The sequence below is a fragment of the Coregonus clupeaformis genome, chromosome 28 (genome assembly GCF_020615455.1).
Source record: "Coregonus clupeaformis isolate EN_2021a chromosome 28, ASM2061545v1, whole genome shotgun sequence".
In the NCBI taxonomy this organism is placed as follows: domain Eukaryota; kingdom Metazoa; phylum Chordata; class Actinopteri; order Salmoniformes; family Salmonidae; genus Coregonus; species Coregonus clupeaformis.
In genome coordinates, this window is record NC_059219.1 from 12,279,462 (window position 1) to 12,351,550 (window position 72,089).

The window sequence follows — 72,089 nt, forward strand, 5'->3', positions numbered from 1 at the left end:
AGGATATAGTAAACGAAGCAGAGGGTAATGTGAAGCGGATGTCTCAATAGTTTGTTTATACAACAGTGAGTTATGCAGACAGTTTTACTATTAGGCTGATGGCGTAGTAAATGTTTTTCGTAGGTTCTGGATTTATTAAACAATAGGTTTATATTTTAATAAATTAATGCAACAGGTTTAAATCAGTAGATTACCGGAAGATGGTTATGGGCTTGTTATTTATAGGTTTAGTGAATTTAATGAAACATGGAGTTATCCGATGTGTTCCAAGGGGGGATTTTTTTTGTATTATTTTTTTTTCAGGATTGAGGGAAATCCCCTACAATATATGTTAAGGGACAGTAGGAGACAACATATCAAACATTTTTTTAAATAGATGCCTGGAATAAAATATCACTGCTTACTTATACGAAGTAAGGGATTATATTGGCAAATGTGACATTAAGAAGGGTGACAGGAACAATATATGGGGAAACAGATATTTCCTATGTTCTTGATTACATTTTGCATTTTGGCCATTTGGCAGACGCTCTTATCCGGAGCGACTTACAGTTGGTGAGTGCATACATTTTCATACTGTAAAGAAAGGGGTAATCCTACGAGATAATGTCTGGCATAAGGATAAATTATAAAATGTATTAAAGTCACTGTTTTGATATGCGGAAATATTGACACATGGGTAAAGCAATGTGTCAATAGGGGGGATGGTAGAGCAGGTTAGGAAACACTTTGTGGCCTATGATATAACGAATTACTAAAAAAATGTGTCATCTGTGCACAGAATAATCACCAAGATAGACAGAGAGCACCCCAGGGGGAATATCCCCCTTGCAAAATATCCAGTCCAGCAATTGGAAATGGATTTTATAGAGTTATCACGGAGTGAAAGGAAGAAATTGGGTACAATGTCTGCCAATCGTACTAATGACTATCCGAATAACGCCAGATAAGAACGGATTGTCCCCCTTTGACAAAGTGTTTGGAAGACCTTACAGAATGCCACAGTTGGCAGGACCAGAACAGGCAGACATAGAACTAGAGAATACACTAGCAGAACACATGAGAATATTGTTCGTTAACCATACCCGTATGTCTAAGAATTTGTGTCCCACGGGAGAATTGTAGGAGAAGGTGACTCATAGTATACAACCTGGAGACTGGGTGTGGATCCAATCGTTGAGGAAAAAGGATTGAAAGCAGTCACGCTGGGAGGGACCATACCAAGTCCTATTGAGGGCTGGTGAGCAAGGCGTTGGAGAAAGCAGTGACCTATGGGCCCATTCCCTACTCAGACCGATGGAACGACGACCTATATCCTCCCGCTCTAGTGGACGATGCAGAAGATTTTAACCCTGATGAACCTAAATTGGATGAGACCATTTTTGATGTTTAGTATACTATCTTTTGAATGAAAGTTATAGTGAAACTCCTAACAAAGAGAGTGAGTTATGGTTGGAAGTAAAATTTGGTAGCAATGCAAGACAAATTGTATTTTTATAGTGTGTTTTGTACTAGTGACTCATTTAATATGCAAAACAAGTTGTATGCCTTGTTGTGTGTTTCATTTTTATAAGAATGTATTTTAAATGTGTGTGTGAAATGTAGTCAAAGGGTGGATTGATAAAGAAATGTGTGAGTAAGATATGACTAAAATGTCACACCCTCAGTTAAACTAATAATGTATGACTAATTAGTAGACTAGAGCTTAGAGAGTTAATCAAATATGTTTATATCCCAGCAACAGAGTATTTGTGTCTTGTAATTAGGCAAGCAGAAGTGCAAAACGATTGAAACCAATAACAGGAGACTGGTTCCCAAAACACACAGGGAAAGGGGAGTGAAAAAAGGATTGCAGGATATTGTGAGGACGTGATAACTGAAGAATGCAGCCTGCCCGAGCAAGGAGTAGACTATGATAAGAACATGTGTGTGTGTGTGTGTGTGTGTGTGTGTGTGTGTGTGTGTGTGTGTATGTGTGTGTGTGTGTGTGTGTGTGTGACCTGATGGTCAGGAGAGCAGAGGAAAATCACATGAGCTAAACCCAGGTGTGAGCTTACAAGATGCGTACAGTGGAAAAATACAGCCCACCTACAGCGGGGTGGGATTTTTCCTCTGAGGTGTGCGTATAAAAAGATTGTACGACCATTTTGTTGCAGAGCGCTCTCAATGAATAAAGGCTGACCATTGCAGAATTGAGTCTTTGTTTAATTTATTCAAACTAAGAGATTTACAACCTTTTGGGAATTATTAAAAGATTTAAGAAGTGTTTGACTTCAACCATTGAGATAACAAAATTCTCGTGACAGCAATATACACCCACTTCCCAAGAGTCTGCAAGATGGAAAGGCAGATAGACAGAATAACTGGGCTAGCTGACACAAACAACCATGTCTCCCAAACCATGGGTGGACAGACCGACAGACAGACGGACGGACGGACGGACAAGGGGACGGACAGACGGAGAAGCGGACGGACAGACGGGCAGGCGAACAGACTGATAGCTCTGCTGTTTGCTCTCCTCATGACACAACAGGTCAGGTTCCAGGAACATTTGCTGTTTGCACCGTCTGGGTTTCCAGTTCTACAACTGTTGCTAAATCTAAACAAGGCAAAGTCCCATTCCTAATCTCTTGTGGACAGACTACATTACATAAATCGAGTATCTGACGCAATTATGCAAGATTTTTGTTCTGGATTTCCGAGATGAACCCGTTCCTAAACAGTAAACACAGAGTGCTGTTGTTTCCAGCAGGTGGCAGTAAAACTTTATTAAACTTTTACAGAACTTCATTGTATTGACAAAACTGTATTACATTGAATGAAAAGGGCTTTTCAGATATCCCATAGCGCCTTTATGGAAGTCTTATGTCTTGTATGTGACTGTCTTGATCTGGTGCAGCACTTGTAATCTAACATCCCAGTATTCTAAAGTCTAACATCCCAGCATTCTAAAGTCTAACATCCCAGCATTCTAAAGTCTAACATCCCAGCATTCTAAAGTCTAACATCTCAGTATTCTAAAGTCTAACATCCCAGCATTCTAAAGTCTAACATCCCAGCATTCTAAAGTCTAACATCCCAGAATTCTAAAGTCTAATATCCCAGCATTCTAAAGTCTAACATCCTAGCATTCTAAAGTCTAATATCCCAGCATTCTAAAGTCTAACATCCCAGCATTCTAAAGTCTAACATCCCAGCATTCTAAAGTCTAACATCCCAGAATTCTAAAGTCTAATATCCCAGCATTCTAAAGTCTAACATCCTAGCATTCTAAAGTCTAATATCCCAGCATTCTAAAGTCTAACATCCCAGTATTCTAAAGTCTAACATCCCAGTATTCTAAAGTCTAACATCCCAGCATTCTAAAGTCTAATATCCCAGCATTCTAAAGTCTAACATCCTAGCATTCTAAAGTCTAACATCCTAGCATTCTAAAGTCTAACATCCCAGCATTCTAAAGTTTAATATCCCAGTATTCTAAAGTCTAACATCCTAGCATTCTAAAGTCTAATATCCCAGCATTCTAAAGTCTAATATCCCAGCATTCTAAAGTCTAACATCCTAGCATTCTAAAGTCTAACATATCAGCATTCTAAAGTCTAATATCCCAGCATTCTAAAGTCTAACATCCCAGCATTCTAAAGTCTAACATCCCAGCATTCTAAAGTCTAACATCCCAGCATTCTAAAGTCTAACATCCCAGCATTCTAAAGTCTAACATCCCAGTATTCTATACCATGCTGTTTACCACTCTAATAAGATGATCAATTGTTGTCTTCTCAGCCGGGGTGGATTCAGGTGCTGTCTAGCAGGCTCTAGAGCCCCTGTAATGAACATGCTCTCCCTGGCAGTGACAGAGGAGGCCTTTCTTCCAGCATTTCATCAACACTCCGGTTCCCTACTGATGGGGCCAACAGTGGCTTTATATACTGTACAAACAGCAGCTAGACTCATTCTTCTTTGTGTGAGAACGTAGCCCCTCCCCTCCCCACTGTTGGCCCCATAATTACAGGGGCTCTACAGATATGGCAGGTCTGTGTCAACCAATGTTTACCTTCTCAACACACAATGTGATCTAAATATATTTGTCCAGGAAAAGCCCCTTGTCTAAACAGATAACTCTGAGAACAACAAATGTTTTTATAAATGGGAACGTTGGGATTGATTTGAGTTCATATGAAAGCAAGACTGCAGTGTGATTTCACCACAACTATTTATACTATTTTATAGGAAGAGCCATGGCGCCCATATCTGGGCATTGAGTGCAGCAATTGTGGAATATACACATGGGCTTGGTCAACATTGGAGCTGAAATGGCAGGCGACTGTCTGATCTACTAATCACCTTGCATCCTAAATACCTACTAATTATTGTTTGACGATCACAGTCAGTCACAAGTTACCCTAAATGCATCATGTCAGCTGTAAAGTCGAACAAGCCCACTTTCTCTCACAGGCATGGAGAATGTCCTTGAGATGTTGTTGCCAGCTCTGAGCTCCAGCAGGGGGCACGTGTTAAGGTCTGTGCTCCTCAGTCTCAGCCATCTGTTGTCAGGCTCACACGGCCCTGGGACCTGCTCTCTCCTCTCAGCCTCCACGGACGGCTGCTGCATGAAGGGGGACGAGAGGCTCAAGGCTCTGTGTGTGTGTGTTTGTGTGTGTGTGTGTGTGTGTGTGTGTGTGTGTGTGTGTGTGTGTGTGTGTGTGTGTGTGTGTGTGTGCATGTGTGTGTATACGTAGGGAGGAGGCTTACTTGTGTGATGGGAGCCTTTTCATGCTTCCTGCTTTGATCTTCTCTCTCAACTCCTCATCCCACTCTCTCTCTCTGTGCCTCAGGCCCCCAGTCTGCATGGCACAGCGATGGAGGGGAGGGGGAGGGGCGTCCGCTGCTCCTCTCACTGAGCCGCTGCTTGTTCTGTGTCCATAACGCTGGGAGAGCTGCTGGGAGCTGCTGCTGGCTGCACATGGGACACTATAATCGCAGGCTGCATCCCAAATGGCACCCTACAGAGTGCACTACCATGGGCCCTGGTAAAAAAAATAAAAAATAGTGCACTATATAGGGAATATAGGGTGCCATTTGGGATGCACAGGCTCCAAGAGCAGAGCAGGGCCCCAGTCAGTGGGCGGAGGAGAGGGTTTGCCCGTAAACTAAAGCGGTGTGTACTTCCCTTTTAATGCTCCACTCAGATCTGCAACAGTAGGCCGAGATTATTGTGTGAAAAACAACTGCAACAGTACTTAGAGAGTTGACCCCTGACCCTGAAAACATGGGAAAGTTGCCCCCTTCCCCCCCAGCTGCTAGTTATTTTATATAACTAGGCTCACACTGACTGGCTTTGCTCTTGCCCAAATCATGAGAATCACTGATAAATCACTGGGCTTGAGGCCTCCCCCTGTCCCTCTGTCCACCTGTCCTCCTGTCCCCCTGTCCCCCTGTCCCCCTGTCCCCCTGTCCCCCTGTCCCCCCTGTCCCTCTGTCCCCCTGTCCCTCTGTCCCCCTGTCCCTCTGTCCCCTGTCCCTCTGTCCCTCTGTCCCCCTGTCCCTCTGTCCCTCTGTCCACCTGTCTCTCTGTCCCCCTGTCCCCCTGTCCCTCTGTCCCCCTGTCCCTCTGTCCCCCTGTCCCTCTGTCCCCCTGTCCCTCTGTCCCCCTGTCCCTCTGTCCCTCTGTCCCCCTGTCCACCTGTCTCTCTGTCCCCCTGTCCCCCTGTTCCTCTGTCCCTCTGTCCCCCTGTCCCCCTGTCCATCTGTCCCTCTGTCCGTCTGTCCCTCTGTCCCCCTGTCCCTCTGTCCCCCTGTTCCCCCTGTCCCTCTGTCCTCCTGTCCAGCTGTCACTGTACGTCTCACATGGTAAAGACAGGGGCTCTTATTATAGAGGTCAACACTTTATCTTATACTTAGGATGTGGTCAATGTTTGTCTGTTTTGCAGCTTAATATCTTATACAGTATATCTTATTGTCACGAACAGAAGAGGACCCAAGAGCGCAAGTTCAAATTCAGAGTTCTTTATTCAAGGTTACAGGCGGGAAAAGGAGTCCCAGGGGTGTCAGGGGTCTTTCAGGGTCCTCCTGTGGGTACCTGTGCTCCGGGGGTCACCAAATGTCCGGGGGTGTCCAGTCCAAGTGCTTAGTGTGTGTGTTCCCCAGTGATGGAGCGGCGTATCGGGCTGAGGGTGGTGAAACGTCTGGGCACGCTCATCTGGTGGTCGGAGACCTGGGGGAACACACACACACAACAGCAATATGAATGGCAGGCAGAAGTACAGATCAGGGCTGGGCAAATATCGTGGTGAGAGACAGAAGGCAGAAACGAGTTACCGGAGGGGGCTGAAGATCGGAGAGTAGTCGAGGTCCAGAAGGCAGGTTGGGATAGACGGGGCAGTAGAACAAGGAGGCAGTCAAGAAAGGATCGGTATCACGAACAGGAGTCAGAGCGCAGACAGGCAGGTTACTGGTCCGGGTTTGAAGACGATCTGACAGGGCTTGGCTGAAAAACAGGGCTTGATATACTGGGAGAGGTAGTGGGGAAATGCAGTTCAGCTGGCAGAGTAATTAGAACAGAGTGAGGCAAGGTGAGGATGGTGAGTGGGAAATGCAGTGCAGCTGGCCAGGTAACAAGAGCAGAGCAGGGCAGGTGGAGCTAGTTAGGCTGAGTAGAGAGAGGGAGGTGAGCAGAGTGGAAGATAATTGAATGCAATTAATGTTGCTACCAGGGAGAGAGAGTGCTCATGACAGGACCCCCCCTCCAAGGGACGGCCCCAGAAGTCCCAAGAACAACATCATGCCGGGAGGGTGGAGGGGAGCAGGCGGCGGGTCAGAACTCCTCCGAGCGGTCCGAGTGAATCTCCTCATCCTCAGAAGGAGCTGGAGGGTCACGGTCGGGAGACAGGACAGGCACTGAGACAGGAGCAGGGGCGGGCCGGACGGCTAGGAACCCCTCTTGGACGGCCCCTACGGATTGCAGGCTGATCAGGATGTAGTCGGTGGAAGTCAGTGATAAGGGTCCGGTCCACTATCCTCCTGGCCGGGATCCAGGTCCTCTCCTCTGGACCATATCCCTCCCAATCAACGAGGTACTGGAGACCCCTACCCCTTCGCCTAGAGCGGAGCAGCCGCCGGACGGTGAAGACAGGACCGCCATCTATGAGGCGCGGAGGAGGTGGCGCCGGGAGCTGCAGGGACCAGGGGACTTTCATGGACCGGCTTGACCTTGGAGACGTGGAAGGTGGGGTGGACCCGCATGGAAGCGGGCAACTGAAGTCGGACCGCCGTTGGACTGATGACTTTCTGCACAGGAAAAGGACCAATGAAGCGAGGGGGCCAGCTTTCGTGATACAACCCGCAGCGGCAGATCCCGGGCAGACAGCCAGACCTTCTGACCAACCCGGTAAGTAGGTGCTGGGGTCCTCCGTCGGGTTGGCACCGACGGCGTAGCTGGTTCCAGACTTCAGGAGCACAGTGCGAGCCTGGGCCCAGAGTGCGGCGGCAGCGCGGGCATACGCAAGAGCAGACGGACAGGTAGCATCCGCCTCCTGGCTGGCAAACAGTGGAGGTTGATACCCGTAGACACACTGAAAGGGGGAGAGCCCGGTGGAGGAACTGGTGAGTGAATTATGGGCATATTCCACCCAGAGCAGGTGTTGAGCCCAGGCCCGGGGATTTTGGGAAGCCACACACCTCAGTGCCTTCTCCAGCTCCTGGTTCATGCGTTCAGTCTGGCCGTTTGACTGCGGGTGGAATCCAGACGATAGGCTGGCGGTGGCCCCAAGGAGATGACAGAACTCCTTCCAAAAGGTTGCTGAGAATTGCGGGCCCCGGGTCTGACACTATATCCTGGGGTAGGCCATGGATACGAAACACATGTTCCAGGACCACCTGGGAGGTCTCTTTAGCAGAGGGTAGTTTGGGAAGGGGCACGAAGTGGGTCATCTTACTAAAGCGGTCAACAATGGTAAGGATGACTGTGTGTCCGTCAGAGGGCGGAAGGCCCGTAACAAAGTCCAGTGAAACGTGGGACCAGGGCCTCTTGGGTATGAGTAGGGGGTTGCAGCAACCCAGCAGGAGGCTGGTTGGGAGTCTTGTTTCGGTTACAAGTGGGACAAGCTCGGATGAATTCTCGGACCTCCCGTCTCATCCCCCGCCACCAGAACCGCTGGCGGACCAGATGAAGGGTGCGAGTGATGCCGGGATGACAGGCCAGACGGGATTCGTGCCCCCACTGAATCACAGGTGACCTGAGATTTGCTGGAACAAACAGACGGTTGGGGGCGCTGGTGCTTGGACCTGGCTGGTCCCGAAGAGCCTCCATGACCTGCTTCTCGATCTCCCAGGTGAGGGCCGCTACGACCAAGTGGCTGGGAAGAATGGGAGCTGTCATGGCGGTGGTCTCGTCCTTCTGAAACATCCGGGGAAAGAGCATCAGGTTTGATGTTGCGAGATCCCGGGCGGTAGGAGAGCGTGAAATTGAAGCGCGTAAAGAACAGAGACCACCGCTGTTGACGGGAGTTCAGCCTCCTGGCTGTTTGGATATACTCCAGGTTCTTGTGGTCTGTCCACACTACGAATGGTTCCTTTGACCCCTCTAACCAGTGCCGCCATTCTTCAAGGGGCGAGCTTGACAGCCAACAGCTCGCGGTTCCCAATGTCGTAGTTGCATTCGGCAGGGGTTAGCCGACGGGAGTAGAAGGCACAGGGGTGCATCTTGCCATCCTCAGCTGCTCTTTGAGAAAGCACTGCACCCACTCCCACGTCCGAAGCATCTACCTCCACCACAAACTGCCTTGCTGCATCTGGCATCTGGAGGATGGGAGCAGAAGTGAAACATGTCTTGAGGATATTGAAGGCCTTATCAGCAGCTGATGTCCATTGGTACGGTTGTTTAGTGCTGGTTAGCGCCGTGAGGGGTGCAGCCACTGTGCTATAGTTTCTGATGAATCTCCTATAAAAGTTGGCAAAGCCCAGGAACTGTTGCAACTTCTTCCGAGACTCAGGAACTGGCCAGGAAGTGACAGCCGACACCTTCGTGAGATCCATCTGAATGCTGCCCTCGGTCACCACATACCCCAGGAATGAAACGGTCTTGGCATGGAACTCGCACTTCTCTGCCTTCACGAAAAGAGAGTTCTCCAGCAGGCGGCGCAGGACCAACCGGACGTGGTGCGTGTGTTCTGACAGAGTCTTTGAGAATATTAAAATATCGTCCAAGGTACACAAATACGAACGTATTTAGCATGTCCCTGAGGATATCATTCACTAGGGCTTGAAAAACTGCTGGGGCATTGGTGAGGCCGAAGGGCATGACGAGATATTCATAGTGGCCGGTTGGTGTGTTGAACGCTGTCTTCCATTCGTCTCCCTCCCTCATCCGCACCAGATGGTAGGCATTGCGAAGGTCCAGCTTAGTGAATACAGTGGCTCCCTGCAGCAGTTCGAAGGCAGACGAAAGTAAGGGCAGTGGGTAGCGATTCTTAACCGTGATGTCGTTCAGACCCCGGTAATCTATGCATGGACGAAGAGAACCGTCCTTCTTGCCGACAAAGAAGAATCCCGGCTCCTGCGGGGAAGACGACGGTCTAATTATCCCCGGAGGCAAGAGAGTCATTAATGTAGTCCTCCATGGCCTTTCTTTCCGGGGCTGACAGTGAATACAGACGACCCTTGGGAGGTGCTGTGCCAGGCAGGAGATCAATCGCGCAGTCATAGGGTCTGTGGGGGGGTAGAGATGTCGCCTTGGATTTGTTGAACACCTCTTTCAGGCTGTGGTAACAGGCCGGAACATTGGATATGTCGGAGGTAGCGCTAGATCCTTCCCGGTGAACGGGCAGGGTGGCCCCCCTTAAACAGGTCTGGTGACAACTCCTTCCCCACTCACGGACTGTTCCTGTCTCCCAGTCGATGTGGGGGGTTGTGCTGACGGAGCCACGGGTATCCAAGAATGAGTGGTTGGCCAGGTGAGTGTAGGAGGTGAAACTGGATGGACTCCTGGTGGTTTCCTGACAGCAGGATTGTCACAGGGGCGGAGATATGAGTGACAGTGCCAAGATGATGCCCATCCAGGGCTCGTGCAGGAATGGGTTGTGTCAGTTGATGATGGTTCACGCCCAGTTGCTGTGCAAGCTCAGGGTCCATGATGTTTGCTTCGGCTCCGGAATCCACAAGGGCGGCCAATGTATGAGTCTTGTCAGAAAGCTGAAGGCGGAGATGAAGCAGGGTCTTTCGGATGGAGGGAGACTGAAGGCTTGTTGAGCTCACCCGGATCTCCCCTACACCTGGTGAGCTGCGGCTTTTGCCGGACAAGTAGCGACACGGTGATTCTCGCCACCACAGTAGAGGCAAAGGTTGGAGCTTAGACGGCGCCGACGCTCCTCGGGAGTCAGAGAGGCACGGCCAATCTCCATGGGCTCAGGCTGATTGAGTTGGCTATGGGACTTGACAGGCAGGGGCTGGACAGAAGCGGTATCGACCCGAGTACGGATGGCAGGTTGACTGAGACGGCCCTTCTCCCTCCTCCGGGTCTGTATACGGCGGTCAATGCGAACGGCAAGGTCAATGGCGGCATCAAGCGTTGAGGGCGGGTCATGGGAAACAAGCTCGTCCTTGATATAGTCCGCCAGGCTATGGAGGAAGGCTTGCACCAGTGCCTCTGGGTTAAACGAGCTTTGACTGGCCAGGGTACGAAAGTCAATGGAGAAGTCTGCCACTGTCCGATTGCCCTGACGGATGGTGAGCAGAGCTTGTGACGCTTCGGCTGTGGGCGAGCCTAGGTCAAAGACCTTTAACATCTCCTCCTCAAAGGCACTGAAGGAGGCACAGGCTGGGGTTTGCCGGTCGAATTCCGCCGTTCCCCACAACCGAGCTCGACCGGTGAGATGTGTGATGACATACCCCACCTTGGCTCCCTCTGTAGAGAAAGTCCTGGGCTGTAGTGCAAACTGGATTCGGCAGCTGCTCAAGAATGGTCTTACTTGCTTCTGGTTGCCATCAAAACGTTCGGGTTCCCAATCCTTGGTTCAGGAGCGTGGGGATCTGGTGGCAGCACTGCCGGGCCTGCAGCATTGGGACCTCCAGCGGAGGGATGAAGGAGTATCGGTGGTACAGGAACAAAAGGACCAGGGGGGTGCAGGTGGAGTAGCCGGGCTTGAGAGTAGTTGCAGGGCTTGGGCTAGCTGTTGTTGCTGCAGTTGGAACTGTTGTTGCTGCTGGTTGAATAGCTGGAGAAGGGAAGCGATGTCGCCAGCCATCCGATTTATGTCTCCCTCAGAGCGTTCCAGTCGCTGTAGGGCAGTCCTCTCTGGCTCTTCCTCCATCGTGGTCAGGGAGTGCGCTGGGTCCATGATGGTCAGATCGTTCTGTCACGAACAGAAGAGGACCCAAGAGCGCAAGTTCAAATTCAGAGTTCTTTATTCAAGGTTACAGGCGGGAAAAGGAGTCCCAGGGGTGTCAGGGGTCTTTCAGGGTCCTCCTGTGGGTACCTGTGCTCGGGGGTCACCAAATGTCCGGGGGTGTCCAGTCCAAGTGCTTAGTGTGTGTGTTCCCCAGTGATGGAGCGGCGTATCGGGCTGAGGGTGGTGAAACGTCTGGGCACGCTCATCTGGTGGTCGGAGACCTGGGGGAACACACACACAACAGCAATATGAATGGCAGGCAGAAGTACAGATCAGGGCTGGGCAAATATCGTGGTGAGAGACAGAAGGCAGAAACGAGTTACCGGAGGGGCTGAAGATCGGAGAGTAGTCGAGGTCCAGAAGGCAGGTTGGGATAGGCGGGGCAGTAGAACAAGGAGGCAGTCAAGAAAGGATCGGTATCACGAACAGGAGTCAGAGCGCAGACAGGCAGGTTACTGGTCCGGGTTTGAAGACGATCTGACAGGGCTTGGCTGAAAAACAGGGCTTGATATACTGGGAGAGGTAGTGGGGAAATGCAGTTCAGCTGGCAGAGTAATTAGAACAGAGTGAGGCAAGGTGAGGATGGTGAGTGGGAAATGCAGTGCAGCTGGCCAGGTAACAAGAGCAGAGCAGGGCAGGTGGAGCTAGTTAGGCTGAGTAGAGAGAGGGAGGTGAGCAGAGTGGAAGATAATTGAATGCAATTAATGTTGCTACCAGGGAGAGAGAGTGCTCATGACACTTATATCTATTCCATAAACAAGGCATTCACTTTTCTATGTCATTATTCTGATCCTATAACCCATTACACACAAAAAAAGGTGCAAAACCCCTCCCAAAAATATTAATTTGTTCTAGAAATCAGGATATTGCAACACAAGACATAATGTGAGCCCCCCCCCCCCTCCCCCAATCACCCTTATCCTCCCCTTTCACCCCCTGCTGGGTAGTCAGCAGTCAGCCATGGGCTGAGTGAGGAGCACAGATGCGAAGGCACAGAGTGGTGACCCTAATTGTAGACTAATTGGATGGGTTGAGCACCTTTCTTTAGACATGTGGCTAGTGTTAGACCCTGACAACCAACCACCGACCAACCCCACCATCTCAACAGATGACTGCACTTAATATTGCATGACTAACACATTTGAGAGAGAGAGAGAGAGAGAGAGAGAGAGAGAGAGAGAGAGAGAGAGAAGAGGGCTGTACTAACACTAACAGGCTTTCTGCAGGCCCCTGAAAGTTTGACTGCAGTAGAGAGTAATGGGGCTGGCAGGGCGGAATCAATTATTAGCCACAACAGATTTTCCCACAGGTCAGAGGCTGACAGCTGGCACTGTGCTGCCACTGGGAAAGCAGGACTTTACTGCAGCAAAGACAGCTGGCACTGGGCTTCCACTGGAAAAGCAGGACTTTACTGCAGCATAGACATTGGCACTGTGCTTCCACTGGGAAGGCAGGACTTTACTGCAGCAAAGACAGCTGGCACTGGGCTTCCACTGGAAAAGGAGGACTGTACTACAGCAAAGACAGCTGACACGGTGCTTCCATTGGGAAAGCAGGAAGCCACTCCTCAGTAAAAGGCACATGACAGCCCGCTTGGAGTTTGCCAAAAGGCACCTAAAGGACTCTCAGACCATGAGAAACCAAGACTCTTTGGCCTGAATGCAAAGTGTCACGTCTGGAGGAAACTAGGCACCGCTCATCATCTGGCCAATACCATCCCTACGGTGAAGCATGGTGGTGGAAGCATCATGTTGTGGGAATGTTTTTCAGCAGCAAGGACTAGGAGACTATTCAGAATCGAGGGAAAGATGAACAGAGCAAAGTACAGAGAGACCGTTGATGAAAACGGCTCCAGAGCGCTCAGGACCTCAGACTGGGGTGAAGGTTCACCTTCCAACAGGACAACAACCCTAAGCACACTGCCAAGACAACGCAGGAGTGGCTTAGGGACAAGTCTCTGAATGTCCTTGAGTGGCCCAGCCAGAGCCCGGACTTGAACAACTCTGAAGAGACCTGAAAATAGCTGTGCAGCGACGCTCCCCATTCAACCTGACAGAGTTTGAGAGGATCTACAGAGAAGAATGGGAGAAACTCCCCAAATACAGGTGTGCCAAGCTTGTAGCGTCATACCCAAGAAGAATCGCGGCTGTAATCGCTGCCAAAGGTGCTTCAACAAAGCACTGAGTAAAGGATCTGAACACTTATGTAAATGTGATATTTCCGTTTTTTATTCATAATAAAATTGCAAACATTTGTAAAAATCTGTTTTTGCATTGTCATTATGGGGTATAGTGTGTAGATTGATGAGAGAAAAAATCAATTGAATCAATTTTAGAATAAGGCTGTAACGTAACAAAATGTGGAAAAGTCAATGGGTCTGAATAATTTCCGAATGCACTGTATATATAGCAGCAGGTCCAGCCTCTTACTTAGCGATCTTAGCCAGCCAGAGTTACGTTTCACTCCAGTTTTTGTTTTCGCCACTTTCCCATTGATATGCAAACATTGTTTTTCCGGAATGTAGGTCGGAGCACAATGTGTGGCCTCAAAAGCTGTTTGCTCTTTGGTCCTCACTTCCCTGTTGTGCTGGTTTAGGAACCAGTCTTTAGGGCTGCCTCGCCTGACTTCCACCCATTGTGTCATTGCTTAAGGCTGGATGCTGGTAGTAGTTGTGACGGACTACTGTGTGCCTGCTTAGCAGGATAGCTTATGGTGTGATCTGAACTCTGTCACATACTGTAGGGAAGATATGGGAGTAGGTTTGGGAGAATGCACCAAGTCTACCAAACATACATATTGTGATGGAGATTGGAGTGTGTGCCAAAACTTAGTGTTTGGGTTAATAGTTTGAATAGTTTATGAAAGCTTTCTTGGAAGATTCAAGAATTCAAGAGAAGGTTCATGTTTAATTAATGACACCCTATTCTCTGCATGCCCTATGAACCCTGGTCAAAAGTAGTGCACTATATATAGGGTTTAGGGAATAGGATCCCATTTAGGACACATCTATGTGATGTCAGTGGTGTTTGACCTGAGGAGCTGTCTTCAAATCAAAACAAACCTTCGACTTCACAGAGAAACACGGAAGTGAACACATCCTCCTTTACAAGGCATTACCTGTCCAGATACCACCACAGACTAACATGAATGGATGACTTTACAAGGCCTTACCTGTCAAAATACAACCACAGACTAAAATGAATGGATGCCTTTACAAAGCTTTATCTGTCTAAATACCACCACAGACTAACATGAATGGATGCCTTTACAAGGCATTACCTGTCTAAATACCACCGCAGACTAAAATGAATGGATACCTTTACAAGGCATTACCGGTCTAAATACCACCACAGACTAAAATGAATGGATGACTTTAAAAGGCATTACCTGTCTTAATACCACCACAGACTAACATGAATGGATGACTTTACAAGGCATTACCTGTCTAAATACCACCACAGACTAACATGAATGGATGACTTTACAAGGCATTACCTGTCTAAATACCACCACAGACTAACATTAATGGATGACTTTACAAGGCCTTACCTGTCAAAATACAACCACAGACTAAAATGAATGGATGCCTTTACAAAGCTTTATCTGTCTAAATACCACCACAGACTAACATGAATGGATGCCTTTACAAGGCATTACCTGTCTAAATACCACCGCAGACTAAAATGAATGGATACCTTTACAAGGCATTACCTGTCTAAATACCACCACAGACTAAAATGAATGGATGACTTTAAAAGGCATTACCTGTCTTAATACCACCACAGACTAACATGAATGGATGACTTTACAAGGCATTACCTGTCTAAATACCACCACAGACTAACATGAATGGATGACTTTACAAGGCATTACCTGTCTAAATACCACCACAGACTAACATTAATGGATGACTTTACAAGGCATTACCTGTCTAAATACCACCACAGACTAAAATGAATGGATTACTTTACAAGGCATTACCTGTCTAAATACCACCGCAGACTAACATGAATGGATGACTTTACAAAGCCTTACCTGTCCAGATACCACCACAGACTAACATGAATGGATGACTTGACAAGGCCTTACCTGTCCAGATACCACCACAGACTAACATGAATGGATGATTTTACAAGGCCTTACCTGTCTAAATACCACCGCAGACTAAAATGAATGGATGACTTTAAAAGGTAATCCCTTTCTTAATACCACCACAGACTAACATGAATGGATACCTTTACAAGGCATTACTGGTCTAAATACCACCACAGACTAACATGAATGGATTACTTTACAAGGCATTACCTGTCTAAATACCACCGCAGACTAAAATGAATGGATTACTTTACAAGGCATTACCTGTCTAAATACGACCGCAGACTAACATGAATGGATGACTTTACAAGGCCTTACCTGTCCAGATACCACCACAGACTAACATGAATGGATGACTTGACAAGGCCTTACCTGTCCAGATACCACCACAGACTAACATGAATGGATGATTTTACAAGGCCTTACCTGTCCAGATACCACCACAGACTAACATGAATGGATGAATTTACAAGGCATTACCTGTCTAAATACCACCGCAGACTAAAATGAATGGATGAATTTACAAGGCCTTACCTGTCCAGATACCACCACAGACTAACATGAATGGATGACTTTACAAGGCCTTACCTGTCAAAATACAACCACAGACTAAAATGAATGGATGCCTTTACAAAGCTTTATCTGTCTAAATACCACCACAGACCAAATATGAATGGATGCCTTTACAAGGCATTACCTGTCTAAATACCACCGCAGACTAAAATGAATGGATGACTTTAGAAGGTAATCCCTTTCTTAATACCACCACAGACTAACATGAATGGATACCTTTACAAGGCATTACCGGTCTAAATACCACCACAGACTAACATGAATGGATTACTTTACAAGGCATTACCTGTCTAAATACCACCGCAGACTAAAATGAATGGATTACTTTACAAGGCATTACCTGTCTAAATACCACCGCAGACTAACATGAATGGATGACTTTACAAGGCCTTACCTGTCCAGATACCACCACAGACTAACATGAATGGATGACTTGACAAGGCCTTACCTGTCCAGATACCACCACAGACTAACATGAATGGATGATTTTACAAGGCCTTACCTGTCCAGATACCACCACAGACTAACATGAATGGATGAATTAACAAGGCATTACCTGTCTAAATACCACCGCAGACTAAAATGAATGGATGCATTTACAAGGCATTACCTGTCTAAATACCACCGCAGACTAAAATGAATTGATTACTTTACAAGGCATTACCTGTCTAAATACCACCGCAGACTAACATGAATGGATGACTTTACAAGGCATTACCTGTCTAAATACCACCGCAGACTAAAATGAATGGATGACTTTACAAGGCATTATCTGTCTAAATACTACCACAGACTAACATGAATGGATGACTTTACAAGGCATTACCGGTCTTAATACCACCACAAACTAAAATGAATGGATACCTTTACAAGGCATTACCGGTCTAAATACCACCACAGACTAACATGAATGGATGACTTTACAAGGCATTACCTGTCTAAATACCACCGCAGACTTAAATTAATGGATTACTTTACAAGGCATTATCTGTCTAAATACCACCACAGACTAACATGAATGGATGACTTGACAAGGCCTTACCTGTCCAGATACCACCACAGACTAACATGAATGGATGATTTTACAAGTCCTTACCTGTCCAGATACCACCACAGACTAACATGAATGGATGAATTTACAAGGCATTACCTGTCTAAATACCACCACAGACTAAAATGAATGGATGAATTTACAAGGCATTACCTGTCTAAATACTACCGCAGACTAAAATGAATGGATTACTTTACAAGGCATTACCTGTCTAAATACCACCGCAGACTAACATGAATGGATGACTTTACAAGGCATTACCTGTCTAAATACCACCGCAGACTAAAATGAATGGATTACTTTACAAGGCATTACCTGTCTAAATACCACCACAGACTAACATGAATGGATGACTTTACAAGGCATTACCTGTCTTAATACCACCACAAACTAAAATGAATGGATACCTTTACAAGGCATTACCGGTCTAAATACCACCACAGACTAACATGAATGGATGACTTTACAAGGCATTACCTGTCTAAATACCACCGCAGACTAAAATGAATGGATTACTTTACAAGGCATTATTTGTCTAAACACCACCACAGACTAACATGAATGGATGACTTGACAAGGCCTTACCTGTCCAGATATCACCACAGACTAAAATGAATGGATTACATTACAAGGCGTTACCTGTCAAAATACAACCACAGACTAAAATGAATGGATTACTTCACACGGCTTTATCTGTCTAAATACCACCACAGACTAAAATGAATGGATGCCAACAAAGGCAGGAAGATGAGCAGCGAGAAGGAAGGTGTATTGTGGTCCGATGGCTGGTGGGAATGGGTCTGGTCTGGTTCCTGTATAGCAACTGACTGACCGGCCAACCTGCCGCTGACCGACCGACCGACACACCCGTTATATTATAGACCCCTGGCGGATCAGGGTACCTGCCTGACTGACTGCCTGACTGACTGGGTGCAGACTGACTGACTGGGTGCAGACTGACTGACTGGGTGCAGACTAACTGACTGACTGACTGCCTTCCTGACTGGGTGCAGACTGGAACCAGTGGGAGGGAGACAGGAAGTTGTGGCCCACAGGATAACATTGTTGTACGGAGGGTATCTGGGGGGCACAGGCAGGTTAGGAGCACCATGGGTAGCGCTGAGGTGCATGTCTAAAGTTACGTCCCAAATAGTGGTCCTCTGTAGCTCAGCTGGTAGAGCACGGCGCTTGTAACGCCAAGGTAGTGGGTTCGATTCCCGGGACCACCCATACACAAAAATTTATGCACGCATGACTGTAAGTCGCTTTGGATAAAAGCGTCTGCTAAATGGCATATTATTATTATTATAAATAGCACCCTATTCCCTATAGAGTGCACTACTTTTGACCAGGGCCCAGATCAACATTTTTGCACTATATAGGGAATAGGGTACCATTTGGGGCGCACTCTAAGTCTCTGGAGTCAATATGTGGTGTATTGTTTGGCGTTTATTAACTCTCTCTTTTTAAATGTATTTGTCTATTTAGGATTCAAATTATTACATTAAATTAGAACTTTGGGAATTATTGATTTACTATTGTGTTCTCTTACAGTAGTAAGTTAAGAAATAAATCATTACCATACAGTCAGTCAACACTCACTCACACTCACACAAACCCTCCCTCCTTCTCTTGCAGTTGTTGAATGACAGATATAAGATGTCTGGAGGGTGTGCACACAGGATGCAGGAGGCCTGTGAGCGCCGTTGCTGCCGACAGGCCCCTCAGTCGACACAGTAAATCAACCCTGGGGAGGTTCCTGTGAGACTGGTCTGCTGTGTGTGTGTGTGTGTGTGTGTGTGTGTGTGTGTGTGTGTGTGTGTGTGTGTGTGTGTGTGTGTGTGTGTGTGTGTGTGTGTGTGTGTGTGTGTGTGTGTGTGTCTGTGTGTTTCAGACACACTCAGCCAGCCAGAGAGGGCCTGTTGACGGGTGGGATAACGCTTGCCGGGACCCGCTCACACGGAGATTGAGTTACCACAGAATTAGCTCAGGGCTGTGGTAAACAGCACCTCCTAAACACTCACTGAGACACACACATAAACACACACACACACACACACACACACAAATAAACACATGCAGACACACAAACACACACACACAGTCACTAAGGGAAACCTAAGGGAAGATTGAAGAAGGCAGCTGGGCACACGCCAGTTTCTAACAAATGCTTACTGACAGCTCTTAGCTTGCTGACACTGCCTTGAGAACCAGTACGAGGCTCATGGTCAACGGGATTCTTGGATTAGTTCACTATAATAGTTCTGGTACCATATTTCATTCATTTCTTTACAGTAAGGTCATAATATTCCAATCATATAAAATAAAGATGAAGCAAGCAAATTAAGGGCAAATGATTGCAAATCGGAAGACATAATTGTTCCAATGCCATCAGGGCAAACGTCCAACATGTGACCCGGGAAGAGATATTACATTTACATTTTACATTTTAGTCATTTAGCAGACGCTCTTATCCAGAGCGACTTACAGTTAGTGAATACATATTTTTTTTTTTATATTTATTTTTTATACTGGCCCCCCGTGGGAATTGAACCCTCAACCCTGGCGTTGCAAACGCCATGCTCTATCAACTGAGCTACATCCCTGCCGGCCATTCCCTCCCCTACCCTGGACGACGCTGGGCCAATTGTGCGCCGCCCATGAGTCTCCTGGTCGCGGCCGGCGGCGACAGAGCCTGGATTCGAACCAGGATCTCTAGTGGCACAGTTAGCACTGCGATGCAGTGCCTTAGACCACTGCGCCACTCAGGAGTTATGAGGGTCGAAATAGGTTTGCTGGGGAAAGTAACATTGTAGGTTTGCTAGGGAAAGTAACATAATTGGTTTGCTGGGGAAAGTAACATAATTGTGTCTAATGAACTCAAAGAATTCAGTACCAATACAGAAGACCTTGACAGTAGTCGGTGTGAGGAGAACGGTTTGTGTCTGTGTAATGGAAACCATCTGACCACCAGTATCGGCTAGAGTACCGTCCCAAATGGCACCCTATTCCCTACAGTGTATAAAGTGCACTACTTTTGACCAGTAGTGCACTAAATATGGAATAGGGTGCCATTTGTCATGCATACCAAGTGTAGATGCAGCAGCACCACTGTAGAGCCTGATCAGAGCTAACAGCTCCATAAACAGAGTTGGAGCGACGCCTCCAAACCGTGCTCAGGGAAATGTCACAGAGGGGCCATGTATGGCTTCTGTCTGGGGTAAAGGCAAAGCAAGCGGTTGTCATTGATCTGGCAGAGTTGTTAATTCTGTGGACTGTCCTGCCAAACGCCTGTAGGAACTCCCTAAGCATTCTGGCATACAGAGAGAATAACACAGGAAGACTGTCCAGGGGAGGCTGTCCAGGAAGTCTGTCCAGGGGAAGCTATACAGGGAGGCTGTCCAGGGAGGCTTTCCAGGGGAGGCGCTCCAGGGAGACTGTCCAGGGAGGCTGTCCAGGGAGGCTTTCCAGGGAGACTGTCCAGGGAGACTGTCCAGGGAGACTGTCCAGGGAGGCTGTCCAGGGAGGCTGTCCAGGGAGCCTTTCCAGGGAGACTGTCCAGGGAGACTGTCCAGGGAGACTGTCCAGGGAGGCTGTCCAGGGGAGGCGCTCCAGGGAGACTGTCCAGGGAGACTGTCCAGGGAGGCTGTCCAGCAGGGAGACTGTACAGGGGAGCAGGAAGGGATATTTTACATTTAAGTCATTTAGCAGACGTTCTTATCCAGAGCTCTATAAATTGGCCAGTGTGGAAATATAAGTATTTGGTGCAGTGTGTGTGTGTGTGTGTGTGTGTGTGTGTGTGTGTGTGTGTGTGTGTGTGTGTGTGTGGATAGTAAAATAAGGAAAATTCATTTAGCTGGTCCCCCCAAGGAAAAAGGCTATTTTAGGCACAGGTTTAGGGTTAGGATTACTATTAGGGTTAGGATTAGAATTAGGGTTAGAGGTTAAGGGTTAGGTTTTGGGATTAGGATAGTGCGTATGTGTGTATGTGTGTGTGTGTGTGTGTGTGTGTGTGTGTGTGTGTGTGTGTGTGTGTGTGTGTGTGTGTGTGTGTGTGTGTGTGTGTGTGTGTGTGTGTGTGTTGGCCTGCAGTTGCTCCTTGGAATCAAGCGCCAAGAGCCAACAAGTTAACAACTGAGTTGATGGACAGGCCAGGGAAACAGCTGCTCTGCTCCAAGGTGCTGCTGGGAACAGAACAGACATACAGGGAAGAGACATGCTCCAAGGTGCTGCTGGGAACAGAACAGACAGACAGGGAAGAGACATGCTCCAAGGTGCTGGGGGGAACAGAACAGACAGACAGGGAAGAGACATGCTCCAAGGTGCTGCTGGGAACAGAACAGACAGACAGGGAAGAGACATGCTCCAAGGTGCTGGGGGGAACAGAACAGACAGACAGGGAAGAGACATGCTCCAAGGTGCTGCTGGGAACAGAACAGACAGACAGGGAAGAGACATGCTCCAAGGTGCTGCTGGGAACATAACAGACAGACAGGGAAGAGACATGCTCCAAGGTGCTGGGGGGAACAGAACAGACATACAGGGAAGAGACATGCTCCAAGGTGCTGCTGGGAACAGAACAGACAGACAGGGAAGAGACATGCTCCAAGGTGCTGGGGGGAACAGAACAGACAGACAGGGAAGAGACATGCTCCAAGGTGCTGCTGGGAACATAACAGACAGACAGGGAAGAGACATGCTCCAAGGTGCTGGGGGGAACAGAACAGACATACAGGGAAGAGACATGCTCCAAGGTGCTGCTGGGAACAGAACAGACAGACAGGGGAGAGACATGCTCCAAGGTGCTGGGGGGAACAGAACAGACAGACAGGGAAGAGACATGCTCCAAGGTGCTGGGGGGAACAGAACAGACAGACAGGGGAGAGACATTATTTTACTTACAACACTATTAAATAGTTCACATATTTCTATTCACAAAGTTATCACAGGAAGTAACCCAGACTGAAGTATTTTGTCCATGCCTGTTATCTCCAGCAGAATAAAGGCAATGTGAAACTATTGATGTACGCACATGGTAATAGATATACACATCATGTCCACACAATAGAAGCAGTGAGGACTTCAGTCAGCAGTACCACCCAGAATGTAGTGATTATACAGTTAGAACACAAACACCGAAGGTCCCCATCTTTGATATAACCTGACCCTTGACCCCTCCTTGTACAGTAATTAGAGTCAAAAAGATCACACCTCGTGTGGAGAACCCCCGTGACACGTACACCCACACACACACACACACACACACACACACACACACACACACACACACACCCCTCCACTCATCTTTCACAATCAATGGCTAATGGTTCCTGTGTCCCCTGACTGGGAGCTCAGCAGGGGGGCTGACGACCGACCAACCGACAGGCTGGCTGTATGTATACCGTTGAAGTCGGAAGTGGCTCAAATAGCCAAATCAACTAATTTGATGAGGTGTCCACATACTTTTGTATATACAGTTGAAGGCCTCCAATTTTTTTAATGGACTGGATCTTTATATTTCCCACTTGTATCCTGTTTTAGTAATAATGAAATCAGACCTTCTTCTTGAGTGTCTGATAATCTACTATTTACATAGGAGTGGTAAACATGCTAATAACGGTCCTCTTAGTATATCAAAAAAGGTTTGGTATACCTCCACTGGTATGCCATCCAACCGTGGAGTTTTCCCGGACTTAAAGTCTTTAATTGCATCCAGAAGTTCCTCCTCTGTAATTTCACCTTCACATGAGTCTTTCTGTATGGCTGTTAATTTTACATTATCAATAGAAAAAAATCCCAACAATTGGCTTCAGTTAGAGGAGATGGAGGCGACTGAAACGAAAACATATGCTTAAAGTACTTTGCTTCCTCCTTCAAAATATAATTTGGTGAATCATGGGTGACTCCGTCATTTGTAACCAGTTTCAGTAAATTATTTTTGGTAGCATTTCTATATTGAAGATTTAAAAATAATTTGGTGCATTTTTCCCCATATTCCATCCAGTTTGCTTTATTTTTTATAATATATTACACTTGATCTTTCTTGAATAAGTTTCTCCATTTCTTTTTGTTTTTCCTCTAATTTATTCTGAGCCTCTATGTTACAGTTTTTATTGCCATCTATCTGTTCTGTTAGACCTTCTATTTCCTTTGTTAGTATGGACTCTTTTAACCTAAATTGCTTTTGTTTTCGAGATGAGTACTGAATTGCATGGCCTCTAAAGGCAAATTTAAAAGTGTCCCATACAATAAGGGGATTTGCTGTACCTATGTTACATCGGAAAAATTCAGTTATAAATTCCTCTGTCCTAGTTAAAAACAAGTTATCATCCAATAGGCTTTGATTACATTTCCAATATCCTCGCCCACGTGGAAATTCAGTAAGAGTAATGTATATGCCAATGATATGATGTTCCGACCACATTCTGTCCCCTATCAACACTTTTTAAACTTTTGGTGCTAACGAGAATGACATAAGAAAGAAGTCAAGATGACTAGCTTGATTGAGTCTCCGCCATGTATATCTCACTAGGTCAGGATATTTAAGCCTCCATATATCCACTACTTCTAATGTATTCATGGAATTTCATGATTTCCTTAAGAGCATGAGGGTGATAGTTTGTAGTGTGATTTCCTTTACAGTCCACTGAACTATTTAAAGCAGTATTATAATCTCCCACCATAATAATAGAGTATTGTATTGCTTGCAGGGTTGATAATTTATTATATATATTGTCAAAGAAGCATGGATTATCATTATTTGGTCCGTAAAGGTTAATGAGCCATAACTGTTTATGGTCCAATAACATATTTAGAATCATCCATCTACCTTGCGGATCTGTTTGGACAATTTGCACATTACTGTTAATTAATATCATCACCCCTTTTGAGTTTCTTTGCCCATGGGAGAAGTATATTTCGCCCCCCTCCCCAGTCCTTTTTCCACACAACTTCATCTAGAATTGTTGAATGAGTTTCCTGTAAACAATAGATATTATATTCCTTCTCTTTGAGCCATGTACATATTGTTATTCTTTTGTTATTATCTGCTAAGCCATTACAATTATAACTGGCTATACTTATTTCACCACTTACCATAATGAGATACAAGTTTCAAATCTATTTATCATAATATATGTTTGTAAATTGACCAATAAAAAGTACCATAGTGATTGAGTGTCCATATAACTTTACCATGATATTTGCATTGCTACTAAGTAACCCTCCAATTGTTCTCCACTATTCCCCCCGTTAAAGCCCCTCCCCATCCCAAGTTGGGTTGTCATCCCAGTGATCGGCATACCACCCCCATCCAACCGGATCCCTAGCCCCCCGAGAGGCCAGGACCCATCCTTCGAAAAACAGCACACAGTGCCACCCACAAAACAGAAGAAGGTCAACCGCAAAAAGCATTTCCAATGCTCTCACCTCAATTTGCTTTATACACTGCTCAAAAAAATAAAGGGAACACTTAAACAACACAATGTAACTCCAAGTCAATCACACTTCTGTGAAATAAAACTGTCCACTTAGGAAGCAACACTGATTGACAATACATTTCACATGCTGTTGTGCAAATGGAATAGACAACAGGTGGAAATTATAGGCAATTAGCAAGACACCCCCAATAAAGGACTGGTTTTGCAGGTGGTGACCACAGACCACTTCTCAGTTCCTATGCTTCCTGGCTGATGTTTTGGTCACTTTTGAATGCTGGCGGTGCTTTCACTCTAGTGGTAGCATGAGACAGAGTCTACAACCCACACAAGTGGCTCAGGTAGTGCAGCTCATCCAGGATGGCACATCAATGCGAGCTGTGGCAAGAAGGTTTGCTGTGTCTGTCAGCGTAGTGTCCAGAGCATGGAGGCGCTACCAGGAGACAGGCCAGTACATCAGGAGACGTGGAGGAGGCCGTAGGAGGGCAACAACCCAGCAGCAGGACTGCTACCTCTGCCTTTGTGCAAGGAGGAGCAGGAGGAGAACTGCCAGAGCCCTGCAAAATGACCTCCAGCAGGCCACAAATGTGCATGTGTCTGCTCAAACGGTCAGAAACAGAATCCATGAGGGTGGTATGAGGGCCCGACGTCCACAGGTGGGGGTTGTGCTTACAGCCCAACACCGTGCAGGACGTTTGGCATTTGCCAGAGAACACCAAGATTGGCAAATTCGCCACTGGCGCCCTGTGCTCTTCACAGATGAAAGCAGGTTCACACTGAGCACATGTGACAGACGTGACAGAGTCTGGAGACGCCGTGGAGAACGTTCTGCTGCCTGCAACATCCTCCAGCATGACCGGTTTGGCGGTGGGTCAGTCATGGTGTGGGGTGGCATTTCTTTGGGGGGCCGCACAGCCCTCCATGTGCTCGCCAGAGGTAACCTGACTGCCATTAGGTACCGAGATGAGATCCTCAGACTCCTTGTGAAACCATATGCTGGTGCGGTTGGCCCTGGGTTCCTCCTAATGCAAGACAATGCTAGACCTCATGTGGCTGGAGTGTGTCAGCAGTTCCTGCAAGAGGAAGGCATTGATGCTATGGACTGGCCCGCCCGTTCCCCAGACCTGAATCCAATTGAGCACATCTGGGACATCATGTCTCGCTCCATCCACCAACGCCACGTTGAACCACAGGCTGTCCAGGAGTTGGCGGATGCTTTAGTCCAGGTCTGGGAGGAGATCCCTCAGGAAACCATCCGCCACCTCATCAGGAGCATGCCCAGGCATTGTAGGGAGGTCATACCGGCACGTGGAAGCCACACACACTACTGAGCCTCATTTTGACTTGTTTTAAGGACATTACATCAAAGTTGGATCAGCCTGTAGTGTGGTTTTCCACTTACAGACCTCCATGGGTTGATACATTTGATTTCCATTGATAATTTTTGTGTGATTTTGTTGTCAGCACATTCAACTATGTAAAGAAAAAAGTATTTAATAAGATTATTTCATTCATTTTAGTCCTTCACGGCGTAGTGTGTTACCAATTGTTTTCTTGGTGACTATGATCCCAGCTGCCTTGAGATCATTGACAAGATCCTCCCGTGTAGTTCTGGGCTGATTCCTCACCGTTCTCATGATCATTGCAACTCCACGAGGTGAGATCTTGCATGGAGCCCCAGGCCGAGGGAGATTGACAGTTCTTTTGTGTTTCTTCCATTTGCGAATAATCGCACCAACTGTTGTCACCTTCTCACCAAGCTGCTTGGCGATGGTCTTGTAGCCTATTCCAGCCTTGTGTAGGTCTACAATCTTGTCCCTGACTGTCACACCCTGGCTCTGGGACTCATTATGTTGAGCCAGGGTGTGTTCATTCTATGTGTGTATTTCTATGTTGGTAATTCTGTTGTGTTTAATTCTATGTTTGCCTGAGTGACTCCCAATCAGAGGCAACGAGTGTCAGCTGTTGGCTGGTTGTCTCTGATTGGGAGCCATATTTAAACTGTCTGTTTTCCCTTTGTGTTTGTGGGTTTTTGTTCCGTGTTCGGTCATTGATACCGTTGGACGTCACGAGTCGTTTCTTGTTTTGTATTGTGTTTAAACTTTAACTAATTAAAGTATGTTTGTTCATCACGCTGCGCCTTGGTCTGTTCCATATGACGATCGTGACAGAAAAACCCACCATGCAACGACCAAGCAGCGTGTCCAGGGGCAGCTCTTGGGCTGGACATGGGAGGAAGCGCCGGGAGAAGAGACGGTGGAGGCGCGCCATAGAGAGGAGCAACGGCGTGATCAGGGTCGTCGTCGGGCGGTCGAGAGGCAACCCCAGAAAATTTTTAGGGGGGGGCACACGGCATGGACGACGGGGCTGACGGAGGCAAAAAAGGGGCGGATTCTGGAGGCCACCAGGTTACGGATACACCGCCCTGTACGTCCTGTGCGGATGCCTCACACAGAGTGTGTGAGGGTAGGCATTCAGCCAGGACGGGTTGTGGCCGCCCTTCACTCCAGGGCTCCTATCCGTCTCCACAGCCCGGTTCGGCCTGTCCCTCCTCCACGCACCAAGCCTACAGTGTGCGTCGCCAGCCCATTCCGGCCAGTCCCTGCTCCACGCACCAAGCCTACGGTGTGCGTCGCCAGCCCGGTCCGGCCTGTCCCTGCTCCACGCACCAAGCCTACGGTGTGCGTTGCCAGCCCAGTCCGGCCAGTCCCTGCTCCACGCACCAAGCCTACGGTGTGCGTCGACAGCCCAGCCCGGCCTGTCCCTGCTCCACGCACCAAGTATACGGTGCGCGTCGCCAGCCCGGCCCGGCCTGTTCCTGCCACTCGCACCAAGTATATGGTGCGCGTCGCCAGCCTGGCCCGGCCTGTTCCTATCACTCGCACCAAGTATACGGTGCGCGTCGCCAGCCCGGCCCGGCCTGTTCCTGCCACTCGCACCAAGTATACGGTGCGCGTCGCCAGCCCGGCCCGGCCTGTTCCTGCCACTCGCACCAAGTCTACGGTGCGCGTCGCCAGCCCGGCCCGGCCTGTTCCTGCCACTCGCACCAAGCCAGGGGTGCGAGTCGTCAGCCCAGCACAACCCGTGCCTGGGTCACCGGTGCCTGGTAAGGTACCGGTCAACTGCTCCACGATGGAGCTGAAGCTAGCCGCTCCTGCTAAGTCCAGTTCGGCTCCGGCTTGCGGGGCCAGACTGGACCAGGGGCTCTATGGGGGGTGTATTGGAGGGTGGTGGTCAAGGCCGGAGCCAGAACCGCCGCCGAGGAGGTATGCCCGCCCAGCCCTCCCCTGTTTTGTTTAGTTGAGGCGCGGTCGCAGTCCGCGCCTTTAGGGGGGGGTACTGTCACACCCTGGCTCTGGGACTCATTATGTTGAGCCAGGGTGTGTTCATTCTATGTGTGTATTTCTATGTTGGTAATTCTGTTGTGTTTAATTCTATGTTTGCCTGAGTGACTCCCAATCAGAGGCAACGAGTGTCAGCTGTTGAATGGTTGTCTCTGATTGGGAGCCATATTTAAACTGTCTGTTTTCCGTTTGTGGGTTTTTGTTCCGTGTTCGGTCATTGATACCGTTGGACGTCACGAGTCGTTTCTTGTTTTTGTATTGTGTTTAAACTTTAACTAATTAAAGTATGTTTGTTCATCACGCTGCGCCTTGGTCTGTTCCATATGACGATCGTGACACTGACATCCTTGGAGAGCTCTTTGGTCTTGGCCATGGTGGAGAGTTTGGAATCTGATTGATTGATTGCTTCTGTGGACAGGTGTCTTTTATACAGGTAACAAACTGAGATTAGGAGCACTCCCTTTAAGAGTGTGCTCCTAATCTCAGCTCCTTACCTGTATAAAAGACACCTGGGAGCCAGAAATCGTTCTGATTGACAGGGGGTCAAATACTTATTTCCCTCATTAAAATGCAAATCAATTTATAACATTTTTGAAATGCGTTTTTCTGGATTTCTTTGTTGTTATTCTGTCTCTCACTGTTCAAATAAACCTACCATTAAAATTATAGACTGATCATTTCTTTGTCAGTGGGCAAACGTACAAAATCAGCAGGGGATCAAATACTTTTTCCTTCACTGTATAGTTATTAAAAATATATATCTATTCAAATATCTTGCATATCTTAATTTCCATCATTATCAATTCATATGCGTAATAATGTTGGCAGTTCATGCAAAGGATTGTTACTTACCATGCCTTGCAAAAGTATTCATCCCCCTTGGCATTTTTCCTATTTTGTTGCATTACAACCTGTAATTTAAATTGATTTTTATTTAGATTTCATGTAATGGACACACACAAAATTGTCCAAATTGGTGAAGTGAAATGAAAAAAAATCGAAAAAATTAATAACGGAAATGTGGTGCGTGCATATGTATTCACCCCCTTTGCTATGAAGCCCCTAAATAAGATCTGGTGCAACCAATTACCTTCATAAGTCACATAATTAGTTAAATAAAGTCCACCTGTGTGCAATCTAAGTGTCACATGATCTCAGTATATATACACCTGTTCTGAAAGGCCCCAGAGTCTGCAACACCACTAAGCAAGGGGCACCACCAAGCAAGCGGCACCATGAAGACCAAGGAGCTCTCCAAACAGGTCAGGGACAACGTTGTGGAGAAGTACAGATCAGGGTTGGGTTATAAAAACATATCAGAAACTTTGAACATCCCACAGAGCACCATTAAATCCATTATTAAAAAATGGAAAGAATATGGCACCACAACAAACCTGCCAAGAGAGGGCCGTCCACCAAAACTCACGGACCAGGCAAGGAGGGCATTAATCAGAGAGGCAACAAAGACACCAAAGATAACCCTGAAGGAGCTGCAAAGCTCCACAGCAGAGATTGGAGTATCTGTCCATAGGACCACTTTAAGCCGTACTTTCCACAGAGCTGGGCTTTAAGGAAGAGTGGCCAGAAAAAAGCCATTGCTTAAAGAAAAAAATAAGCAAACACGTTTGGTGTTTGCCAAAAGGCATGTGGGAGACTCCCTAAACATATGGAAGAAGGTGCTCTGGTCAGATGAGACTCAAATTGAGCTTTTTGGCCATTAAGGAACACGCTATGTCTGGCGCAAACCCAACACCTCTCATCACCCCGAGAACACCATCCCCACAGTGAAGCATGGTGGTGGCAGCATCATGCTGTGGTGATGTTTTTCATCGGCAGGAACTGGTAAACTGGTCAGAATTGAAGGAATGATGGATGGCGCTAAATACAAGGAAATTCTTGAGGGAAACCTGTTTCAGTCTTCCAGAGATTTGAGACTGGGACGGAGGTTCACCTTCCAGCAGGACAATGACCCTAAACATACTGTTAAAACAAAACTTTAGGGATAGGGGGGATAGTTATGCACGCTCATGTTTTCAGTTTTTTTGTCTTATTTATTGTTTGTTTCACAATAAAAAATATTTTGCATCTTCAAAGTGGTAGGCATGTTGTGTAAATCAAATGATACAACCCCCCCAAAAATCCATTTAAATTCCCGGTTGTAAGGCAACAAAATAGGAAAAATGCCAAGGGGTTGAATACTTTCGAAAGCCACTGTATAACCCAGATTGCAATTGTATTACATTACATTTTTGTCAAGCAATTATTATTTTAGAAAAGTATTATTGTGGTTCATCCTATATTCTCCCTAACATCCTTACCCCCTTGCAACAGATGTGGGATACATACACACACACACACGCACACACACACACACACACACACACACACACACATACTGTGGTCCTCTGTAGCTCAGCTGGTAGAGCACAGCGCTTATAACGCCAAGGTAGTGGGTTCGATCCCCGGGACCACCCATACACAAAAAAAAATTATGCACGCATGACTGTAAGTCGCTTTGGATAAAAGCGTCTGCTAAATGGCATATTATATATATTATTATACTCTTACACACTCAACCCCTTTCCTCCACAATCAACCATAAACTCATGCTCAACGGTTGTTACATCCCAGAGCCCAACTCAAGAAAGGACCTGATTTACGCATATACAGTTACAGCTGTTTGAGAAAGCATGCAAGATTGAGCAAAAATTGACAGAAATGTGAGATTTGCTTAACCTATGTCAAGTCCTAGGTGATGGAGATCTTCCACTGAAACACAAACACTCTGGTCCCCCGTTGTAACCATTTCCCCAAGCATCTCCGTGCAGTCAGACCTTTGATTATTTTGTACCACCAGGCTGGCTGCCTGGGAGTCTTGGTCTGTGCCTCAAATGGAACCCTATAGGGATCTGGTCAAACGTAGTGCACTTTATAGAGAATAGCGTGCTATTTGGGACACATCCTTGAGGAGGTTAAAACTATTTATTTAGTGGTGGTTCAAAATATATTCTGTGGGTTGTCTTAAAGCTGCAATATGTAACTTTTTGGGCTACTCGACCAAATTCACATAGAAATGTGAGTTGTAGATCTGTCATTCTCATTGAAAGCAAGTCTAAGAAGCGGTAGATCTGTTCTATATGCGCTATTTCTATGGTTCCCATTCTTAAGTTTCCAATTGGCTCAGTCATCCCCCTTCCTCTCCCTGTAACTATTCCCCAGGTCATTGCTGTAAATTAGAATGTGTTCTCACTCTACTTACCTGGTAAAATAAGGGTAAAATATAAATAATAAAGCAAATTAGAAGTTAGGTTTTTGCATAAACTGAAATTAGGCGAACTGTTAGAATTTTAGCAACCAGGAAATTGCGGAGCGATTTCTGCATAGTCCATCTTTAACTAATGTTAGGCCTGTATTTTGAGTCTACTGATTATATTTCTATCACCCATACCGTGATCCAGAGGGGCCCCGCCCTTGGTTGTCTTGGAACTCGTTGGAAAACTAATTGAGTGAAAACAACAAAACATGTCACTCAAACGTCAGCTTGATTTTAATAGGCTTAGTACTTTTAGAGCCCGCCTATTCCATCTCATTTAAAGCTGCATGGTCTGAATAGAATACCCTGAGAACGAAAATAATTCCCTGAGAACAAGGCTTGACTTTAAACAGTTGCGCAGAACCGTTGCTTTTACAGAACTTGCGGAGCTCAGGTTGAGGGACAATCTATACTGAATATTGCTACTTGCGATACTGGAGCAAAATGAAACGAAATCACAATTACAGCTGTTCATCTGATAGCGAACTTGATGACAATATAGAAGTGGAGAAGGACAGTGGTGACGAAAATGGGTATGTTGAAAATGCAGTTATGAAGAATAGGAAAAAAAATGTTTTATGAGAAAATAATTGTATTTGTCATTCTGATAAAGGCCTAATGTGTATTTTTTTGTAGGCTAATCTAAACCACGCATCTCTCTCTACCCAGTCTCTTGGGAAAAGGGCTATGCGTGACAGTAGCCTATCGTCACCAATTTGTTATTGAAACTAAATGAAAATTACTTTGATTATTTCAGAAACCTTGACTCTCCCATTGACTTGATGTCACCCCGGACAACCACTCAAACTCAAGCCAAAAAACGACGCAGAGGAGTGAGTATTACATTTCTCTTGCGTAATTAAGCACCGAATATCGCCATTGTTGAGGTTCCCCATCACATTGATATGCTCTCGGAGACCCCGAAATCATATTATACCTCTCTCTCATCCTCAGATTATTGAGAAACGGCGACGTGACCGAATCAACAACAGCCTGACTGATCTCAGAAGACTTGTGCCAAGTGCGTTTGAGAAGCAGGTAGGCTACAGTAAAATTGTATATACTGTACAGACCAATTGGATTCAGAGTATATTAATCTCAATAGTCAACTTCCGCCTTTTCTACATCTTTGGTGAGGACTGTGTTATTTTACAAGTAACACAATCTAATCGAATTCTTGGCTTTTGTCACAGGGATCTTCAAAATTGGAAAAAGCTGAAATTTTGCAAATTACTGTGGATCATTTGAAGATGCTACACGCTGCCAGCGGACAAGGTGAGTCAATACCAGAACAATACAAATATTTGATTTATGATGACAGCCTGTAAAAAAATATGTTGTGATAGGAAAACTTCTGCATATTTGTAGGGAACTAGGCATATCCTCCAAGCTCCAATACAGAATTAGAACCAAGTATCTCCATGTCCTCTTGTTCCTCTAGTTCTGTAGCCCTCTATATACTCCTATGTTTTGTAGTTGCTGTTGCTGACCCTCTGCCTCCCTCTCCTGGTAGGGTATTTTGAAGCCCATGCCCTGGCCAAGGACTACCGAAGCCTGGGCTTCAGGGAGTGCCTGTCAGAGACGGCCCGCTATCTAAGCATCATGGAGGGCTGGAACAGTGTCGACCCACTCCGCGTACGCCTGGTCTCCCACCTCAACAACTACGCCTCTCAGAGAGACATCCACACTGGATTGACTGGACACCCTGGACAACTAGCCTGGAGCTCCGCTTTGAGGACGCCCTCCGCCCACCTGCCACACCCCCTCCTCTTACCAATCCCCCAGGGACGGACACTAGCCCCCCACAGTACCAGCAGCCCGCCCTCCTCCTCCTCCTCCATGTCATCCCCCTGTTCTACTGATGCCCCAGTGACCTCCAGACTCAGTGTGACGGCCCCCTCAGAGCCTCCCAGGGTGCCCCCCAATGACACTCTACCTCTGGGGCTGGCCCTGCCCGTCTCAGCCTCCAAGCTCTCCCCACCACCACCCTTCCTCTCCTCCCTCTCCTCCCTGTCTGCCTTCTCCTTCAGTACTTTTCCCCTGGTGTCCCCAGCAGCCCTCAACCCAGCAGGCCCCTCCACAGCCCTGAGAAATCAGCCTTACAGGCCCTGGGGGACAGAGGTCGGGGCCTTCTGAACTCTTGTGATCAGGATGAAAGGCAACAGCTAAGATGCCCGCCAACCAGCCTCCTGCCAACCTGCCTCCTGCCAACCTGCCAACCTGCCTCCTGCCAACACTCCACAAACCCAGCAGGGGTACCTGGCTGTCTCATCTGTTTTTCCCCTTTGGCAATGAGGGGTGTGGGGTAGGCTAATGCCCCCTCCCTTGGTCAGTAATCCTGTATAAAGGAACATAGATAACATAGTGTTCTATCCTCTATGTTTTTATCATGAACAATTCATGTTAAATGTTGGTGTGAGCCCAGGTATGGCCTCCAAGGTAGAAAAGGACTGACGATTTTTGCATGACCACTAACTGATTTAATTTAGTTTATTATCAGAATGCACTAAGAGGAGGATTATGAGGGTGTTTGTAGGTCAAATATAATATTGTAAAAATATTCCTCCTGCAGCTTAGAAAGAGAACAGAGACATTTGGAATGTACCATAAATAGAGTTACCCGTTAACTGGATCTGCTAATACATTAGTTCTGTTAAAGGTCTATATGGGTTTGTCGAACATGCTTTATATAGAAAGCAACATTGAAAAAATGTAGTTTTGTAATATTTTTATACCAATAAACTGAGTTTGTAAGAAGATACATGTTTTTTGATCAATGCTCAGGATTCATGTGTTTTACCAATGAGCTGTTGTGGGTCTTAGAGTATTTAGTCCACTTCCCACATCACTTCAAATAAATTCAAATCATTTATCAGTTTCAGTGATGTTTGTTCTTGGTTTTAGGTGAATGAAGGAGTTGCATACAGATGTAGGATCTTAATTTGATCACTCTTTTGTTGCTGAGCATTGTCCTCCACAGCAGGAAATGCACACTTATAGTGTAGTTGAGTTTTAAAAAGACTTCTAAAGTTTGTAATTTCCACTTTGAAATTTCAGACTTGATTTGCCCTAAAGAAAAATGTATCATCCCCTACAAAAATGTCCATTAATTAAAATCCACATAATAATTCATTATTTTCCTGCTGTAACAAACTGGCTCAAATTAAGATCCTACATCTGCATGTACTATATGTTTTATATATGAGCAAAGTGGAGCTAACAGTAATATAGCAGAGAGACTTGTTGACTGGCTGGCTGGCTGGCTGGCTGGCTGGCTGGCTGGCTGGCTGGCTGGCTGGCTGGCTGGCTGGCTGGCTGGCTGGCTGACTGGCTGACTGGCTGGTTGTAATCTCTCGTGGACAGACACAAGATTTTGGTTCTGGGTTGACGAGATTAGGGTTGGTTGAGACACAGTCTCCTAACTTCATTTTAGTGCCATTGTTGCCTCCATGAACACCCAGGAAGTGATTAAAAGCTGGAGGAAATACTCATTGCCCCTTGACCCCACTCATATATGGTCTGGTCTGGTCTGACCCCACTAATATAGTCTGGTCTGGGCAGGAGACTATAGTGGGATCAAGATCGAGGTAGAGATGGAGGGACATGTGGCAGCTGGATGACACATACTGAAGCCTATAGACAACAGTAGATCACTTTTGACTAAGGCTCATAGGGTTCTGGTCAAAAGTAGGTCACAATAGGGAATAGGGTGTCATTTGGGATCTAGACAGTAGATGTGCCCTTTAAGCTCCTGCTGTGACAGTATGCAATTTAACCACTAGAGACCATTGGGTGGCAGTAGAAAACTAGTGATGGAGACCTGCTGCAGCCAAATCCTTACTGTAAGGTTTGTAGTGTCCCAGGGCAAGAAAACCTCATATCTCCATAACTGAAACTTTCCAGGAAACGAAAAATGAGCCATATTCTACCATTTCTGAAAATACAATCACAAAACTTCAAAAGCTATTTTGAATGTATTTTATTGGTCCTGGAGTCATGAACTGTTCAGAGTACATAAAGGACAATCATGTTAATAACATTAACCATGCAGGTCCCTCTAGATTGTAACTCCCTCCCCTGTTCTTTACAATGTATTACTCAGTCACACAAACTTTGTTGGAGGAAAATATGGAGTTTTCTGTGAAAAATAAATAAAGACGTGGAATGTCGTTCAATATGCTGTTCACTGGCACCATCTGCTGGCTCAATGGACCTCACTGCTTTACAATGGAATAGAATAGAAAATAATAGAACAGAATAGAATAGAATTTGCAGGGTGGGGATAGAGTACCGCAGTATGACTCATAATACCCATAAAAACTAGCGGTCAAACAGGGAAATGGTTCCAATAATTTTTCCACCATTCATTTTTCCCATAGGGGATTTTAGAAACACTTCAAATAATGGACCGTAAAGGAAATTACACCACAAACAATCACCCTCATGCTCTTAAGGAAATCGTAAATGTCATGGATACATTAGAACTAGTAGATATATGGAGGCTTACATATCCTGATCTAGTGAGATATACATGGTGGAGACTCAATCAAGCTTGTCATCTTGACTTCTTTCTTATGTAATTCTCGTTGGCACCAAAAGTTTAAAAAGTGTTGATAGGGGACAGAATAACATAGGTACAGCAAATCCCCTTATTGCATGGGACGCCTTTAAATGTGCCTTTAGAGGCCATGCAATTCAGTACTCATCTCGAAAACAAAAGCAATTTAGGTCAAAAGAGTTTATACTAACAAAGGAAATAGAAGGTCTAACAGAACAGATAGATGGCAATAAAAAACTGTAACATAGAGGCTCAGAATAAATGAGAGGAAAAACAAAAAGAAATTGAGAAACTTATTCAAGAAAGATCAAGTGTAATATATTATAAAAATAAAGCAAACTGGATGGAATATGGGGAAAATTGCACCAAATTCTTTTAAAATCTTCAACATAGGAATGCTACCAATTTTTTTTTAATGAAACTGGTTACAAGTGACGGAGTCACCCATAATTCACCAAATTATATTTTGAAGGAAGAAACAAAGTACTTTAAGCATATGTTTTCTTTTCAGTCGCCTCCATCTCCTCTAACTGAAGCTAATTGTAGAGATTTTTTTCTATTGATAATGTTAAATTAACAGCCATACAGAAAGACTCATGTGAAGGTGAAATTACAGAGGAGGAACTTCTGGATGCAATTAAAGACTTTAAGTCCGGGAAAACTCCAGGGTTGGATGGCATACCAGTCGAGGTATACCAAACCTTTTTTGATATACTAAGAGGACCGTTATTAGCATGTTTTAACCACTCCTATGTAAATGGTAGATTATCAGACACTCAAGAAGAAGGTCTGATTTCATTATTACTGAAACAGGATACAAGTGGAAAATATAAAGATCCAGTCCATTTAAAAAATTGGAGGCCCCTTACACTTCAGTGTTGTGATGCAAAAATTCTAGCAAAATGTATAGCGCATAGAATTAAATAGGTATTTATATTGTCGGACATTATTAATTCTAATCAGACAGGTTTTTTACATGGAAGATACATTGGAGATAATATAAGGCAAGTACTGGAAACAAAAGAACACTGGAAAATCTGGGAAACCAGGCCTGCTATTCATAGCAGACTTCGAAAAGGCATTTGATAAAGTACGACTGGGGGTTTATATATAAATGCCTGGAGCATTTCAATTTTGGAGAATCTCTTATAAAATGGGTAAAAATCATGTATAGTAACCCTAGGTGTAAAATAGTAAATAATGTCTATTTCTCAGAAGGTTTTAAACTGTCAAGAGGAGTGATACAAGGTTGTCCACTATCGGCATATCTATTTATTATGGCCATTGAGATGTTAGCTATTAAAATCAGATCCAACAATAATATCAAGGGATTAGAAATCCAGGGCTTAAAAACAAAGGTGTCATTGTACGCTGATGATTCATGATTTCTTTTAAACCCACAACTAGAATTATTCCACAGCCTCATAGAGGATCTAGATACATTTTCTAACCTCTCTGGATTACAACCAAATTATGACAAATGTGCTATATGGGCGGCATGTAGCTTAGTGGTTAAGAGCGTTGTGCTAGTAGCTGGTTCCGAGCCGACTAGGTGAAAAATCTGTCGATGTGCCCTTGAGCAAGGCACTTAACCCTAATTGCTCCTGTAAGTCGCTCTGGATAAGAGTGTCTGCTAAATGACATACTTTTCTTTTTGGAAATTACGTATTGGATCACTAAAAAATAAAAATGTTACATTACCATGTAGTATACCAATAAAATGGTCTGATGGTGATGTGGATATATTCGGAATACATATATAATAAATGATCTCACTCCAATACATTTTAATAGAAAGTTAGCAAAAATAGATAAGATCTTGCTACCATGGAAAGGTAAATTTGTGGAAAAATCACCCTGATTAACTCTTTAGTATTATCCCAGTTTACCTATTTGCTTATGGTCTTGCCTACGTCTAGCGAACAGTTTTTTAAATTATATGAGAAAAAAATATTCCATTTTATTTAGAACGGCAAGCCAGACAAAATTAAACGGGCCTATTTATATAATGAATATGAATTCGGAGGACAGAAGTTATTAAATATTAAAGTATTAGCCCCATCACTAAAAGCTTCAATCATACAAAAGTTATACTTAAATCCGAACTGGTTCTCTAGCAAATTAGTAAGATTGTCTCACCCAATGTTCAAGAATGGCCTTTTTCCCTTTATTCATCTTACAACCTCTCACTTTCAGTTATTTGAAAAGGAAAGAATCTCCCAAATATCACTATTTCTAAAACAAGCCATAGAAAGTTGGTTGCAATTTCAATTTAATCCTCCAGAAACGACTGAACAAATAATGCAACAAATATTGTGGTTAAACTCAAATATACTAATTGACAGAAAAACTATTTTATTTGACAAAATGTTTAAAAAAGGTATAATCTTCGTAAATGATATCATCGGTAGGACTGGTGGAGTTATGTCTCACATGCAGCTAACAAAAACATATGGAAATGTCTGCTCTACCCAAAATTACAACCAAATAATTGCAGCCTTACCGCAAAAATGGAAGACGAAAGTGGAAGGGGGAGAAAGTAAGGAACTTGTCTGTCGGCCTTGCATTAAAGAACATAATTGGTTAAAGAAAACTGTGATAAATAAAAAAGTATACCAGTTTCATTTAAGGACCAAAGGATTGACAGCCGTCCCATATAGATTGCAAAATAGTTGGGAAGAGATTTTTGACGTACCGATCCCATGGCATAGTGTTTATGAACTGATACGCAAAACGACACTGGATTCAAAACTTAGAATCTTTCAATTTAAATTATTATATAAAAATCTTGCTACCAATATAATGTTATTTATATGGGGGATACAATCTTCCCAGCTCTGCAGATTTTGCTGCGAAGAGACAGAATCATTAGATCATTTGTTTTGGTACTGTCCATTTGTAGCTTGTTTTTGGACACAGGTACAGGAATGGCTAAAGAATTGCAATATTTACCTGGAGCTAACCTTGCAGATAGCATTACTGGGTGATCTTTAAAAGTCATAGTCAATCGATCTATAATATAATAATAGGTAGGTTAGTGGGTAAGAGCGTTGTGCCAGTAACCAAAAGGTTTCTGGTTCTAATCCCCGAGCTGATTAGGTGAAAAATCTGACGATGTGCCCTTCAGCAAGGCACTTAACCCTAATTGCTCCTGTAAGTCTCTCTGGATAAGAGCATCTGCTAAAATGTAAGAGCTGCTGGTAGGCTTTCTTCACTTGGACATTCATTTTTGACTATACACCTTCTTGTCTTTAACCTTTGTTTAAACAGCTAAACAGCTGCTCTTAGCGAAAATGTGTTTTGAGTTACCTTTCTAGCTAATTGGCTATGTTAGAGTTTACACATTCTCTTCCAATTAGGCTATAATGTGGAGAGGTCAAAATAATGAAAAACGATCTACCAAATCTATTCATTTGAAAATGTTGATTACTTCTCCTTGACATTATCATTCACCTGATGATAAGACAAGATAGGTGAAGTATATTTTTGCTAACATGTGATGGGGGTTCCTGGGTCTCCGGTTTGCCTGGGAGGGGGTCCCTTGGTAAGAAAAGGTTGAAGACCCCTGCCAAAGACAGTACGGTCTGTGCCCCTGCTTTAAAATAATTTATACCCCGCCCCTCATCCTCTCTGTTTCCATGGAAGCACCAGATATAGCGCTTGATTGGCTTGCATGGGTAAGCACGTGGTAGGGGAGGCTTCAAATATGACAATGGGCCCAGATGTAATTGTTGTGTAGGCGAATCAGTGTGCATTTGTGAGTTGACGTTGTTTGTGGAGCGAGTCGTTTAAACTAACAGCATGGTCGAGGCATTCGTTGGAACTTGGAAGATGACTTCCAGCGAGAATTTTGATGAATATATGAAGGCAATAGGTCAAGTATACTTTTAAATAAAGCTGTTTTTAATGAACGACAATGTTGCATGTAGTTCTAGAACCTTACTGAAGTTGGCTAGCTAAATATCCGTTTGTTTCACAGGTGTGGGCTTTGCAACTCGGCAGATGGGGAATATGGCGAAGCCCAACTTGCTGTTCAGCATCGACGACGGCGTAATATCAATGAAATCCCAGAGCACATTCAAAACTACAGAGACCAAGTTTAAATTGAATGAAGAATTCGACGAGATGACTGCAGATGACAGGAAAACCAAGGTGGGTGCAGCAGCCACACCATAGAAATTCCGGTTGTTACAGTAGTGTGGTTTCCAATTGACATTTTCCAACTTTAAACTTGAGATGGAGTTATGTGCCCTCCTGACACTACGTTATTTCCAGACTCTGGTGACCTTTGAGAACGGAAAACTGGTCCAAAAACAGACATGGGACGGCAAGACCACCACACTCGAGCGGGAGTTGCAAGATGGAAAATTGATAGCGGTAAGGTTTACTCAAACTTGATTGCTTTCCCCTCTCTGCTTGGTTGGAAATAAAATATGCATGGTTAATAATAAGCGTATTTTTGAATATTTATGCTTGATATTGCATATTTATTGCAATATTGTTCCATCCAAGTTTTAATTGTGCAATGTTGCATGTTATCATCATTATGCAATTTAAAAAACGTTAATGTCATCCATCTCTTGCAAGTTGCATTCTCCCCCTGTGTCAGCAAGGATGGCACGCGCTTTTACGCGCGAACGTGTTCCATATGTCCTTCAAAGTTTTGGCTGGGAAACGTGGCTTGAAAAACACTTGCAATCATGTGCAACCCACTTTTTTCTTTTTTACAAAACGCTGCATTGGGAATCTAGACATTGCTAATAAAACCAATTACGTATATAATGCCATCGAGAGGCTTTGATGCCACCGGTCGGCCATATTGTCACTATCCAGTAGAAGCAGTCCTCCATAGGAATGAATGGATTTCTACAGTATTTCAATGAATGTTTCAACGACAAAATTACACTTTTTTTTTTTTTACTGTTGTAGTGGGGACAGTAACGTTAGTGCATTCTAAAATACTTTAAGGAAATTGTTGTTTTTTTGCTCACATAATATAATTTAGAAGTATGCATTAGTGTCTGTAATATAAGAAATGTGTCAAACGAATGTAGACATTCATAAATGCATTTCTATAGCTTCCCAAATCTTTTTGCGAATGAGTACTAAGATGGCTGGGCAGTGGCATCAATGCAGTGCCCCGGTCAGTCATCCAGGGTTTAAACACCATTGGCTAAAACCTGTCAACTTATGTATGCTCTCAGTTCGTTACCCGACATTGTTTGTCAGTTCCCCTTTTATATTTCTGTGATAGGGTAGTAACTCCTACCCTGTCACATTTAGCATGCGTGAAGATGCACTTCAAAAAAAGTTAATGTGGTTTGGCTCATTTCAGAAAATGCAGTTTTTAAGTGTAACTACAATGACCCACTGACACAATTAGGATGATTTGGTGGTTGTATCACTGCACACTGAATGTGACATTACATTTGAGTTCTAGGTTCTGACATGACGTCACTGCATTGCATGACCTAAAGCTTGCACTGCTCTTTTTTCCCCCCAGAAATGTGTAATGGATGATGTGGTGGCGGTGAGGACCTATGAGAAAGAGGTGTGATTCCAGTCTGTTGCTGAAGTGAAGAACCCCCACCAGCAAATCCAAATCTTTCATATTATCTGTTCAATACCCACCATGTTAAATGCACTGACTACTCAATTGGTACTAAAATCCCATGACGCTTTCAATAAAGTCAATTGTTCTGCTTTGTGAAAAGTGGTATTTCCTTCATTGCGATGTCTAGGTCAGTTTGGAGGCTAAATCCTATTCATCCAACTTAATCCATGTGGATTACAAATGAGTAAACCTCTAGTGAAGGTCTATCCTGAGTACTTTGGTTGTAGGTGGTGAAAACATTCCAATGCGTTTCAGTGCCACGTAATTTTTCATGTCCAGTAAATTGCAATGTAATTGTAGCGCTCAGATAAAGTAAGCTAAGCATACACTGCAGAATACGTTGTTTTCACAATGTACCTATTTTGAGAGCAGGTGACCAAGTGGAATGTCCAAAACATGTACCTTTTTGTCTACAATACAATGCAAAAGCTAAACTTGACTGACTAGTCGGGACATTGTCTTTATTGTGGAAACTGGGCTATCGTCACTCCTAAACCACTGCGGAATACTAAGCGTATTGCCTCAGTAGACTTGTGAACAGTGGCATGGCAACTAAACGCCTTCCTATTGTTAACAATACATTCCACTGTAAACTTTAAAACCTGTATTCGTGTATTAACAGATTTTCTTTGACCATTTAGGATTGTTCTATGTAAACTTTTCAGCACCATTCTGATCAAACAAGTGGTCTGCCCAGTGGTAGTGTTGCTGTTATGACCTCATCAATGCCGTTGCTTGTTCCAACTGTCTCTAGGAAAGGTCTTATTTGAAAGTCTTCATCGCACTGCTACTAAACTGGTGACTGTGTCCCAAATGGCACCCTGTTACCTTTATAGTACACTTGTTTTGACCAAAAACCTTATGGGCCCTTGTCAAAACTAGGGTGCCATTTGGGATTGATCACTTTGAAAATAAATTAACTGTATTACAGTAGGAAACTTGCTGAATCCTAAATCCATTCGTCGTGGGTGGGAAATAATTCACAAGCTTACCCAGGCTGGGTGCCAAAATAAAAAATTCTTAAACTACACGTACAGGTGCCAAGTTGACTATTTTAAAATGATTATCATAGGCTTACATTCTACATATAGTAGTTCATTTTTCTCTGTTTGGCTGTTCTCTGTTGGCCTACCTCTGGGATGAATTAGCCCTAACAAATGACCGGTCAGTATGTAGCCCCAAGACCAGAATTAGAAAGTAAGATTTCAAGACACCAAAAATGTAAAAAGTTTGTCAGAGTTTAGATGTGCTGGTGCTTCTAACAGGCTTCTATGGAATGGAGTACTCATCTGGGTAGTCCAAAAAGTAAAGGTTATGCCATCTCCCATTAGACTGAACAATATGACCTTACTTTTATGGGCTAACCACCAAATACAACAAAATACAGCAATCTCCCAGAAAGATTACAGTCCAAATGAGCTCGTTGTCAACAGGTCTCCAAATCAATGTGATATCCAATAAGAATGCATAATGCCAGAGGCAGTACTGTCCAGCCCTCTTCATAGCCTTCCAGCACCCATTAGACATTTATGATGCCTGAAGCCTTATGCTGCGTTCATAACTAAGTGGGAATTTACCACATACGACTGGGGAAAATCCACTTGAACGGCCCTCCATCTGGTAATTACTAGTGGGAAACTCATCCTGAGCTCCCACTTCTCCCACATGGTGACCTCTGACATTAGATTATGGTTTACGTAGCTTGTTGACCGTTAGCCAATCAGTGTTCCTCAACGAGTTCAAAGCACGTGAATGCATCGAACTGGTATTTACGGCTTCACAACTGGTAAATTCCCACCTCCCACTTGGTTACGAACGCAGCATTAGCAGTCTCGTTCATGAACGGAGTAAACTCTGAGAATTTAAAGTTGTAATACCACTGGATTAGTATTGCTGTTGCTGCCTAATGGAGCTAGAGTGACAAATTAATGACAAGCACCTTTTTGTATCTGGCTCTTTGGGTTGAGATGCATTTGAAAACCTTAACCTTTAATGCATCTCAAATGGCACCCTATTCCCTACATAGTGCACTACTTTTGACCCGGGCCTAACCTTTCTGCGTGCCAAATGCCTCCCTATTCCCTGCACTACATTTGACCAGAGGCCTATGCACTATAAAGGGAATCGGGTGCTATTTGGGACACAGCCCTTGGGAGAAGACCAACTGTCTTTTGGTTCATGGTCAGAGTTTTCACACATGATATCATGTGCTTTTTTGAAACTAAGTGTTGATTTGTCATGATAGCGTCACTAGAGATGCAAGTCTTGGTTTTTTACACACACACACACACACACACACACACACACGATAGCTCAGTCAACACATCCGTGAGTGTTTCTTGAAAACCAAGACCAACCTATTCCTCAAACAGTGCATTTGCCAAATGTATCAAGTATAATAATAATAATAATAATATGCCATTTAGCAGACGCTTTTATCCAAAGCGACTTAGTCATCCACTATTGGATCAAAAGCTCACACTGTCTTGCACACACTTTGAAACCAGAAAGGTTACAACTGAGGAGTAAATGAAACCAGTGGGGTTACAACTGAGGAGTAAATGAAACCAGTGGGGTTACAACTGAGGAGTAAATTAAACCAGTGGGGTTACAACTGAGGAGTAAATGAAACCAGCTGGGTTACAACTGAGGAGGAAATGAAACCATCAGGATTACAACTGGAGTAAATGAAACCAGCAGGGTTACAACTGGAGTAAATGAAACCAGCAGGGTTACAACTGAGGAGTAAATGAAACCAGCATGGTTACAACTGGAGTAAATGCCATGGGGTCCCTTGGTATGCTGCTATTAGTCAAACACACAACGACAACTATACGGAATGTGAGGTCCTACGTTGCGTCCCAAATGGCACCCTATTTACTATATAGTGCACTACTTTTGACCAGAGCCCTATGGGCCCCCCTATGGATCCTGGTCAAAGGTAGTGCACTATAAAGGGAATAGGGTACCATTTGAGACAGACCTAGTATTAGAGTGGCAGGGGGAATGTATGGGGAGATCTAGAGGGGAGGCCAAATCCCAGTTTAAGGTCTACGTTGTGACCTCTCCTCATTTTTAACAGGCTTATTGTCTTGGACGCACAGACTTTGTCCCAAATGACACTCTATTCCCTATATAGTGCACTACTTTTGACTAGGGCCCATAGGGCTCTGATCAAAAGTAGTGCACTAAATTGGTAATGGGGTGCCATTTAGGACGCGGCCACAGACTTCCAGTCCAAGCAAGTGCACCTAATTCCTTTAATTAGGGTTTTTTGGGGCAGTAGGTTGGGGCCAAATTCTCCAAAAGATTTGGGGGTTTTAGTGAATGATTATGACAATGGGTGGTGCTCCTGCAGCCTGCTCCTGATAAATGAAAAGCTGACCTAGCCAAGTTGTATAAGACCAAGGGCATGCATACACACACACACACACACACACACGCACACACACACACACACACACACACACACACACACACACACACACACACACACACACACACGCACGCACACACACACACGCACGCACTCACTCACGCACACACACACGCACGCACACACACACACACACGCACGCACGCACGCACACACACACATTTGAACACACTCCTCTGACATTTTTTTTACTTTTTCGCTCCATTTTCCCTTTCATTCTCCTTACTATATCCCCTCTCCACCCCTACTCAACTTACCAGTCCCCTGTATCATGAGAACACATTCAGGGACTTCCTATTACAATCTGTTCTCCCAAAGAACGTCTGAACCCAGAGTGTCCGATTGTTACGGTTGAATACCCCATTGTTGTTAAGGTTAAGCTTACTTAGGGCAGTTCTTTGAAAATGGCCTTGTGCCTCAGATTTTTCTCTAGACGCGGCGGTAGTGGCGGGGGTCCTTTGAACAGATTTATTTTATTTTGAGGCATCAAAGAACTGATTGGCAAGTTCTTGGAAATTGCTTGGCTAAGGAATTCTGGGAGGTTTTAATTGTAATTGAACTTATTAACTGTTTGCTTGGTGTAAAACGTTAAAGAAAAGCAGTAGTGGTGGAATTAGAGGGTATATCAGATGCATTCAATTTCACAACTCTCAAAGTGCAAAACACACTTTGAGTGGGTAAATAGCCTACTATTGCTAGATAAAATATACAGACAGTGTGGGAGATTTGCAGGACAAGATGGTGCACACTGCACCCTCAATCATCCATTGAAGTTGTGAGATGTAAGTCGTTTCAAGGATATACATTTATAGGTCTGACCAGGCCTTAATGGAACAAAGATCTCCTCTCTCTCTGGACATTATTTGGCAATGATCTGAAAACAGGATAGATGAAAACAATATGGCTATTAGTGATGGGTTGGAACAAAAGACCATAGTTGTGATTGGAATGAAGAACAGTCAATAATACTATCGGGTACAGAAGGCTAGTCAGTGTATTTCCAATGCTCTGCCCCTTTCACTTTAACGGTAGCAGTGCTGCGCCTTAGTGGTACATAGCTGGAAGTGCACGGTATTAATTTCGTCCAGGCTGGGAACGTGATGATGAAACTATTTTATGAAATGTTGCTGTGAGTGATTGTTTTATCATCTAAATTGTTTACCACTTTGAATACAGCTTACTCGCCAAATATTTGCAATTATTATCACAGTAATTATGTTATTCTAGAAATCGTATATTTTCTTCACGGAAATGGAAACATCCTACCGGATGTGACGTCGGCATTAAACATGGCTGATTCGGAAAACACAAACAAACAAGTCGATAAGCAAAATATGTCTTTTAATATTAGAGAGAAGCTAGATATTGTCGAAAATAAGCTAAAATTACGTCATCAAGACACTTCGGAAAGTGGAAAGGGCACTGTCGAAAAACGCACAACCTCGGAGTACTGTGAAAAGTTGCAGGGGTGGATGTGGCAGTACTACACTGCAAATGTGAACTGGCAAAGTTGGCTGGCAGTGTCTGCTCCTCCGTATTTTGCACCGCAACCATTCACTGCACCCGTCTGGCCAGCGGATTTCCCTAATTTTGATGCCCAGAACTGGTATAATAATCCATTCGGACTCCCCTTAACGCCGTATCCACCCGCCATCCCCGCGGCTGGAATTCCGCCTGGGGAAACGGCTGGGAATGGTGCTGTGTCCACTTCAGTACCAGCGCAACAACAACCACAACAGAACGGCAATGCACAACGACCAGGTAGCTATCAAAGACACAGATGTTGTTCTTTTTGTATTTGGTTCATGTGTCTAATATGATAGCTATATAGCTAAAGAAGTGTTTGAGAGAAAGCAACATGCCAGGCCTGTTATAGTGATGAATTATGAAAATAGTGCCCTCTGTGGTCTGCTAAAGTTAAAACCATAGGCTCATATGCTATAGGCCTGGGTTGCTAAAGACTCCCAACCTAGGCCTATTTAAATTTTAGAAACAAGGAATTTCCTCATGAAGGACAATAACCATTATCAATGAATGTGTTGGCTATGTCTGTGTCTCAGTTGGTAGAGCATGGTGGTCGTAACACAAGTGTTGTGGGTTCGATTCCCATGGGGGACCAATACAGAAAATAAATATGAAAATGTATGTACTACTTTATTCACTACTTTAAGTCGGCGGGGTGGGGGCCCGGTTAAGAGCATCTGCTAAGTCAGTGGTTCCCAAACTGTGGGGGGGGGGTGTAATTTGTTGTAATTTTTTAGTTACTCAAATATCACATGAATTCACATTAGACATGGTAAAATGTATAGAATTGCAAGAACATGTGCTTTAAAACTGCAACATTTTCTTTTCACCACATGACAAAATGTGTAGAATTGCAGAAAATAAGCTTTAAACCTGCAAAATTCTCTCCACCAACAAGAGGGGTGTGAACAGTTTGTGTCATGAACGGTGCTTGTGCCCATAGAAATAGACATGGCGTGTGCACGCAGGGGGGCGCGGGATGTTGTAACGAACTGCAAAAATCTCTGAAGCTGGAGACTCTTATCTCCCTCACTAACTTTAAGCGTCAGTTGTCAGAGCAGCTTACCGATCACTGCACCTGTACACAGCCCATCTGAAATTAGCCCACCCAACTACCTCATCCTCTTATTGTTATTTATTTTGCTAATTTGCACCCCAGTATCTCTATTTGCACATCATCTTTTGCACATCTATCATTCCACTGTTAATACGAAATTGTAACTATTTTGCACTATGGCCTATTTATTGCCTAACCTCCATAACTTACTACATTCGCACACACTGTATATATATATATGTTCTGTTTGTATTTTTGACTTTATGTTTTGTTTACCCCATATGTAACTCTGTGTTGTTGTTTTTTTATCAAACTGCTTTGCTTTATCTTGGCCAGGTCGCAGTTGTAAATGAGAACTTGTTGAGAACAACTGGCTTACCTGGTTAAATAAAGGTTAAATAAAAAAGAAAATAAAAAAATTTTCCCCAATGTTGGAAGGGGGGCCCCGAGTGAAAAAGTTTGGGAACTCCTGGCGTCTGCTAAATTACTAAAATGTAAATGTGTTGTATGTGTTTGCAGGTCGAGAATACAGTATTCCCTCTCCTCTTCAAAGGTTCATGGCTGAAATTGTGGATTTCTTCATTCTGTTCTTCATCAAAGCAACCATTATTCTCAGCATCATGCATCTGAGTGGGATGAAGTGAGTTTAGTTTAATACAAATGTTTCTGTTTGTCTATTCCCTGTACCGCATTACTATGCCCCCCCCTATGGGCCCCCCATGGGCCCACCCATGGGCCCCCGATCAAAAGTAGTGCACTACAGGGAATAGTATTTTATTTAAACATCCTAGAAATGGATTTGTTTTGCGCTCCATAGGTGATGGTAAAGATGATTCCTATGCATGTATAACTACTGTATATAGTCATGATTGAAGAATCATTTGTAGCGTGCATTACTACTGTATATAGTAATGATTGGCCCTCCTGTAGTTCAGTTGGTAGAGCATGGCGCTTGCAACGCCAGGGTTGTGGGTTCGTTTCCCACGGGGGGCCAGTATGAAAATGTATGCACTCACTAACTGTAAGTTGCTCTGGATAAGAGCGTCTTCTAAATGACTAAAATGTAAACATTTACATTACATTTACATTTATGTCATTTAGCAGACGCTCTTATCCAGAGCGACTTACAAATAGGTGCATTCACTTTATAGCCAGTGGGATAACCACTTTACAATTAATTTTTTTTATAATTTTTTTTTGGGGGGGGTAGAAGGATTACTTTATCCTATCCCAGGTATTCCTTAAAGAGGTGGGGTTTCAAATGTCTCCGGAAGGTGGTGAGTGACTCCGCTGTCCTGGCGTCGTGAGGGAGCTTGTTCCCCCATTGGGGTGCCAGAGCAGCGAACAGTTTTGACTGGGCTGAGCGGGAACTATGCTTCCGCAGAGGTAGGGGAGCCAGCAGGCCAGAGGTGGATGAACGCAGTGCCCTCGTTTGGGTGTAGGGACTGATCAGAGCCTGAAGGTACGGAGGTGCCGTTCCCCTCACAGCTCCGTAGGCAAGCACCATGGTCTTGTAGCAGATGCGAGCTTCAACTGGAAGCCAGTGGAGTGTGCGGAGGAGCGGGGTGACGTGAGAGAACTTGGGAAGGTTGAACACCAGACGGGCTGCGGCATTCTGGATGAGTTGTAGGGGGTTTAATGGCACAGGCAGGGAGCCCAGCCAACAGCGAGTTGCAGTAATCCAGACGGGAGATGACAAGTGCCTGGATTAGAACCTGTGCCGCTTCCTGTGTAAGGCAGGGTCGTACTCTCCGAATGTTGTAGAGCATGAACCTACAGGATCGGGTCACCGCCTTGATGTTAGCGGAGAACGACAGGGTGTTGTCCAGGGTCACGCCAAGGCTCTTCGCACTCTGGGAGGAGGACACAACGGAGTTGTCAACCGTGATGGCGAGATCATGGAACGGCCAGTCCTTCCCCGGGAGGAAGAGCAGCTCCGTCTTGCCGAGGTTCAGCTTGAGGTGGTGATCCGTCATCCATACTGATATGTCTGCCAGACATGCAGAGATGCGATTCGCCACCTGGTTATCAGAAGGGGGAAAGGAGAAGATTAGTTGTGTGTCGTCAGCGTAGCAATGATAGGAGAGGCCATGTGAGGATATGACAGAGCCAAGTGACTTGGTGTATAGCGAGAATAGGAGAGGGCCTAGAACTGAGCCCTGGGGGACACCAGTGGTGAGAGCACGTGGTGCGGAGACAGCTTCTCGCCACGCCACTTGGTAGGAGCGACCGGTCAGGTAGGACGCAATCCAAGAGTGAGCCGCGCCGGAGATGCCCAGCTCGGAGAGGGTGGAGAGGAGGATCTGATGGTTCACAGTATCAAAGGCAGCAGACAGGTCTAGAAGGACAAGAGCAGAGGAGAGAGAGTTAGCTTTAGCAGTGCGGAGAGCCTCTGTGACACAGAGAAGAGCAGTCTCAGTTGAATGACCAGTCTTGAAACCTGACTGGTTTGGATCAAGAAGGTCATTCTGAGAGAGATAGCAAGAGAGTTGGCTAAAGACGGCACGCTCAATAGTTTTGGAGAGAAAAGAAAGAAGGGATACTGGTCTGTAGTTGTTGACATCAGAGGGATCGAGTGTTGGTTTTTTGAGAAGGGGTGCGACTCTCGCTCTCTTGAAGACGGAAGGGACATAGCCAGCGGTCAAGGATGAGTTGATCAGCGAGGTGAGGTAAGGGAGAAGGTCACCGGAGATGGTCTGGAGAAGAGAGGAGGGGATAGGGTCAAGCGGGCAGGTTGTTGGGCGGCCTGCCGTCACAAGTCGCAAGATTTTATCTGGAGAGAGAGGGGAGAAAGAAGTCAAAGCATAGGGTAGGGCAGTGTGAGCAGGACCAGCAGTGTCATTTGACTTAACAAACGAGGATCGGATGTCGTCAACCTTCTTTTCAAAATGGTTGACGAAGTCATCCACAGAGAGGGAGGAGGGGGATTCAGCAGGGAGGAGAATGTGGCAAAGAGCTTCCTAGGGTTAGAGGCGGATGCTTGGAATTTAGAGTGGTAGAAAGTGGCCTTAGCAGCAGAAACAGATGAAGAAAATGTAGAGAGGAGGGAGTGAAAATATGCCAGGTCTGCAGGGAGTCTAGTTTTCTTCCATATCCGCTCAGCTGCCCGGAGCTCTGTTCTGTGAGCTCGCAATGAGTCATCAAGCCACGGAGCTGGAGGGGAGGACCGAGCCGGCCGGGAGGATAGGGGACATAGAGAGTCAAAGGATGCAGAAAGGGAGGAGAGGAGGGTTGAGGAGGCAGAATCAGGAGATTGGAGGGAGAAGGATTGAGCAGAGGGAAGAGATGATAGGATGGAAGAGGAGAGAGTAGCGGGAGAGAGAGAGCGAATGTTGCGACGGCGCATTACCATCTGTGTAGGGGCAGAGTGAGTAGTGTTGGAGGAGAGGGAGAGAGAAAAGGATACAAAGTAGTGATCGGAGACTTGGAGGGGAGTTGCAGTGAGATTAGTAGAAGAACAGCATCTAGTAAAGATGAGGTCAAGCGTATTGCCTGCCTTGTGAGTAGGGGGGGATGGTGAGAGGGTGAGGTCAAAAGAGGAGAGGAGTGGAAAGAAGGAGGCAGAGAGAAATGAGTCAAATGTAGACGTAGGGGAGGTTGAAATCCCCCAGAACTGTGAGGGGTGAGCCATCCTCAGGAAAGGAACTTATCAAGGCGTCAAGCTCATTGATGAACTCTCCAAGGGAACCTGGAGGGCGATAGATGACAAGGATATTAAGCTTAAATGGGCTAGTGACTGTGACAGCATGGAATTCAAATGAGGAGATAGACAGATGGGTCAGGGGAAAAATTGAGAATGTCCACTTGTGAGAGATGAGGATTCCTGTGCCACCACCCCGCTGACCAGATGCTCTCGGGGTATGCGAGAACACATGGTCAGACGAGGAGAGAGCAGCAGGAGTAGCAGTGTTTTCAGTGGTAATCCATGTTTCCGTCAGCGCCAAGAAGTCGAGGGACTGGAGGGTAGCATAGGCTGGGATGAAGTCTGCCTTGTTGGCAGCAGAACGGCAGTTCCAGAGGCTGCCTGAGACCTGGAACTCCACGTGGGTCGTGCGTGCAGGGACCACCAGGTTAGAGAGGCAGCAGCCACGCGGTGTGAGGCGTTTGTGTAGCCTGTGCGGAGAGGAGAGAACAGGGATAGGCAGAGGCATAGTTGACAGGCTGCAGCAGATGGCTACAATTATGCAGAGGAGATCGGAATAAAATGAACTAAACATCTGGGAAAGGAGAGAGCGTGGCCTCCCTCACCACAACTCCCAAATATAACTCTCCCAACTTCCACCTCAGAAACTATAATTGTTGTAAACTACAGCGGTTCAATGTTTTCTAGGAATAGACTAACCTAGTTTATTCAGCTAGCTAACTAGGTGCAGTATTATTCCGTGAAAAACGTCCGGGCACCTCGTCATAAGACGCCACAGCCAGCTAGCATGCCGGTCTCCAACAGCAGGGTTTAGCGCCAATACTCAGCCACAACAACCACCAGTGTATCAACACACAAGCAGATCGTTCGTGTCCGTGTCTAACGTTGTGGGTTAGTCCCGACAGCTTGAGCGAGTCCGTCGTCAACTTATTCAGCCAGTTAGTTAGCTAGAATAGTTAGCAAACTAGCTAGCCATTGCTTTCAGACAAAGAAGAACCCCCTCCTTTCACGGCACGAACACACAGAGAGAGCCAAACTAACGTTAACTAGTCACCCATGTCCCGAATTCCTTGAGCGACTCGGGCTATCAATATGTAAAAAACAAAACACAAGTGTAGGTTATGACTTACCCCTAGCAGCTACTGTTAGCTAGCCAAGTGCAAAGCTAGCCACTGAATTGACTCAGCCAGTTCGCGTCTGTTCGCTCGGTCGTTCCAGCTATTGTTTACAAGTAGCTATCCAGGTTGCAACAAGCTTGCTAATTTTCAAGCACAGTAGCCACTTGCTACCTAACGTTAACGGTTCAGACAATGAGGTTAGAAAACAGCTGAATGGTAGGCAGTTATTGTATGTAATTATTGTAGGCAGCCAGCTGGCGTAATTACAGGCACTCTCAGGCGTGAAACAACTATACCGTTGCTAATAGCTACTCGCCAGCTAGTCCAGGTGGTGAGTTAGCTAGCTAGCTAGCTTCGTGCTACACCCGGCACCGCCGAATACAATACTAACCTACAATAATTACATACAATAACTACCTACAACAACCCACGATACCTACCTACAATACCTAACTACAATCTAAATACATAGTTTAAGCCTTACTCGACAAAGCCCAAGCTATGTATAAAGCCAAACTTACCCGACGCCAAGCTTACCCGACGGTCATGCATGATTCCCCTTGGAGGATATTAAGCTAAACATGTACATGTAAAAAATGTAAATGATTGAATAATCATTTGTAGCGTGCATAACTACTGTATATAGTCATGATTGAAGAATCATTTGTAGCGTGCATAACTACTGTATATAGTCATGATTGAAGAATCATTTGTATTTTGTCTTTCTTTCAGGGACATTTCCAAGTTTGCCATGCATTTCATTGTGGAGGAAATAGATGAAGACACGTCCATGGAGGAACTCCAGAAGGTGATGCTGGTCGCCCTGGTCTACCGGATATTAGTTTGTTTCTATGAGGTCAGGTGACACCTTTGTCTTTGTCCTGAAGTTGCGGTGGGATGATGTTTCTGTCTTTGTCCTGAAGTTGCAGTGTGATGATGTTTCTGTCTTTGTCCTGAAGTTGCAGTGGGATGATGTTTCTGTCTTTGTCCTGAAGTTGCAGTGGGATGATGTTTCTGTCTTTGTCCTGAAGTTGCAGTGGGATGATGTTTCTGTCTTTGTCCTGAAGTTGCAGTGGGATGATGTTTCTGTCTTTGTCCTGAAGTTGCAGTGGGATGATGTTTCTGTCTTTGTCCTGAAGTTGCAGTGTGATGATGTTTCTGTCTTTGTTCTGACCTTGTAGTGTGATGATGTTTCTGTCTTTGATATGGGTTCTGTGTATTTTATCATGTTTTTCCTCTCTGTCTGTAAATACAGTTTCCCCCTGGGGGTAATACGGTATTATTGATTGATCGTCTCCTTTCAGATTGTGTGCATTTGGGGAGCAGGGGGCGCCACTCCAGGGAAGTTTCTCATTGGTCTCAGAGTGGTCAGCTGTGATTCCTCTGTCCTGGTTCAACCCAACCGGGTCCTTGTGGTGCCTGCCACTAACGTTAGTCTCTCTGCGTAAGTAGTGGGTCACACAAACACCAACCCTCTCATCCATCCACGTGTTGTGAAATAATAAACCAGCTCATTTGGTTATTTGACACCTCTGTCCGACATGATTTTAAAGTGGTGATGTGGTCACACATGACAGTCTGGCTATTAGATGAAGTCCCTTGATGTTCTGCTCATTTGTTGTTGGTGTGTCTATGATCTCTGAGACTTCCACACGTTTAGTTTGTGTCTATGATCTCTGAGACTTCCACACGTTTAGTTTGTGTCTATGATCTCTGAGACTTCCACACGTTTAGTTTGTGTCTATGATCTCTGAGACTTTCACACGTTTTTTTTTTTTTTTTTTTTTTCTTTTTTGGGGGAATGGATCAGCTTAATATTGCAGATAGATTGTATCTTCTATCAATGTAATTGTCTGCATCACTTCCAATCCCCCATTTTTATTTTTATTTTATTTTTATTTTTTATATATATACTCCCCTTTATTACTTTTCAACCCCACCATCCTTTCCCTACTTGGAGTAAATTAGTGAACAACAATGCCCAGGTCTCCACTTCCGGTCTATACTTACTATCTACACCTTATGGACACAGTTAATTTTACAATAATTCTATTATATATATACATATATATATACATATACATACATACATATATATCATTATTATTATTATTATTATTTATTTATTTTTTGCTCCTGAACTATTTCTACTCTCAACCTCTCCGATCGTTTTCATGATGTCCATCCGGTTTGCTTCTATATGCCATATCTTTCTAACTGTGCTCTTTCCCAAAAGCTCCCAACATACAGCCTATATACTTATTATGGACACAGTATGCTTTACATTATTAGCTATCTTTGTTATTATTTGTTGTTATTTGTTATTAGTCCCATCCTTCAGCTCTATTCAATACCTCCCATCTATCTCTTAACACCATCCATATCGGATTTCTATTTGCCATATATATTTCAACCGTACTGTGATGTTTTACAATAATTCTGAACCTTTCTATTCTCATTGCTTCTACAGATTGAGAGTTAAAAATAAACTGCTTTGCTAAAAGTATTATTATATTATTGATTGATTGACTATGACTTTTCAGATCACCCAGTAATGCTATCTGCAAGGTTAGTTCCAGGTAAATATTGCAATCCTTTAGCCATTCCTGGACCAGTGTCCAAAAACAAGCTACAAATGGACAGAACCAAAACAAATGGTCCAATGATTCCGTCTCTTCACAGCAAAATCTGCAGAGCTGGGAAGATTGTATCCCCCATATAAATAACATTCTATTGGTAGCAAGGATTTTATATAATAATTTAAATTGAAAGATTCTAATTTTTGAATCCGGTGTCGTTTTGCGTGTCAGTTCATAAACACTATGCCATGGGATCGGTACATCAAAGATCTCTTCCCAACTATTTTGCAATCTATATGGGACGGCTGTCAATCCTTTGGTCCTTAAGTGAAACTGATATATTTTTTTATTTATCACAGTTTTCCTTAACCAATTATGTTCTTTAATGCAAGGCCGACAGACAAGTTCCTTACTTTCTCCCCCCTCCACTTTCCTCTTCCATTTTTGCGGTAATGCTGCCATTATTTGGTTGTAATTTTGGGTAGAGCAGACATTTCCATATGTTTTTGTTAGCTGCATGTGCGTCATAACTCCACCAGTCCTACCGATGATATCATTTACAAAGATTATACCTTTTTTAAACATTCTGTCAAAAAAATAAAGTTTTTTTGTCAATTAGTATATTTGAATTTAACCACAATATTTGTTGCATTATTTGTTCTGTCGTTTCTGGAGGATTAAATTGAAATTGCAACCAACTTTCTATGGCTTGTTTTAGAAATAGTGACATTTGGGAGATTATTTCCTTTTCAAATAACTGAAAGTGTGAGGTTGTAATCTGAATAAAGGGAAAAAGGCCTTTCTTGAACATTGGGTGAGACAATCTTACTAATTTGCTTGAGAACCAGTTCGGATTTAAGTATAACTTTTGTAAGACTGAAGCTTTTAGTGATAGGTCTAATGCTTTAATATTTAATAATTTCTGTCCTCCGAATTCATATTCATTATATAAATATGCTCTTTTAATTTTGTCTGGCTTGCCGTTCCAAATAAAATTGAATATTTTTTCTCATATAATTTAAAAAACTGTTCGCTAGGCGTAGGCAAGACCATAAGCAAATAGGTAAACTGTGATAATACTAATGAGTTAATCAGGGTGATTTTTCCACAAATTGACAGGTATTTTCCTTTCCATGGTAGTAAGATCTTATCTATTTTTGCTAATTTTCTATTACAATTTATTGAAGTGAGATCATTTATTTCCTTTGGGATATGTATTCGAGTATATCCACATCACCATCAGACCATTTTATTGGTAAACTACATGGTAAAGTAAAAATTGTATTTTTTTAGTGATCCAATACGTAATATAGTACATTTGTCATAATTTGGTTGTAATCCAGAGAGGTTAGAAAATGTATCTAGATCCTCTATGAGGCTGTGGAGGGATTCTAGTTGTGGATTTAAAAAAAACATGAATCATCAGCGTACAATGCCACCTTTGTTTTTAAGGTCTTTATTTCTAATCCTCTGATATTATTATTAGATCTGATTTTAATCGCTAACATCTCGATGGCCACAATAAATAGATATGCCGATAGTGGACAACCTTGTTTCACTCCTCTTGACAGTTTAAAACTTTCTGAGAAATAGCCATTATTTACTATTTTACACCTAGGGTTACTATACATGATTTTGACCCATTTTATAAGAGATTCTCCAAAATTGAAATGCTCCAGGCATTTATATATAAACCCCAGTCGAACTTTATCAAATGCCTTTTTTCGAAGTCTGCTATGAATAGCAGGCCTGGTTTCCCATATTTTCCATAGTGTTCTAATGTTTCCAATACTTGCCTTATATTATCTCCAATGTATCTTCCATGTAAAAAACCTGTCTGATTAGAATGAATAATATCCGGCAATACCTTTTTAATTCTATGCGCTATACATTTTGCTAGGATTTTTGCATCACAACACTGAAGTGTAAGGGGCCTCCAATTTTGTAAATGGACTGGATCTTTATATTTTCCACTTGTATCCTGTTTCAGTAATAATGAGATCAGTCCTTCTTCTTGAGTGTCAGATAATCTACCATTTACATAGGAGTGGTTAAAACATGCTAATAACGGTCCTCTTAGTATATCAAAAAAGGTTTGGTATACCTCGACTGGTATGCCATCCAACCCTGGAGTTTTCCCAGACTTAAAGTCTTTAATTGCATCCAGAAGTTCCTCCTCTGTAATTTCACCTTCACATGAGTCTTTCTGTGTGGCTGTTAATTTGACATTATCAATAGAAAAAAATCTCTACAATTAGCTTCAGTTAGAGGAGATGGAGGCGACTGAAAAGAAAACATATGCTTAAAGTACTTTGTTTCTTCCTTCAAAATGTCATTTGGTGAATCATGGGTGACTCCGTCAATTGTAACCAGTTTCATTAAGTTCTTTTGGTAGCATTCCTATGTTGAAGATTAAAAAAGAATTTTGTGCATTTTTCCCCATATTCCATCCAGTTTGCTTTATTTTTATAATATGTTACACTTGATCTTTCTTGAATAAATTTCTCCATTTCTTTTTGTTTTTCCTCTAATTTATTCTGAGCCTCTATGTTACAGTTTTTATTGCCATCTATCTGTTCTGTTAGACTTTCTATTTCCTTTCTTAGTATAAACTCTTTTGACCTAAATTGCTTTTGTTTTCGAGATGAGTACTGAATTGCATGGCCTCTAAAGGCACATTTAAAGGTGTCCCATACAATAAGGGGATTCGCTGTACCTATGTTATGTTGGAAAAAAATCAGTTATAAATTCCTTTGTTGTAATTATAAATAAATTATCATCCAATAGGCTTTGATTAAATTTCCAATATCCTCGCCCACGTGGAAATTCAGTAAGAGTAATATATATGCCTATTACATGATGGTCTGACCGCATTCTGTCCCCTATCAACACTTTTTTTTACTTTTGGTGCCAACGAGAATGAGATAAGAAAGAAGTCAAGACGACTAGCTTGATTCAGTCTCCGCCATGTATATCTCACTAGATCAGTATATTTAAGCCTCCATATATCTACTAGTTCTAATGTATCCATGACATTCACAATTTCCTTAAGAGCATGAGGGTGATAGTTTGTGGTGTGATTTCCTTTACGGTCCATTGAGCTATTTAAAACAGTATTATAATCCCCCACCATAATAATATTGTCTTGAGTTGCTTGCAGGCTTGATAATTTATTATATATATTGTCAAAGAATTGTGGATCATCATTATTTGGTCCATAAAGGTTAATGAGCCATATCTGTTTATGGTCCAATAACATATTTAAAATAATCCATCTACCTTGTGTATCTATTTGTACAATTTGCACATTTGGATCGAAATTACTATTAATTAATATCATCACCCCTTTTGAATTTCTTTGCCCATGGGAGAAGTATATTTCCCCCATTCTTTTTTCCACGCTACTTCATCTCGAATTGTTGAATGAGTTTCCTGTATACAATAGATATTATATTCCTTCTCTTTGAGCCATGTAAATATTGTTCTTCTTTTGTTATTATCAGCTAAGCCATTACAATTATAACTGGCTATACTTATTTCACCATACACCATAATGAGATACAAGTTTCAAGTCTATTTATCATTATATATGTTTGTAAATTTACCAATAAAAAATAGCGTAATGATTGAGTGTAAATTCACACGTTTTGTTTGTGTGTCCCTCTTCAGGTCAACAGTCCGAGCCTTGAACAAAAACTTCTCCATTGCCTTCTTATTCCCGGCCTTCATCACGGTCTTCTTCTTCCAGCACAACAGGACTGTGTATGACATGGTGGCTGGCACTATCGTTGTCAAGCGCACCGGAGCCAGATGACCATTCTGATTGGTTAAGGCCTGGCTGGGACTGGCTACGATTTTATTTGAAGAGGTACATGTTGCTATCGACCCTCCAGTACAGAGGTGGCTGGTGAGGGGGAGGACGTCTCATAATAATGGCTGGAATTGATTGAATGGGATGGTATCACATGGAAACCATAAATTCCGTTCCATCCATTACTATGAGTCCGTACCACAGCACCAGTACTAGAGACAACAGAACTGGGAACCACTCTGCAATAACGATGAGGGGGGACTCTGCATAAGGCTGAGGACAGAAAATACAGTATGACGTCATCAGTAACTAGGTCCCTCTCACAGCTCTTGTATGTGACGTCAAGAGTTTCTAGAAACATCTCTTGTTTCTCAACTACTGTACTCTGGTTTTTGGTTTTGTGACAAATCTGTGGAATAGATTCTACCCTTTTTGATTTGTGCAATGGTAGTATGCAAATTAGCACCCAATCAGTTAGAAAGCACTTTTTTCAGGAAATGTTATTAAAATCATTTAATTATTTTGAAATCCAATCTTCAATTCATTTTCTAAGATAAGGAAGTGGAAGATAACAGTAATTTAGTTATTTTAGCCTATCAGCATATTGATGCAGTTTTATTATTTGGCTTATCTTAAGATATTGCTTGGTAACATTCCAACACTCCTAGAATCACAACATGCTAATGTTTTGGTTGACATTTCCCTCGGGTCTTACTGAACTATGGGTCGATTATTGTCTAATCATTACCTTGGTTACAACTAGATACTACTTTGGTTGTTGTCATCAGACTAGAAAAATTGCTTTATTTTAGACCTGTTAACGTAACAGAACACCTGGGCTGATTCAGTATATACTTTCAAGTGTATTATCTCCATGCTCAAGAGGATATGACATGTGTTTCAGTTAATATACTATCTGATCTAACATGAAAAACACATTTGTTGCTTAGTACTATATTTATGTTTGGAATTTCAGTCGTAATTGAATGGCTTTCTAAATGATTCCTTGTACTTTGTAACATGAGATACTGTACCAAATACCAGAAAGTTGGAGTGAGTTGCATGTAGTTCTCCATCACTTCATTAAGCTATTTTACCACTCTGCATTGATACAGTAGCATTTTGACATTATTTTTGACATACTCAACGAGTATATAGGGGTATCTTAATGATTGGTTTAATCTTATGGTCTATAGATGTACCCATGACCACCAAACGTGTCACCATGTCCAATTTAGCCACTGAGATTAAAAACATTTTGAGTGCTTCAAGCTGACAGTATTATGATTTGTCTGTCACAGTAAATACTTCTACCATATGGGGTGCCAATAGGGTTTCAATTCAGGTACATTTTCTAAAATTCCCAGGTTTTCCAGAAATCCCAGTTTGAAGATTCCTGAATTCTGAAGGGAATAAGCAAGAAATCCGGAATCCTTAGGCAGGATTTCTGGAAAACCCAGTGAATACCTGAGAATTGAAAGCAGATGTAGTATCACTTTTTCAGAATTGGATGTCAGCTAACTATGATTCTCATTTCTGTTTCTGTTGTTTTAAGTCCAAAGTGACAGGATCACCTGTCTTCCTAATGTTGCCTTTCCATGGTTGTCAATTTAAAATATTAGCCTTGATTATAGAATGTAAGTACTACAGTATTGCTATACATTTGTTAAAGTACAGTAACAGTATAAAAAAATAATTCAGTTGCTAGTATGATAGTACAGTATTGCTGTATTTTATTTGCAATTTAATAAATTAATTTATGAAATATGTTTGTGTACTAATTATATGATTTTAGTAAATTAACTTGGTGTATTAGTTGGAATTGTCAGCACATTTCAGGGTTGAATTAGCACTTTTTATGGATTATAATAGGTCTTGTCTCGATGTCGGATACATTTTTACTCGGTCTTGACTCGATCTCGGACACTAGCTAGGTTTCCATCCAATTTGCGACAGATTTTCATGCAAATATTCTAAAATCCGCATAAAGGAAAAATCACATTTTCCCATCAGTGGTGTTTCCACCAAACGGACTTGTTGAATATAAAAATCACTGCATGACGTAGTGCACACAAAATGTACTTTTTCGCTTAAGTTTTCATGTACCGAATAAAAAAAATCTTCAATTCAATGTGTTTCCATCGCATTTTCAACTCTACGGATAGTTTTGTCACAAAAACTGTTGCGCTAAATAGCAAATGTGTGTTCTTGGCACGTGCGCTCTAGTCAACAGCTCGCAGATACTTTGCGGGTAGGCTAGTCTACATTATGAGATTATTATGGATAAGAGTGAGAATATATTTTATTTGTCAAACGGCAGTCAAGCATCGATCATCATGTCACCAGAATTAGACCCTCGATATTTATTGGAAAGGTGCATCCTACACTACCCTGTTGGAAAGAACCGGGATGAAAGTAACACTTTAACACCGTTTCTTTCCTAATTACTCACAGATCGATAGCGCTAGAGAGATCATATTTTATGACAAACAATGTATATGTCCTCTTAGCAACTGTAATTTTGTTTCTAGTATAAATGACTTGAAATTAAATAGACCAAGAATGGAACTACAGCAAAGTTACTTTTGTACCTGCCGGCGCAACCTGGTCTCGGAGCATATCGTATTATTCTGTACGTTGGCCGGTGGGGCGGGAGAAATACAGCCTTGGAATGGAAGTAACAGCTAGCGGGAAGTGCACAATATTGGTCTTATCTCCATATTTCTGGTTAGTAATGCTTGTTACTTTCAACAAATGTACTATCAGCCATCATTTCATGTTTGTGTCGATTTCAATAATTCATGCTATAGGTTCAAAATGTATGAAAATGAACCATGCGTCAACATCGCAATGTTGCGCAACCACAACATTTTGCCTTACAATATTAATCAGACTAAAATGGATCACATAATAGCTATATTAACCATCATTCTGTCATCTCACTTTAATGGGAATGTAGTAGGATATCTTTCTCACCATTTTCCATGACTATTCATGCTTGGCCAATCAGGTGCGCTCCAGTTGTCCTTGTAATGCATGCTCCACGTGTCTTGATAGAATTATATATATATTTTTATTCTCTTCACAAATGGCAAACTCATCATGCTTATCACAATTCCATGGCTTGACACAAGGTAATTAACCCCCAGAATCATAAAGGCATATATTTTTAACCCCTAACCTGTCGATAAAAGCTTATGTGAGAAGGTGATCCATCAAGTCAATTGATTAAGGCATAATTGTAATGATGTCATATATAATTTTCAAACATTCAGCCACTTGTTGATATTTTGTTAACATCATAAAAACAATATGAACTAGAGGAGACAATGGCCTGTGTTTAAACATATATTATATTTTATTCCAGGTCATCAGTTAACATTGTGTTAATTTCGTCCCACCCATCTCTCCTGTAACTTCTCCCAGGCTGATGCCACATTCAAAACAACTGGGAACGGAGGGAAAAAAACGAGCTCCGACTGGGAATAATCGCTTTGAACGGTCATCCAACTCGGATTCCAACTCGGGAACTCTGGCCTCTTTCTTGAGCTCGGACTTTCCGACCTGAAGAGCACTGACCTCGTATTTTTCAGAGTTCCCAGTTGTCTTGAATGCACCATAACACCCAAGACGAGGTAGCATGAGTTCCCAGTTGTCTTGAATGCACCATAACACCCAAGACGAGGTAGCATGATACTTTTATCAGCTCAGATCTGGCTCCTGACCCTAAGACTCAGTTCCCCCTCGTCTGGAGGTCCTGATCCGGTTGGGGAGTCTCCGCCAGAACCGGAGCCCTTTACGCTGTACGCCATAGAGCTACCACCTGGTCCTGCTCTAGGGGACAAGCCAGCTCCCTGCCAATGGTGCCCAGAGCGCTCCCTCTTTCGAGTCTCAGGCTGTGTCAGCCCCAGAGACTGTTTCCTCTGATAAGTCTGCCCCTAGTACAGATTTCCTGCTGGTAGCCCCAACAGCCTCTGATAGGCGGTTGCTGGAGACCTGTTGGACCATGTAGTAGGACCTGTCTGCCAGCCTTTACTTGCCACAGTGTCCTGCACTTGGTTATTAGTCAGGCCATGTTGCCAGGCCTTTAGGTGCCCCTGTCCTTAGCTCTCCAGTCACCAGACACCCAGGTGCCCTATTAACTAAGCAGTCAGGTGTTCCCCCCTAGTTTCCTGCCAGCTGACACCCTAGTAGTTTGGACTGTTTCCTGCTGTTAGAACAAAGCAGCGTTCCATCAGTTCCATTCACCCCTCTCCCATGAGGACAGTCTCACCACAGTGTGCCCCTGATGGACTAAAGGGTTCCTGCCCGGCTGTTACGGACAGCAGCTCCTCGACTCCACAAGAGCAGAGAACCCTTTGCATCATTTAAGTACTGGACTAGAGTTTATTTGTTATTAGTGGTTATGCCTAGCCAGGCCCTCTGTTGATGGGGTGGCTAAACACCCCTAGACATCTGGTCTCATGTCTGTTAAGTTTGGGTATGATATGTAAGTAAGAGTTAAGATAGTCAAGTTAAGTGTTGAGCCTTTCTTAGGAGTGAATGAACATAGTGAATTCAGGGGCGGCTGTACAAAAAGGCTGTGAAGTATTTGTAGTTAATCATATCAGAAATGGTAGTTCATCATATCAGAGCTTTAGCTCCGCCCACCGGTGAAGTGGAGCAGAGCATGCTGGGTGATCTCCAGCATAGAGAAGATCAGCTCGAGAGAAGTCAAGTGAGAGAAAGTTCCAGCCATCCTTGTGTTTTCCCAACAGTTATCTTTCATTGTGTTAGCCAAGACCAGTGTGCGGCCTTGTTGATATACCACACACACACTTTGGTTGAAGCAAGTTGCCAGACCGCTAAGTGCCTTAGCCCATCCATCTTCTTCAGGTTAGGTTTTACTTTTTATGTGTTCGCTCCTGTGTGCTGGTAAAGGCACAGATGACAGACAGGTAGGATTCCAGTTGAGGTGGCTTAATAACGCTGAATATGCACTGTTACGGTGCTGTTCCGTGCCTGTGCATATTCAGCGTTATTAAGCCACCTCAACTGGAATCCTACCTGTCTGTCATCTGTGCCTTTACCAGCACACAGGAGCGAACACATAAAAAGTAAAACCTAACCTGAAGAAGATATGTCCACCAAGTCCTCACTTACAACCAGAGTAGGCACATTTGTTATTCAACACAACAGTCTTTGTGACAAAACTATCGGTAGAGTTTAAAATGCGATGGAAACACATCGAACAGTAGATTTTTATTGGGCGCATGACAACGTAAGCGGAAAAGTTCATTTAGTGTACACCACGTCATCACGCACTGACGTTTATCCTCAACGAGTCAGTTGTTTGGTGGAAACACACCACTGGTGGGAAAATGAGCATATTTTCATTATGCAGATTTTTTTTAAATATTCGCATGAAAATCTTTCGCCGATGGGATGGAATCCTAGCTACTATCAACTCCCATTCAGTCAATGTATAAAACCGTTTCGCCAAATATCCATACTCCTTTCATGACACAGTAATATCTCATCTCTTTTTGAAACCTGGGCTTCCTTATTTACTTGTAACATTACTGTCCTTTACTTTAGTTGAAAAATGGGGGTGGGGTGGGGGTGCATTATACAAGCAATAGGGTGCCATTTGTGAAGCAGACCTGTGTCATTTTTCAATACTTGTGGTTTCTCTTAACAGAAAAAAAACAGACAGATGGTTTAGTTTTTCACACAGAACAGAAGAGGAGCATCCAAGTGTCTCCAGTTCAAGATTTTGAAGGCATTTTGGTCATTTGGGGGGGGGAATGTTTATCGTTCATAAGTCGAGTGGAGATAGTCATAGATTACTGTTCTACTGCTATGGCTCTGTGGGTGAGTGAAGAGGGTTGTTGATGGAGAGTTGGTCTGCGTCACAAATGGCACTCTATTCCCTATTTAGTGCACTGCGTTTGACCACGGTCCATAGGATCGGGGCACCCTGGTTAAAAGTATTGCTCTAAAAAGGGAATAATGTGCCATTTGGAAAATTAGTCAGTTTAAACTAGATATAGATGTTCTGTCAGTGCTGGTGAACCATTGTGATTGATCAATTATGAATAAATACATTTTCCAATACGTGTTACTGGCCAGTACCTGTGATTTTTCCCTCCATAAATTGTCTGTCAGACACGCAATAGGTAGAGGGAGCTCTGCCTCTCTATTCTGTTGTAGTCTATTCCCAGAGAAAGACTGATGAGAAAGCCTCTTCCCTTGTCTGGCTGCCCGTCCACGTCACATGGTTTCTTCTGCACCATGAGTCTGGATTTGCCACCCTCCCTGACGATTTCTAGAATGCGAACACATTCTGACCGTTCTGATTGGTCCCAGAACCGATGGGTTGGGCCAGAGCCGGCCTACATGATGACGTTATCAACTTTGATTGGTTAGATTTGTTAGAGCCGATCGAATCGCTGATTAATTTGTTTTGTACAACGCCCCTCAATTTTGAAGTCCCACAAACGACTTCTAGGGTGGCAGTTTCAGACTGAATGCATGTAGTGATCGATAGAGCAGAGGAATTAAATTGAGGGTGAGTCATCAGGCACCCTATTTCTTACATAGCACACTACTTTTGACCATAACCCCATAGGAATAGGGCACGATTTGGGACGCATTCTAGGTTTGTTAAGATATGAAGACAACTAGTTTTCTGTCCACGAGAGATTATATGAATGTCAGATCCACTTCATTCATCTATTATTTATCTCTCTGTTTTCAACATAATAATTGCCTGATTCAGAGGGTAATAAGCAAGGGTAGACAGACAAAGTGGAAAGAGAGAGGGGAGAGAGAGGGAGAATGTTTTTCTATGCTACTGCTAATGGCTTAGTCTGGAGAGGTGCTTGTCCCTGCAGAGCAGGGCAGGCTAACTGCCACTCCACTCGCTCCAGTGTTCCACTTTATCACTGATTGGAACCAAGCAGCAAAACAGATCTGCCCGGCAACAGTTCAATGTTTATCAAACAACTTTTACCACACAATGTTCTAGAAGCCTCTTCAGGCCAATCAGTCATTTCCCCACCATACAGTGCCTTCGGAAAGTATTCAGACCCCTTGACTTTTTCCATATTTTGTTACGTTACAGCCTTATTCTAAAATGGATTAAATACGTGTTTTTCCTCATCAATCTACACACAATACCCCATAATGACAAAGCAAATGTATTAAAAAAACAAACAGAAATACTTTATTTACATAAGTATTCAGACCATTTGCTATGACACTCAAAATTCAGCTCAGGTGCATCCTGATTGGACATGATTTGGAAAGGCACACACCTGTCTATATAAGGTCCCACAGTTGACAGTGCATGTCAGAGCAAAAACCAAGCCATGAGGTCGAAGGAATTGTCCGTAGAGCTCCGAGACAGGATTGTGTCGAGGCACAGATCTGGGGAAGGGTACTAAGAACACAGTGGCCGCCATCATTCTTAAATGGAAGATGTTTGGAACCACCAACAATCTTCCTAGAGCTGGCGGCCCGGCCAAACTGAGCAATCGGGGGAGAAGGGCCTTGGTCAGGGAGGTGACCAAGAACCTGATGGTCACTCTGACAGAGCTCCAGAGTTCCTCTGTGGAGATGGGAGAACTTTCCAGAAGGACAATCATCTCTGCAGCACTCCACCAATCAGGCCTTTATGGTAGAGTGGCCAGACGGAAGCCACTCCTCAGTAAAAGGCACATGACAGCCCGCTTGGAGTTTGCCTAAAGGCACCTAAAGACTCTCAGACCATGAGAAACAAGATTCTCTGGTCTGATGAAAATGACCCCCTGTGCCCTGTATAGTGCACTACTTTTGACCAGAACCCTATGACATGGAGAGAGTTGTGTGGATTTTGATGAGAATTTTATCACTTCCCAAATGTTTAAAGAAAACTTAGCAGAAGTGATGAAATGATGATGATGATGAAGTGAAATCTCATCATATCTCCTTTGTTGTCACTGTTTTACTGTTGTCATGGTTATGGTCTGGGTGTTCCACCCCTTACTCCAAATATAGTCCAGCCTTCCCGACATGCTAATGTCATTTTTCTGCAACTGGAATCCCAAATGTACAACGCAATGGATTGTGTCATGTATTGTATGCTGGGTTTTAAAATGTGCTGTGTTGAACACTGCCCTCTGTTGTGTGTAGCCGGTACTGCAACTAGAGACAGTACAGAGAAGGGCAGGATGTGACTCTGGTTCACTGGAGGTCAAAGGGTCTGCTTCCTCTCACTGATTCATATGCCCCAAATGGCCCCCTATATTCCTGGGTAATGTTCATGCCGTTGACCTTTCATGTCATCTGACCATAGCACCTCCTGGAGTTTGATAACCGGCATGGTCAGATGACATGAACCTAGAGCTCTCTGACCACACCCACCAGTGGTGGGTTTGGTGTTGAAAAACAGAAGCATATGCAGAAAAGTACCTCATACCTACGGTAAAAGATGGTGGTGGATCTTTGATGTTATGGCGTAATTTAGCTTCCACTGGTCCTGGTGCCCTTGTTAAAGGTCAACGGCATCATGAACTTTACCAAGTACCAGGACATTTTAGGCCAAAACTTTTTGCCTCTACCAGAAGTGGATCTTCCAGCAAGATAATAACCCCAAGCAAGCACTAATCAAAATCCACAAAGAAATGGTTAGCCTAATTGACCACAAAATCAACATTTTGCTCAGTCTCCGGACTTGAACCCCATTGAAAACCTGTGGCTTGAATTAAAGAGGGCAGTCCATAAGCGCAGACAAAGGGTATCAGGATCTGGAAAGATTATGTGTGGAGGAATGGTCTAAGATCCCTCCCAACGTGTTTTCCAATCTCATAAAACATTTTAGAAAAAGTCTCCCATAACTAAGTGTTCAACTGGGTTGAGATCTGGTGACAGACGGCCATGGCATATGGTTTACATTGTTTTCATGCCCATCAAATTATTCAGTGGCCACTCGTGCCATGTGGATGTGGGCATTGTCATCCTATGGGAGCATAGCCATAGCCTATGCTTCTGAGAGGGGAGGGGCAGGTAGTCTAAACACGCACATGTAAAGATGTTCAGCTTGCAGGCAGACACTGGAATAAGTTTCTGAGTGACAGAGTGAGGGCTTTGCATAGGCGGTTTGTTGTGTTTTTTGTTGTGGGACCAGAACATTTTTCCTGGAATGTAAAAGAACATAATTAACCGGTTCCCATGCTTTTAAAGTAGCAGTTCTGTTCTGGAACAGTTTGGATCACTTTCGTTCCAGGTTCTATTTCTGTTCCTTGAAAAATGTTGTTATTTTCAGGTTCTGTTCCCTGAATGGGTTCCAACCCCTGGTGTTAATTGCTTAATTAACTCAGGAACCACACCTGTGTGGAAGCACCTGCTTTCAATATACGTTGAATCCCTCGTTTACTCAAGAGTTTCCATAGGATAATTAGTTTAAGGTTAGGAAAAGGGTTAGCTAAATTGCTAAAATTGTCACAACATGACTCAAACTATATTTTGACTTTAGCTGTACTACATCTAGCCACAACCGCATTGTGACATCCTGTAATTCTGTTGAAATTGGTGATCTAATCGCTAGTTCCAAGGAGACAGGGCCCCAGAGACAATAGTACTGTGTGATATGGTGTAATAAGCTGTTAACAAAAAGGAAATGAATACACACTTTTATAAACAGTCTCTTACGCAAAACAATGAGTACTTTTCCCTCTCCTCTTTCATTTCCTGTTTATTGAGAGCAAGGTGAAGAAAACACATCACTTCCCTTTACCGCCGTAGATAGGGCAAGGAATGGAGCGATCATTCTTCTTGAACACGTTGTATTTACATGCCTTTTGGTCAAACTCCTTCATGCAATCATCAGGAATACTTGTGGGCTCAAAATACCTGCAATCAAACAATCAACATCAGCAACTACTTCGGTAAAAAATGTATGGACTTTCACACTCACTCATTCTCAAATAAAATGTTATTTGTCATATGCTCCGAATACAAAAGGTGTAGACCTTACAACCCCTTAACATTTTAGTCATTTAGCAGACGCTCTTATCCAGAGCAACTTACAGTTAGTGAATACATTTTTTTTTTATACTGGCCCCCCGTGGGAATCGAACCCACAACCCTGGCGTTGCAAACGCCATGCTCTATCAACTGAGCTACATCCCTGCCAGCCATTCCCTCCCCTACCCTGGACGACGCTGGGCCAATTGTGCGCCGCCCATGAGTCTCCCGGTCGCGGCCGGCTGCGACAGAGCCTGGATTTGAACCAGGATCTCTAGTGCCTTAGACCACTGCGCCACTCAGCATTGTTGGTTAAGAAAATATTTATTAAATAAACTAAAGTTAAAAAAAGTAACACAATAAAATAACAATAAATATATAGAGAGGATGCTCTCGATGGTGCAGCTGTAGAACTTTTTGAGGATCTGGGGACCCATGCCAAATCTTTTCAGTCTCCTGAGGGGGAATAGGCATTGTTGTGCCCCGTGTTTGGACCATGATAGTTTGGTGGTGATGTGAAACTTAATGATGGTGTTGTGGGTGAACAGGGAGTACAGGAAGGGACTAAGCACGCACCCGGGGGGCCCCCGTGTTGAGGATCATCGTGGCAGATGTGTTGTTGCCTACACTTACCACCTGGGGGCGGCCCGTCAGGAAGTCCTGGATCCAGTTGCAGAGAGAGGTGTTTAGTCTCAGGGTCCTTAGCTTAGTGATGAGCTTTGCGGGCACTATTGTGTTGAACGCTGAGCTGTAGCCAATGAATAGCATTCTCACATAGGTGTTCCTTTTGTCCAGGTGGGAAAGGGCAGTGTGGAGCGCAATTGAGATTGCGTCATCTGTGGATCTGTTGGGGAGGTATGCGAATTGGAGTGGGTCCAGGGTGTCTGGGATGATGGTGTTGATATAAGCCATGACCAGCCTTTCAGAACACTTCAGGAGTGGTACGGGAAGGTAGTCATTTAGGCAGGTTACCTTGGCGTTCTTGGGTACAGGGACTATGGTGGTCTGCTTCAAACATGTATGTATTACAGACTGGGTCAGGGAGAGGTTGAAAATGTCAGTAAAGACACTTGCTATTGTAAAACCACTGAGTAGAGACAATAACAATGACCACTGTGAGGCTGAAGGTTATATGGACCAGTGTGGAAGGTACAGAATGTGAAGGGTTTTATGGACCAGTGTGGAAGGTACAGGATGTGAAGACTGAAGGTTATATGGACCAGTGTGGAAGGTACAGGCTGGGACGGCTGAGGGTTATATGGACCAGTGTGGAAGGTACAGAATGTGAAGGGTTTTATGGACCAGTGTGGAAGGTACAGGATGTGAAGACTGAAGGTTATATGGACCAGTGTGGAAGGTACAGGCTGGGACGGCTGAGGGTTATATGGACCAGTGTGGAAGGTACAGAATGTGAAGGGTTATATGGACCAGTGTGGAAGGTACAGAATGTGAAGGCTGAGGGTTATATGGACCAGTGTGGAAGGTACAGAATGTGAAGGCTGAGGGTTATATGGACCAGTGTGGAAGGTACAGAATGTAAAGGCTGAGGGTTATATGGACCAGTGTGTTAGCTAAAGAATGGGAAGGCTGAGGGTTATATGGACCAGTGTGGTAGGTACAGAATGTGAAGGCTGAGGGTTATATGGACCAGTGTGGTAGGTACAGAATGTGAAGGCTGAGGGTTATATGGACCAGTGTGGTAGGTACAGAATGTGAAGGCTGAGGGTTATATGGACCAGTGTGGTAGGTACAGAATGTGAAGGCTGAGGGTTATATGGACCAGTGTGGTAGGTACAGAATGTGAAGGCTGAGGGTTATATGGACCAGTGTGGTAGGTACAGAATGTGAAGGCTGAGGGTTATATGGACCAGTGTGGAAGGTACAGAATGTGAAGGCTGAGGGTTATATGGACCAGTGTGGAAGGTACAGAATGTGAAGGCTGAGGGTTATATGGACCAGTGTGGTAGGTACAGAATGTGAAGGCTGAGGGTTATATGGACCAGTGTGGAAGGTACAGAATGTGAAGGCTGAGGGTTATATGGACCAGTGTGGAAGGTACAGAATGTGAAGGCTGAGGGTTATATGGACCAGTGTGGTAGGTACAGGGAGGAAGGCTGATGGTTATATGGACCAGTGTCGTAAGTACAGTCTGGGAAGACTGAGGGTTATATGGACCAGTGTGATTGCTACAGGCTGGGAAGGCTGAGGGTTATATGGACCAGTGTAGTAGGTACAGGCTGGGACACTTTCAAATACTTCCAATAGAAGTAGTTGATTCGGGAAACATTATTTTAAAATGCTCCAATACACAGAAAATAAGTATTTAAATAGCAAATCAAATATACATGTATTTGTACCCAGGTCTGCTATGTACAGTTGAAGTCGGAAGTTTACATACACTTAGGTTGGAGTCATTAAAACTCGTTTTTCAACCACTCCACAAATTCTTGTTAACAAACTATAGTTTTGGCAAGTCGGTTAGGACATCTACTTTGTGCATGACACAAGTAATTTTTCCAACAATTGTTTACAGACAGATTATTTCACTTATAATTCACTGTATCACAATTCCAGTGGGTCAGAAGTTTACATACACTAAGTTGACTGTGTCTTTAAACAGCTTGGAAAATTCCAGAAAATGATATCATGGCTTTAAAAGCTTCTGATAGGCTAATTGACATCATTTGAGTCAATTGGAGGTGTACCTGTGGATGTATTTCAAGGCCTAACTTCAAACTCAATGCCTGTTTGCTTGACATCATGGGAAAATCAAGAGAAATCAGCCAAGACCTAAAAAAAAAAAAAAAAAGGTAGTCCTCCACAAGTCTGGTTCATCCTTGGGAGCAATTTCCAAACGCCTGAAGGTACCACGTTCATCTGTACAAACAATAGTACGCAAGTATAAACACCATGGGACCACGCAGCCGTCATACCACTCAGGAAGGAGACGTGTTCTGTCTCCTAGAGATGAACGTACTTTGGTGCAAAAAGTGCAAATCAATCCCAGAACAACAGCAAAGGACCTTGTGAAGATGCTGGACGAAACAGGTACAAAAGTATCTATATCCACAGTAAAACGAGTCCTATATCGACACAACCTGAAAGGCCGCTCAGCAAGGAAGAAGCCACTGCTCCAAAACCAGCATAAAAAAGCCAGACTACGGTTTGCAACTGCACATGGGGAAAAATATTGTACTTTTTGGAGAAATGTCCTCTGGTCTGATGAAACAAAAATAGAACTGTTTGGCCATAATGACCATCGTTATGTTGGGAGGAAAAAGGGGGTACTTGCAAGCTGAAGAACACCATCCCAACCGTGAAGCACGGGGGTGGCAGCATCATGCTGTGGGGGTGCTTTGCTGCAGGAGGGACTGGTGCACTTCACAAAATAGATGGCATCATGAGGAAGGAAAATGATGTGGAGATATTGAAGCAACATCTCAAGACATCAGTCAGGAAGTTAAAGCTTGGTCGCAAATGGGTCTTCCAAATGGACAATGACCCCAAGCATACTTCCAAAGTTGTGGCAAAATGGCTTAAGGACAACAAAGTCAAGGTATTGGAGT

At 43.9% G+C, this 72,089-nt stretch overlaps 3 protein-coding genes across 3 annotated transcripts; all 3 read left to right on the top strand.

The window, feature by feature from the left end:
- Positions 1-31,121: 31,121 nt before the first annotated feature.
- On the top strand, positions 31,122-33,955 carry LOC121542370 (hairy/enhancer-of-split related with YRPW motif protein 1). The gene is made up of 5 exons (XM_041851771.2): positions 31,122-31,729; positions 31,954-32,029; positions 32,151-32,234; positions 32,390-32,471; positions 32,710-33,955. Exons 1-5 carry the CDS (start codon positions 31,641-31,643, stop codon positions 33,330-33,332), a joined length of 954 nt encoding a protein of 317 aa, XP_041707705.2. The 5' UTR covers positions 31,122-31,640; the 3' UTR covers positions 33,333-33,955.
- A 5,519-nt stretch (positions 33,956-39,474) lies between these two features.
- LOC121542796 (fatty acid-binding protein, adipocyte) lies at positions 39,475-41,467 on the top strand. The gene is made up of 4 exons (XM_041852339.1): positions 39,475-39,628; positions 39,734-39,906; positions 40,030-40,131; positions 41,258-41,467. Exons 1-4 carry the CDS (start codon positions 39,556-39,558, stop codon positions 41,309-41,311), a joined length of 402 nt encoding a protein of 133 aa, XP_041708273.1. The 5' UTR covers positions 39,475-39,555; the 3' UTR covers positions 41,312-41,467.
- A 4,619-nt stretch (positions 41,468-46,086) lies between these two features.
- LOC121542795 (protein FAM8A1) lies at positions 46,087-58,790 on the top strand. Its single transcript, XM_041852338.2, has 5 exons — positions 46,087-46,565; positions 47,905-48,025; positions 52,879-53,002; positions 53,451-53,590; positions 58,395-58,790. The coding sequence occupies exons 1-5, from the start codon at positions 46,094-46,096 to the stop codon at positions 58,537-58,539; spliced, it is 1,002 nt and encodes a 333-aa protein (XP_041708272.1). The 5' UTR covers positions 46,087-46,093; the 3' UTR covers positions 58,540-58,790.
- Positions 58,791-72,089: the final 13,299 nt, after the last annotated feature.

Bases quoted from the DNA above. Each gene is read 5' to 3' on its own strand.
- LOC121542370 (XM_041851771.2), top strand. From the start codon at position 31,641: ATGAAACGAAATCACAATTACAGCTGTTCATCTGATAGCGAACTTGAT. The intron at 31,730-31,953 runs GTATGTTGAAAA...TGATTATTTCAG, and splicing joins GACAGTGGTGACGAAAATGG to AAACCTTGACTCTCCCATTG. The intron at 32,235-32,389 runs GTAGGCTACAGT...CTTTTGTCACAG, and splicing joins CAAGTGCGTTTGAGAAGCAG to GGATCTTCAAAATTGGAAAA.
- LOC121542796 (XM_041852339.1), top strand. From the start codon at position 39,556: ATGGTCGAGGCATTCGTTGGAACTTGGAAGATGACTTCCAGCGAGAAT. The intron at 39,629-39,733 runs GTCAAGTATACT...TTTGTTTCACAG, and splicing joins TGAATATATGAAGGCAATAG to GTGTGGGCTTTGCAACTCGG. The intron at 40,132-41,257 runs GTAAGGTTTACT...TTTTCCCCCCAG, and splicing joins AAGATGGAAAATTGATAGCG to AAATGTGTAATGGATGATGT.
- LOC121542795 (XM_041852338.2), top strand. From the start codon at position 46,094: ATGGCTGATTCGGAAAACACAAACAAACAAGTCGATAAGCAAAATATG. The intron at 46,566-47,904 runs GTAGCTATCAAA...ATGTGTTTGCAG, and splicing joins CGGCAATGCACAACGACCAG to GTCGAGAATACAGTATTCCC. The intron at 48,026-52,878 runs GTGAGTTTAGTT...TCTTTCTTTCAG, and splicing joins ATGCATCTGAGTGGGATGAA to GGACATTTCCAAGTTTGCCA.